Source organism: Felis catus, chromosome F1 (assembly GCF_018350175.1).
Source record: "Felis catus isolate Fca126 chromosome F1, F.catus_Fca126_mat1.0, whole genome shotgun sequence".
Lineage (NCBI taxonomy): Eukaryota > Metazoa > Chordata > Mammalia > Carnivora > Felidae > Felis > Felis catus.
Window position 1 is genome coordinate 64589647 of NC_058384.1, and position 58632 is coordinate 64648278.

General features: G+C 60.3%; 4 protein-coding genes and 1 long non-coding RNA gene across 12 annotated transcripts; 4 read left to right on the forward strand and 1 right to left on the reverse strand.

Moving 5' to 3' along the window:
* Window positions 1–4865: 4865 nt before the first annotated feature.
* LOC123382745 (Fc receptor-like protein 6) lies at window positions 4866–11576 on the forward strand. The gene is made up of 6 exons (XM_045048635.1): window positions 4866–4925; window positions 7763–7945; window positions 9287–9650; window positions 10049–10395; window positions 10913–11025; window positions 11498–11576. Exons 1-6 carry the CDS (start codon window positions 4866–4868, stop codon window positions 11574–11576), a joined length of 1146 nt encoding a protein of 381 aa, XP_044904570.1.
* On the forward strand, window positions 11573–24516 carry SLAMF9 (SLAM family member 9). Its single transcript, XM_045048636.1, is given in 7 exon segments — window positions 11573–11614; window positions 21947–22058; window positions 22240–22813; window positions 22944–22948; window positions 23605–23780; window positions 23783–23915; window positions 24282–24516. Coding segments are annotated over 7 exon segments (1254 nt in total). The 3' UTR covers window positions 24494–24516.
* A 5081-nt stretch (window positions 24517–29597) lies between these two features.
* IGSF9 (immunoglobulin superfamily member 9) lies at window positions 29598–47358 on the forward strand. 6 transcript variants are annotated; one of them, XM_023247167.2, is made up of 21 exons: window positions 29598–29721; window positions 31717–31971; window positions 32213–32401; window positions 37082–37234; window positions 37918–38072; window positions 38355–38472; window positions 40393–40534; window positions 40632–40777; window positions 40872–41014; window positions 42099–42239; window positions 42656–42772; window positions 42951–43101; window positions 43304–43427; window positions 43670–43845; window positions 44116–44366; window positions 44539–44623; window positions 44722–44898; window positions 45122–45164; window positions 45476–46336; window positions 46598–46725; window positions 46889–47358. In XM_023247167.2, exons 2-21 carry the CDS (start codon window positions 31914–31916, stop codon window positions 47068–47070), a joined length of 3540 nt encoding a protein of 1179 aa, XP_023102935.1. In that variant the 5' UTR covers window positions 29598–29721; window positions 31717–31913; the 3' UTR covers window positions 47071–47358. The 6 variants fall into 6 exon arrangements, with proteins under 6 accessions (XP_023102935.1, XP_019677892.1, XP_003999649.2 ...); XM_019822333.3 differs by lacking the exon at window positions 29598–29721 and adding an exon at window positions 29840–29916; XM_003999600.6 differs by lacking the exon at window positions 29598–29721 and adding an exon at window positions 30058–30204.
* LOC123382717 lies at window positions 41011–50969 on the reverse strand. 2 transcript variants are annotated; one of them, XR_006591550.1, is made up of 4 exons: window positions 50848–50969; window positions 45102–45237; window positions 41357–41975; window positions 41011–41195 (listed from the first exon to the last, which is right to left on the reverse strand). It is a non-coding gene; the product is annotated as an uncharacterized LOC123382717 (long non-coding RNA). The 2 variants fall into 2 exon arrangements; XR_006591549.1 differs by lacking the exons at window positions 45102–45237; window positions 50848–50969 and having other exon boundaries at window positions 41357–41421; window positions 41606–42103.
* On the forward strand, window positions 48798–55750 carry TAGLN2 (transgelin 2). 2 transcript variants are annotated; one of them, XM_023247169.2, is made up of 5 exons: window positions 48798–48922; window positions 53582–53788; window positions 54194–54368; window positions 54662–54764; window positions 55002–55750. In XM_023247169.2, the coding sequence occupies exons 2-5, from the start codon at window positions 53609–53611 to the stop codon at window positions 55141–55143; spliced, it is 600 nt and encodes a 199-aa protein (XP_023102937.1). In that variant the 5' UTR covers window positions 48798–48922; window positions 53582–53608; the 3' UTR covers window positions 55144–55750. The 2 variants fall into 2 exon arrangements, with proteins under 2 accessions (XP_023102937.1, XP_044904446.1); XM_045048511.1 differs by lacking the exon at window positions 48798–48922 and adding an exon at window positions 49061–49081.
* Window positions 55751–58632: the final 2882 nt, after the last annotated feature.

Sequence of the window (58632 nt, forward strand, 5' to 3'; positions counted from 1 at the left end):
CATCAATCTCAGCTTTCTTGGGTGAGCATCTCGGCATGCTGGGTGCGATGCCGGTGTTTAAAATCACATATGTTTTTGAACCACACGGTCCCGAAATGAAAGCCACGTGCTTCAACTTTTAGGGTAAGTTCCAGCTAGGAGGGAAACACCTCGCTTTCTTAGGGGATTTCCTTGAGTAATTTTCACACTGCATTTCGTTTGCCTCGTACAAAGCCTACAGACGTTGTATTAGTTTTTTTGACTGCCTCGTGACACGTTGTCGCACATTTAGCAGCGTGAAAAACACACTCAGTCGCCGACTCCCAGTTTCTGAGGGTCAGGAGCCCGGGTGAGGTTTAGTAGAGTCCTCCGCCAGGGGCTCCCAAGACCGCAGTCAAGGTTTCAGCTGGGGTGGGGGGGGTGGTGGTGCCTGGGTGGCTCAGTTGGTTAAGCGTCCCTACTTCGGCTCAGGTCATGACTTCGGCTCAGGTCGCGATCTCACGGTTCGTGGGTTCGAGCCCCGTGTCGGGCTCTGTGCTGACAGCTCAGGGCCTGGAGCCTGCTTCAGATTCTGTCTCTCTCTCTCTCTTTCTCTGCCCCTCCTCTGCTTACATTCTCTCTCTCTCAAAAATAAACATTAAAAAAAGAAAAAGAAAAGAAAAAGCTTCCTCCGGGCTGTGCTCTTACCCAGGAGCTCCACTCAGGGCAAATCTGCTTCTGAGCTCTTTTGGGTTGGTGGCAGCATTCATTCCCTTGGGGCCAGAGGACTGAGGGCCATGGTTTCCTCCTTGATGTCAGCCGGAGGCTGTTCTCAGTTCTTTGCCGTGTGGACCGGAAGCATCTCCACGGTGGTTTCCTCATCAGGTCAGCGAGGAGATCCCTCTGACCTCAGGAAGGACCTAGTCCTTCTCTTGAGGGCTTTCACCTGATTAAGCCAGGCCCACCCACCCCCACCCCACCCCACCCCCGCCAGATCCACGTCTCTTTATTAACTCCAAGTCAAATGCTCTGGGACCGTAATTACATCTGCGAAATTCCTTCACCTTTGCCATGTTCTATGGGTCGGAAGCAGGTCACAGATCCTGCCCACGCTCAAGGGGACATTATTCAGGTCCTGCACACCACAGGCCCGGAGTCATGAGGGTCACCCTAAGGGTCTATCTGCCACAGACCTTAACCCCCTATAGCAGTCAGGGTCCAGCCAGAAAAACAACCACCACACTAGGTATTCTAACAGAAAATATTTAATGCAAGAAATTGGTTAAATAGCTATTGGAGGACTAACAAGGCATACAAACGTGAGGGAGGGAGGCAGCAAAGACAACAGGTGCAGGAAGCAGCCTCCCTCCAAGGCTGGGGGATGAGGGATGGAGAACGAGGTCAGGGTTAGCGGGAGCTGTGAGCTCGGAGAAGGGGCTGTGCTTAGCCTCGGAGTAGAGCCCCACACTGACGAGCTGGGCTCGCATCGCGGAGAAGATGCTGTGCGGCCGGGGCTGGTCCCTGTCAGGTGGAGTCGCCAGGCTCGTCCCGGGAGTCTGCAAGAAGCTGGAGACCCGCCTGGCAGCTGCCAGGAGGGGGGCATTGCTGGGCTCACGTGCCGGGAGGAGCGAGCCTTGGGAAGAAGAGTGCTCCCCCCTCGCGCCTTCCGGCCTCCGTCCCGCCCCCCTCCTGGCAGAACCTATAACAGTCACGGGCCGGCAGAGGAACAAAATTCAACTCGCGGAGCCCTGCAGCCAGCACCACAAAACAGGCAGGTAGGGGCACACGTGGAACTTAGAGACAATAGCTCGATAACCAGCAAACTCCTTCCTTAGATAAGCCTGCTAGAACCTAGGTCCCGTAGAAAACCCTGCCCTTGGCCTTCTGGTCTAACACTGGCGGTGCCGGGAGTTTAGGTGGTCATTGGAGAACACCTCCAATGTGAATTCTGAACCAGCCACACGAGCATCAGCGGTTATAAGAACAGGGTACCGACCTTGGCCTCATCACTAACAGTCTCAGCGGTCAGGTGCACAGCCAAGTGTGTTTGCTAACATCCCGTGAGCTGGACTTACTGCCCCAAACTGCCAGCCTCCCCTGTGGGTTCACGAGATCGCGTGCTCTCTGCTGGGCGGGGGTGGGGGGGTCCCAGGACAGGCAGAGAAATATCCAGGAGGAGCGCCTGGAGGGGCGGAGGGAGGCCTGGGGGGGCTCCCCGGTGGGGGCTTCTCCACTGCGGAAGGGGAGGGGCGCCCATGGAGTTTTTCAGACCGGTAGGTTTGGAGATACGCTTGGTCACAGCCGGGCTGTGGCTTGAGATCTAGAAACTCCGATTTTTTTTTTTTTTTCTTAATCGGAGGTACTTTTGTCTTTTTTCAATTGTGGTAAAATATCCATCACACAAAGTTTAGCATTTTAGCCACGGTTAAGGGCACAGTTCAGTGGCCTGAAATGCTTCCACAGTGTTGTGCAACCCTCTCCACCGTGAATCTCCAGCACTTTCTCATCGCCCCAAACTGAAGCTCTGAGCCCATTGGACAGTAAGTCCCCATCGCCCCCTCCCCTCTCCCCTGTAACCTCGGACCTACCTTCTGTCTCTAGGAACTTGACTCCTCTGGGGACCTCGCCTAGTGGGATCATACCGTAGCTGTCATTCTGGTTTGTTTCACTGAGTACAATGTCCTTGAGGTCCACCCGTGTTGTAGCAGGGGTCAGAACGTCCTTCTTTCCTTCCTAAGGCTGAATCACACTCCATCGTGTGGATGGACCACGTTTGTTTCTCTGCCGATGGACCCTTGAGTGGCTTTCACCTTTTGGTGACGGTGAGTGACACTGCCATGCAGACGTTATGACCGTGGGCGTACAAATATGTGTTCGGAGATGCTGCCTTCGGTTCTTTCGGGTGTATACCCAGAAGGAGAATTGTCAGATCTGCGGTAATCCTCTGTGCGTTAGAAACACAGACTTCAGGGGCGCCTGGGTGGCTCAGTCAGTTAAGCGCTGACCTCGGCTCAGGTCATGATCTCATGTTTGTGAGTTCGAGTTCGAGCCCCGTGTCGGGCGCTGTGCTGACAGCTCGGAGCCTGCTTCGGATTCTGTGTCTCCCTCTCTCTCTGCCCCTCCTCTACTCACGCTCTCCCTCGCTCTCAAAAATCAGTAAACATTAAAAAAATTAAAAAAGAAGAAACACAGACTTTAATGGGAAGGGGAGGGGGTCCCAGGGTAGGGGCAGGGAGTCTGTGAAGTGCACATCACCCAGTCTGGAAGCTTCCTGGGGCCTATGTGTGGGGAGTGGGCTCATCAAGTAAAGAAGCCCGCACACCCCTCACCTCCAGGCATGGGGTGGTGAGCCTCACCCTGAAGAGTATGGGCCTTAGCCGATGCCCACGTCGGTCCCACAGCCGGGACTGGTCGCAAGAGCCACGTGGGACCCTGGAGCCTCCCTGCTCGCCCAGTTCCGTTACTTCTGCTGTGCTTTGCGGTTAGCGCACCGGAGCCTTTGGCCTGGGGCTGTGTGTGCGGCGTCAGGGACAGACTGGACACAGGGGCTGGGAGGCCTTTTCTGGTCTCAGGCCCCTCTTGGGGCCAGAAAAGATAAGGCAGCAAGCAGAGGCCTGATGGCTCCTGAGGTTTAACGGTTGTAAGACCCAGGCACCGTCTCCAGACGGGGTTAAACATCCTCTTCTAAAGCATCACTCACCTGGTGGGATCTCAGCACTGGGGCAGGCTGTTGGGTAAACATTTTGGAGCAGATGGCAGGAGTTAAAAGAACAGTCTGCCATGGGGGCCCCCCGGCACCTGCCGAACCGCGTACGAGTAGGGTGCTCCCAGCTCACCGGGCGTCTCAGAGACGAAGTGGTTATGTCCTTCCGTCCTGGCCTGGGACCCACGTAGCTGCACTTGGCAGTCACGCCTCGAGGGTGCCCCGGGAATGTCCCTGGGTCAGCATCGTGGAAATACAAAAGCAGGAGCAGACGAGTGCCCGAGTGTGTCCCACTTCCCCTGAACGCATGGGGCTTGTCAACGGACGGTTCCCAGCGAGGGTCAGAATCTCCAAGAACACCGTCTAGTAGAAGTCTGTAATGAAAGCCACACACAGGAATTCAAATGTCCTAATAGCTACTTTACGGTAAGAGTAATGCAAAAGTCAAAGGAAACAGGTGAAATTCCTCTTAATAATACATTTGACTTATCTCATGCGGCCATAATTTGATCATCTCAATGTGTAATCAACATAAAAATGATTGAGCTATTTTACATTCTTTTTTTTTTTTTGGCATGGAGTATTTGAAATCTGGGTATCCTTTATTCGTGGCCTACCTCCGTTCAGACTCGCCACATTTCAGTACCTACCCGGCAGGGGAGATACCAAGATCCAGCCAGCCACGTTTCAGGGGCTCGAGAGTCACACGTGACTTGTGGCACCGCTGTGGTTACTGCAGCCCTAGAAGCCCCGCGGATAACTGTAACGGTGAGCGCTTACGGCCCGACTGCGTGACACATGTTCCGTCACCCGATCCTCACACGCTCCGAGGTGGTTGCCGGCTGCTGAGGGACGCAGGTGTGTGTTCGGTTTGCGGACTCGCCTTCCATCTTCAAAGAGCCCGTGGCGTGGCCTCTGCCGCCTCTGATCCCGCTTCCCTCTGCTTCCATCATCGCTTGGCCTTCTTTGATTCTGATCTCTGCGGAGTCCCCTTTAGGAGGACCCTGCGGTGACATCAGGCCCGTCCGGGCCGGCCGGGGTCATCCTCCCCCTTGCAAGATCCTTCAACGAATCACATCGGCAAAGCCTTTTTGTCATATAACGTAGCATCTGTAGGTTCTGGGCTCAGGGGGTGGATGTCTGGAGGGGATATTATGCAGCCTGTGTGGGGGGAGGGGGACTCTGTCTTCACAATCACGGCAGGATGCCGCCGGCCGAGGCCACAGACTTCCTACTTCCACTTGTCATCATCTGTGTAGCCGGAGTGCCCTGTTCCAGCAAGGGCCCCCCCCCCCGCCTTTGCTCCAGCAGATCTGAAGCACCAGCCGCCACTGGGGGGGGGGGAGGGGGAGGGAAGTGTGGCAGCTCCTGCCCCTCCCCCCGCCCTGGTGGTTTGCCGGGTGAGGGACTCTGCTGGGATTTATGCGTGTCCTTCCCGCAAGGGAGCTGGAAATTCGCGAGGAGTCCTTATTTCCTGCTTTTTGCTTCTCATTTTGGGGGAGAAGAGGGAGGAGGCTGGCCAGCATCATTGACCAGAAGGGGCACCTCTGACCTCCTAGAAGGGGCCTCAAACATCATCTAACCTGTCACCCCAGCCCTGCCCGGCCACCACCCAGCCCCACCGTGTCCTAGCCAACACTGACCTCCAACCCAAGCTCAACCTCTCAAGCAAGTCATTTGCTTTCTAACAAAGATCTTTCCAATGAACCCACTGAAGTCTTTGGTAGCCAGTAATAGAAACCGACTTGGATTAACTTATGCAAAAAAAAAAAGGTGGCCAGGAAACCTCTCCTTGGGGAGATCGGATGTCTTGCTTTTCCTGACAACTTGGGGATTCCTTCCCTAGGAAAGGGAAACTGTGTGCCTCTGACTCCGAGAGCACAGGCACTCCTCAAACACCCACCTGCTATAGTTGCCCGACCCCACAGGAGGGTTGGAGAGTCACAGACCTGAGGGAGCAGCGAGGCAGGTGCTGGGCCGGAGAATGAGGACGACAGGAGCCTGGTCAGGGTGCCTAATGACTGAGCAAGACAGACCTTTAGTGTTGTTATGCAGTGCGTGTGTCTCGGGTGGGAGGGGTGCTGGGAACGGAGGAGATTGTCCCCGGAAGAGGGAATCACAGGCTCTTCCTGGAAGCGCGCCTGGAATGATCTTTCTAGTGGGTGGCTAGGGGTCAGTGCTCCGCGGCAGAAACGGAAGGAACCGCAGACGTGTTGCTGATTACGGCCCGCCTCCCTTGACCTTGGTCTTGCTCCCAGGGTCCCAATCTTCTCTCCCACCCTTATTTCCACTAACCCCCCCCCCCACCTGCCCCATGCTCCACCCGGCCCCGGCCCCCGATGTTTCCCAAAGCATCCTGTGATCTCCCATCTGTTTGTACTGGTGCCTTCACACGCAACGTGTTTATCTCACTCCGGGCTGCCTCCAGATCCCTTCCCGCCGCGCCCCTCCCCGAGCCCTCTAGCTCGGTGGGCTGCCCCCCCCCCCTCCTTCAACTCTCCTGTTACTCTGCTTTGTGTGTCTGTGTGTTTGGTGCTGTGTGGCCAGACTGCCTGGGAATGAGGCCTGCCGTATGCCTTCTCGTCCTCATTTCCCCCCAGCACAGTGCCTCACTTGTGACAGAATCAAATGGATCTTTGTTGAGTTGAACTGAAGTGGAAAGATGGCCCACGCTATTTTCTCCGTGTCATCCACGGCAAAGAGTCCCCCGAGGGTCTCTTCCGGTCAAGAAGGTAGCTTTTGGCTACCATTTCCTGACTCTCCACTCCTGCCCTTGGAGGCGCAGACTGATTTAAAGCGCTTGGCCTCAAATGCCGAAGCACATTTACCGAAGTGAGCTCCCGGCTCCGTCTGACCTGTTTACCCAGCACTTTGCCTGCACGTTTACAAACCTATTAGGACAGTTGCCAGGCAGAGACATGGTGTGGCTTCCTCTCATCTTCCCAGCACGGTTTGCATATTAAAAGAAGAGCTTGGGGAAGGTAGTGACCAGAAAGAAATCACTGGAATTTCTCGTGTATTGGAGACGGGACCCAGAGAGATGGGATGCGAGGGGCTTCTCAGAAAGAACCCAAACAGCTTCAGCTGTAGCCTTCCGTGCCCCCTGCTCTGTAATCAATACGACCACCTCTCCCTACTTCTCCCTTCCCGTCCCGTTTCTGCAAGGTCTCCTCTACGTAGGGGTGCTCCTGCGTAGCAACTGAACTTGCCCAACCAGAAGTTAAAGGGAAATAAAGCAGGCAACATCACGAGAGCCGGGTAACTACCCCCGAGGCGCAGACCTGGTGTCCCGTACGGAGATTCACTTTTCCCGCAAAGTTGGCATCAGACTCGAGCTCGCCTTTATAAAGTGCCCCTTTGGGGCTTCTTAGAGGACAAGGAGGCTGTCATCTGCCTCTTTTCCTTGTGCCTCCGGAGGCCGGCCGAGAGGCCAGACGGTGGGGAGGGGTACCCCAGGGCTGGCTGCACAGAGACCCTGAAACCAGCACGGCCGGAGGCTGGGCGGAAAGGCTCCTGGCAAGCTCATGAGGAGTTACGGTCAGGTGGGGCACTTTCCAGATCTTTCCATGAAGAGAAAGTCAGGGGCTCGCTGACCCTCCACACCTGTGACTTCTCTGTCCGCCCGGAAGTGGTCAGCAGCCAGTCTTGTCCCGACACCCGTCCCGGCTGCGGATCCCTGTGATGGACAGCCTACCGGGTCCCTTATTTCACATCCCTGCTGTTTACAAATGTCTGTCCGATGGGACCGTTGTCTGGCTGAGGTGGGCGCAGCCCTTGGCTCTAGATCAGTTGGAGGGTGGCCCCACCTTCCAGAGCTCAGGCTTCGGCGCCCATCCGCACAGTGGCATATCCCACATCTGGAGGCCAGGGCGGCCCCGGGGGCTCTTCCCGCCTGCTCCTCCCTCTCATCCCGGTGCCTAGTGACAGACATCTGGGTCTGGGTCCGCCCTGCCCTTTCTCAGCCGTGACCCCCGACGCACCCAGGCCTCCCCGCCAGCTGAAGCCCAGGCCTGCAAGGGACATCCTACGGGGACACTGAATCCGAGAATGCGATGCCAAAACTGACTTCTGGCAGAACCTTCTTTTTGTCTCTGAGTAAAGAGCGCACCTGCTAACCTCACCTCTTCCACTACCACCTACGACACGGTGGTGAACACCAAGGATGTGGCTCAGGCCTCCCGCCTGGGCATTGGCCCCTGGACTCTGGCTCCCGGGGTCCGCTCCCACGTCCTCTGCTGCTCCCCTGCCCAGGACCTTCTGGGCAAGGAGCCCGTCCCTTCCGGGGTAGGGGGGCCGTCTTCAAGTAAGAGGGTTTGACTGAAGGCCGTATGGGGAAATAAGGGAGGTTGGAATCTTTCCTTTTTAAAAAAATTTTTTTTTTACATTTATTTATTTTTGAGAGACAGAGTGAGATAGTGCACAAGTAGGGGAGAGGCAGGGAAAGAGGGAGACACAGAACCCGAAGCAGGCTCCGGGCTCCGAGCCGTCACCACAGAGCCCGACGCGGGGCTCGAACCCACAAACCGTGAGATCACGACCTGAGCCGAAGTCAGATGCTCAACCTACTGAGCCACCCAGGCACCCCAGAAAAAATTTTTTTTAAGAACAAAGAAGGGGCACCTGGGTGGCTCAGTCGGTTGAGCGTCTGACTTCGGCTCAGGTCATGATCTCGCAGTTCGTGAGTTGGAGCCCCGCGTTGGGCTCTGTGCTGACAGTTCGGAGCCTGGAGCCTGTTTCGGGTTCTGTGTCTCCCTCTCTGCCCCTTCCCTGCTCACGCGCTGTCTCTCTCAAATATAAATAAACATTAAAAAAGAAATTAAAGGGGCGCCTGGGTGGCGCAGTCGGTTAAGCGTCTGACTTCAGCCAGGTCACGATCTCGCGGTCCGTGAGTTCGAGCCCCGCGTCAGGCTCTGGGCTGATGGCTCAGAGCCTGGAGCCTGTTTCCGATTCTGTGTCTCCCTCTCTCTCCGCCCCTCCCCCGTTCATGCTCTGTCTCTCTCTGTCCCAAAAATAAATAAACGTTGAAAAAAAAAATTAAAAAAAAAAAAGAAATTAAAGAACAAAGAAGCATCTTGTGAAAGCTGTTTCTTCCCAATCCTAGCCTGTGACTTACCCAGTCTGCTGTCTATAGTCTAAGAAATCCATATGCATAAGCAGACGTATATATACGTGTGAATGTGTACGTGCATATTTTAAAATACACAAATGGAGTTTCACTGTACACGTGGTTCCACACGTCGCATTTAATTTTCTTTTATTGACACTTTATCATGGAGCTCATTCCAGACAGTAGGTATTTCTGGACCTACCCCTTGTTTTCTCATGGCCACAGTAGATTTCACTATATGGCTGGACCGTAATTGATTTTGCCAGTTCTCCATTAACAAATGCTTTAACTGGGGCAGCTGCGTGGCTCAGTTGGTTAAGCGTCTGACTCTTGATTTTGGCTCAGGTTATGATCTCATAAGTTTGTGAGCTCAAGGGTGAGGAGAAGAGGCAGGGGAGAGGAAGGAGGGGAGGAGGGGGAGGGGAGAGGAAAACAGAGGCCCTGCCCAGGTCTGGCAGGAAGGCCTGGGGGGCGGGGCAGCTCAGCAGGTGCCATCCAGCAGCCTGTGTCCCCTGGAGAGGCCTGAGGCGGGGTTGGGGGAGGGTGTGGGGACAGAGGGAGAAAACGGCCACACAGTGTGTGGCTCTGGGGCCACCCCGTTCCCGTGTCTCACAGCCTGGCTGCACCTCCGAGCCTGGCCAGACCCCGTGTTCGAGGGAGACGCCCTGACTCTGCGATGTCATGGATCGGCCAACAAGGTCCTGTCCCAGGTGAAGTTCTACAAAGACGGAAGATTACTCCAAACCCCGAAGACCAGATGGTCCCTGTCCATGGGGACGGCTACCCTGGAAAGCAGCGGCCAGTACAGCTGCTCTGGGAAGGTGGCGTACATCCCATACCTGGGCAGACAAACCTCAGAGCTGGTCAAGGTTCAAGTCCAAGGTGAGTCACCAGCTCAGGGGGGTCGGGGGTGGGGCTGGGATGCTGCTCAGGGATCTGGTCTCTAGAGGTCAGCAGCTGTCCCTCTGGCTGCCCCTGATGCCAGGCGACCACAGGGCCCCCGTCTAGAGCCAGGGGAAGGAAGTGCCCTGAACCAGCCTGGGCCAGACCCTTCCCCTCTGGGGACCAGCTGACCCCTACGGCCCTCTGGCTTTGGCTCGGGACTCCAGAGAGGCTCTGGCGGTGTGGGTCGTAGCTGGGAGGCGGGTCCTGGGACACAATGACAGGGTCTCCGGTGGGGCGTGGGGCTGTGACCTGGGATGCGCTCTGGCTTGGACCCTGGCCTCTGGGGACTCAGGATTCTGGAGGCCCCCCCTGAGCCTGGGCCCACGTCTCCCCAGAGCCGTTCCCGCCTCCTGTGCTGAGCGCTGTCCCCTCTCCCGAGCTCCATGAGGGGAGCTCGCTGACCCCGAGATGCCAGGCAAAGCTGCACCCCCAGAAGTCGGCCCTGAGGCTCCTCTTCTCCTTCCACAGAGATACCAGCACCTTGCAGGACTGGGGCCCCCACCCGGAGCTCTGCCTCCCAGGAGCCCAGGAGAGAGACTCTGGGCTTTACTGGTGCCGGGCCACCCTTGAGGGTGGTGTGGCCCAGAAGCAGAGCCCCCAGCTGGAGGTCAGGGTGCAGGGTGAGTGGCAGAGGCCGGTCCGCAGAGAGGACCACTCCAGCAACAGGGGAGAAGGAGACGCGGCGGGCTCCACGGAGAGGGCTCCTGCACACGGGGAAGAGTGGAGAGGGGCCAGGCTTCCTGAGGGTCTGGAGCCCACCTGCACACAGGGCCCCGCGCCCGCCTCTCTCTGCTCCTTCTCCCGTGCGTGCCTCTGTGGGGCTCTCCCCGCCTCTCCCTCTAACATACGCTCGGCTGCCATCACGAAGTGTCCGGGTGGTGGGGCGGGGGAGCTTCAACAATGAAAATATGTCCTCACTGTCCTGGAGGCTGGAAGTGGTCTGTCGAGATGGTAGGAAGGTCAGGCTCTTGCTGGGTTCCCTTCTTTAGGCTTAGGGGGTGGGGGGAAGGGTGGGGGGAGGAGACCCTCTGCTATCTCTTCTTCTCAGGGTGCTAATGTCGCCATGAGGCCCCGCCTCATGACCTCCCATAGGCTGCAACTCCAAAGACCATCTCTTGGGGGGGGGGCTTCGGCATGCGAATTTGGGGGGACACAGGCTTTCGGTACGTGGCATACCCCGTGGCCTGTCTTGTCTGCAGGAGAGGAACCTCTACCTGGAAGCGGCTCGGAGGCCCTGGGCCCTGGGCGCCAGCTCTGAGCTTGACTCGACGTCCTTTCCAGACACTTCTGCAAAGCCGCCAGGCCTCCCCTGGTACCGCACGGTGTCCACATCACCTACTCGGCCTGGGAATCCCTCACCTGGTCACAGAGCAGAGGGGGGTGAGGCCTGTCCACCCTGGAGTCCACCGGCATCTCCGTGCTGTTCCTCCTCCCAGAGGGTGCTGGGAGATGTCCCTCTTCTGCTCAGGGCCGGGCACCCCCCTGCCCCCTGCTCCCACGCGAGCGGCACAGCCAGCTCACCGAGGAGCTCAGAGGCTGTAGGCACACGGTGTCCCTTCGCTTCTCCCTGGGGGTGTTACCTCCAGCGATGGGCAGCGGTCGGGGGTCCGGTCGAGCCTGGACGGACGCACTTTGGAAGGTTGGCGCGTTTCTTCTTTCCTCCTCGTCACCTTGTCTGCAAGTGAATTTAACGTTGTGTCGTGCAGAATTAACTTTACCCAAGGAGAGGTCTGGCCTTTGCCAGGGGCTGCTGGGTTCGTCCTTAGGGGTGTCGTGTCCCATAGGAGTGTCTTTGTTTGCACGGGGACCTCGGCCACCAGACAGTCTAACAACGTGGCTTATGATGAGGGTTTCGGGACATGAGGCATCATTTCTACCGCCAGAGGGACTGGATGCGGAAGGTACCAGCCGGGCCTTCGGAACGGCGGGACGCTAACGGGCAGCCGCGTGGGCTGAGGTCATCAAGTTCATTGTTGTCATGTGGGTGCGGAGCGTAACCGGGGACAGGACGCGTTTGGTACTTTCCCCGGGCCCGTGCCCTTCTGCTCGAGGCTGCCTCTCACGGGCAGCCTTTCCCTGTCATAAGGCACAATGGCGAACATAAAGGCTTTCAGTGTGTTCCGTGAGTCCTTCTAGCAAATTACTGAACCTGAGGTGGTTCCGGGAACCCCGTGGAACGTGCAGCGGGCGTCAGAGGCGAGGGTGGTCTCGTGTGGACCGTGTTCTCCCCCCGTGGGCCGGGCCGCCCTCTTGCACGCGGTTTGCAAATGCGTCCGAGAGAAGACACCAGTCGGTTAGGAAAATCAGATGAAAAGCCAGCGGGGTAGGCAGGCAAGCTGGAGCCAGGAGCAAGGTCACTATCCAAATGGCGTCTCTCGCGCCGTGTCCCCGCTAAGGCAGGGCCACAAGGGTGGGTCTCCCCTCGACAGCACGGGTCTGGGAGGGCGGCGAGGCATCTGCGCAATCACAGGACTGCTCGGGAAACGGTGTGGCCGCCGCGAACGCTGTCTTTAGCCGCGTCTTTCGGCCGCCCCGTCGGCAACTCCTGCTTTGTCCGCGCGTCCCCCACGGGCTCTGGGTGTTGCAGCAAAAGCGCTTGAGAAGGCGAGTGGGCACGGCCCTTGCGGGATGGGGTTTGACTCTCCGCTTTCTGATCACCCGCCTGACCCGGCTTGTGATTCTCCAGGGGGACGAACTACCCACACCCCAGCTTTGACGGCCTCTGCCGGGACAAGCCATGGTGACTTGCTTACGAGAGCACACGGTATTCTCTCTTTTACAGCCACAGAATCAGTAATAAACACTATTTTAAAGAATTTCAAGTTGGGGCGCCTGGGTGGCGCAGTCGGTTAAGCGTCCGACTTCAGCCAGGTCACGATCTCGCGGTCCGGGAGTTCGAGCCCCGCGTCGGGCTCTGGGCGGATGGCTCGGAGCCTGGAGCCTGTTTCCGATTCTGTGTCTCCCTCTCTCTCTGCCCCTCCCCCGTTCATGCTCTGTCTCTCTCTGTCCCAAAAATAAATAAAAACGTTGAAAAAAAAAATTAAAAAAAAAAAAAAGAATTTCAAGTATACTGGGGAATGGCTTTTTTGAAGGGAAGTTCCCCCTCCCGCCAAGAAATCTTTTCATAAGCCTGATGTGTAAATGGGGGGGGCCTGGAATTCGACCTCTGGCGGTGCCTCAATGCCTCAATGCCTCGTTTCTTTGCCCCCCCTGCAAGCCCGGAGCCGCCAAGGAACCCTCAGGGCCCCGAGGCACTGCCATCGGGTTTCATGCTGAGAGGGGCTGCAGCCCCCAGCCTCCACCAGAAAAGTCCATTTATGCTTCACAAACTGGGTTTCTGGTAATATTTCCTTGGAGGAAAGGGCTGTGTGGATGTTTCCTAAAGTTCAGAAACCAGCGTTCCAAAGAGGACTGGATGGCACGGACTTCGGGTGACACGGCACCAGGCGAGCTTCTGGAAGGTGTCGAGTTAGGCATGGACCCCTGCCTCCCCTCCCCTGCACACCCCTCCCGACGAGGCCATGCGCAGTCAGCCCGACTGGACATCCCGAGTGCCAGGCCTCGTCCATGCCGGGGTCATTCTTCCCGCCTCTCCTGCCCCCTCCCACAGAGCGGCCTGGTGGCTGCTCCGAGATGCTCCACTTGTCCTGTCCCTCCATTTCCTCTTCTGGGAGACTGGGGGGGGATCCCCGAGGCCTCCCCCATCCTTAGCGGTTTCCACAGATGCGGAGAAAACGTTGCACCCTTGCTGTTCTGTTATCAGCTTGCTGCCCCCTCGGGGAAGGGAAGCCTCTCCCTTCCAGGTGGCCTGACCCCCAAGCCGCTCTCAGTGCCCTGGGTCAGGACCCCAGACAGACCCTCTCTTGCCCGGGAAGAAGGATTTGACCCAGAGAGCAGAGCGACCCCATAGGGTGTCATGAAATCTCTACGGGGGATAAGGTCTTCTCTGGTGAGAGTGTTTGTATTGGATAATGAAGGTCTGCAGCCTTTCTCAGGAGAAGTGTTTAGTGTGTGCGTGCGTGCACGTGTGCATGTGTGAGTACGTGTATGGGTGTGTGCAGGTGGGGGTACGTGTGCTTGTGCGCGTGCGAGCATGCACGTGCGTGCATGTGTGAGTACACGTGAGTGTGTGCATGTGTGAATACGTGTGCACGGTGCGTGTGCAGGTGTGAGTACGTGTGCGTGTACGCATGCGAGTGTGCACGCACGTGCATGTGTGAGTACATGTGTATGGGTGTGTGCAGGTGGGGGTACGTGTGCTTGTACGTATGCGAGCATGCACATGCGTGCATGTGTGAGTACACGTGAGTGTGTGCATGTGTGAATACGTGTGCACAGTGCGTGCGCATGTGTGAGTATGTGTGCGTGTACGCATGCGAGCGTGCGCATGTGTGAGTACACACGCGTGTGTTCATGTGTGAGTACGTGTGCATGCGTGTGTGTGCATGTACGTGTGCATGTGTGTTTGCGCATGGGGCTGCGGGGGGCGCTTTCTGAATCCCAAATTAGTAAATCGCTACTCAGTGGATCAGAGATGAAATTTGCAAAATCTCTCCAAAGAACCAGCTGGTCCGATGGAAGCGTCTGCCGTGTTAGAAGAACGAGGTGGGGTGGCTGTGGCCTTGGCATGCAGAGTCACAGAGGTAAACCCCGACGGTGGCTTCTGTCTTCTGGCTGGGGCTCCTGCAGCCGGCCCGCCGCAGCCTGGCAGAGGGAGCACCGTGGAGAAGGGCGCGGGGGGTTGGGGCCAAATTGTTGAGCCACAAGCCGTCTCCTTTCCCCGAGCACCGTGCTCTCCGGCAGCCTTCGGTCGCCAACTCCTCACGCTGACCGAGCGAGCGGGAGACATCGGGGCACAGCTGCGGCTGGCGGGTTTGGTCTGAGCGCTGGGCCCAGTGGACACCTTGCCGCCGTCCGGGTCGTTCCTTCGTGCGGCTCTGTCCTCACCTCGCCACTTCCTGCTGGCTGTTGTTTGCCCGTGTGTGTTGCTCACGTCCCCCGAGCCCCTGTGTGATGCTGTAGCCGCCGCATTTCCCGGCTGATGGCCGCCGCCCGCATCCAGAGCGGCGCCCGGCGCTTACCCGAAGCTTCGTGAATAATTGCGGGATGAACATAGTTTAATGCGCCACTTGACGATGTCACCTCTGATAAAACGAGGCAGCATCCCAGATTCTGATAAATTCTGGGACGTCGAAGCGCTGGACTTTGGAGCCTGCTCTGTGAGTGCTAAAGTCAGTGAGAAAAGTACCCTCGGGGGGCCCCCCTGCCCGGGCTGCGGCCTTGGCTTTCCTCCGGCCACGGGCCTCCGCACCCTTCCGGCTCCTTGAGCGCCTCCAGCCTCAAATACAATTAAAAGTGAAAAGCGTGTACAAGTGCAAACTGACAATTCCACCAAAACACGAGTAACTTGTACCGCGCGGGTTTTCCGTGCGCGGGGACATCACCAGATGTAGCTCTGTTACAGCTCAAGTCAGTCCAGCCGAGTCAAGTCTCCGGGCAGCAGGACACCCGGTGACCTGGGGGTGGGCATCTGCTTGGCCTCGTGTGGCCCCCGAGAAACGCCCCTCTAGCATCCGGACCTCTGGTCTTTGGTTTTCCTTTTTGCGGTTTTAATTCGTAAAAAAAGGGGTTGGACGAGACCAATAGATTCTGAACTTTTCTTCTTTGGGCGACGGCGCCCTGTTTTCCAACAGCTTCTGTTTCAACAGCCCCCACCTCCCCCCGACCCCCGCCCCGGCCACTGTCAAAGGATAAGCGCGGACACGGGACCCGGGACACGGGACCCGGGACACGGGCCGTGTCAGGTGGACGCTCCCAGGCCTCGCTCCCGCTTCCCCTGCATGATCGGGGACAGAGCGCCCCCAAGTTGCCAGGGGACCCCCAGGAGGACGCACTGAAAGCCCCAGAGACCCTCTCCTGTTCTGGGAAGCCCAGCCCAAGAAGCGGGCAGTCTCAGAGCCCTACTCACGCGGAGACAAAGATTTATGGCCGGGGAATTTCCTCTCCGTTTCAGTGAAACAGAGGAGCAGGCAGAGTGCGGTGTTGTCAGATGTTAGCCTGCAGCGGACCCCCCGGGGGACCTGGAGCGGCAGGCGGATTTGCAGCCCCCCCCCCCCACCCCCCCCCCCCCCCCCCCCCCCCCCCCCCCCGGTTCCCGGGGTCTGGAGCGGGGCCAGAGGAACCTGCGAGGTAACCGGCCCTCCGAGGGACTCTGTGCGGCTCTGCGGTGCACGCTCTGATCCCTGCGTTCTGAGCTCGATGGCACTTGGGAGAAGTCAAGGGCAGCGGGTGTGCGGGAGTCGCTCTGGGGTCTGGATGCCCGGGAGGGAGGAGGAATGAGTTGCCGGGCGCGGAGCACCCGGGGCTCAGGGCAGCGAGCGTGCTGGGCTGACCTGGCACAGGGGGGTGGGGAGGGGGCGCGAACTCCCGGTAACTCCCAGCTGGGCCGCCTCCGCCAGCGACGCCCTCTGCCTCCCCGACCGCGGTGGATCGGTGCTGCCAGGGAACCTTCTCGAATAAGCCTGGGCATGTGTCCAGCATTAGAGACTTCCTGTGTATTCTCCTCAGTGGCCCCATGGCTGATGACTGAGGGGCTCTGGGTCGTCCTGAGGCCAAAGCCCTTGAGCTTTCCGAGTCGCGGGCCATCAGTGAGAAGCACATCTCACAGGCACGGACCCTCCCGGTTGTCACCCTTTGCAGGCTCATTTCCTTTGACACCTCATTTCGTTCCACCGCTGCCCGGCAGGCGGAGCAGGTGCGGTGAGGACCCCACTCCGCAGAGGGAGGAGCCCAGGCACTGTGATGGTTGCAGGTGCGTTCTCGTGCCCCCTGCCCGCCCCACCGCCCCCTCCGGACCGTCGGGGCCATTCGTTGGCCAGAAGAGCTAAGTGTGGTCCTCAACTCTTAAAGCTTAGCTAGCGGGGCGCCTGGGTGGCTCGGTCATTGGACGTTTGAGTCCTGATTTCAGCTCAGGTCATGATCTCATGGCTCGCGGGTTCGAGCCCCGCACTGGGCTCCGTGTTGACAGCGTGGAGCCTGCTTGGGATTCCCTCTCTCTCCCTTTCCCTCTGACCCTCCCTCCCTCCCTCTCTCTCTCTCTCTCTCTCTCAAAATATATAAACTTAAAAAAAAATAATAAAGCTTAGCTAGCTCACTGAGACTCTTTAGTAAGATTTTGCTCCTGTTCTAGGGTATCCACATAATTTATCCTACAAACCAGGACCCTTCCTTAGAGCAAAAAGGGGCATTATTGATACCCAGGCCAGGGCAACAGGCGTAAACTGGGACAGTCCCCAGAAACCTGGACACAGAGTCACCTGATGTGTTTCGAACCCTGTCCTTTCTCCCAAAATGTCTGCCTTTGACACACCCACTCAAACCCTCAGTTTCAGCGGATAACGTTACCTCTACTTTGCCGAGAAAATTAAAACCACCAGGCAGGACTCCCCTCAGCTTCTTGCCACTTACAAACCCACCCCATCTCTGGCCGTCTTTTCCTAAAATAAAAGACGATCTCGCACCCCGAGGCTGGGGCTTCCTCCCGGGCCCTGAATCTCAGCTCCCTCGCATCTTCTGGGAGCGGTGGGGGCCCCTCTGCGTCCACCCTGTCATTCATTTCCTGCTTCCTGCTTGCTTCTCGCCTCAGCATTTAAATATGTTCAACTGTCTCCTATCTTAAAACAGATTTCCTACCTAACCCCCCCCACCCCCATCCCCCCCCACCTCCGTGCGCCTCTGGGCCGTCCTGTGTTTCTCCAGCCGTGACAGGTGACCTTCTGGGGAGAGCGGGCCTTATACACTCGAGCTGCCCTCGAGGCCCTGGGAGCTGCCTCCTGCCCCCTCCGCTGCCCGGCTCAGCTCCTCCACCTCAGTCTCTCGGCCTCGCCTGGTGGGATCCTGGTGGGATCCACGTGCCCTGCCGTGCGTGGGGGCTGTTCTCTCCCACCTCAGGGACCCCGCAAGGGCTGGTCCCTGTGCAGGGGGAGCTCTGGGCCCTTCTGGGCACCCTTTCACCACCTGCACGCTATTTTAGGGTTCTCCTGCCACCTTCACGGCCCTGCTCAGTCACCGCTTTTAACCCTGACCTTGAAGAAGAAGGCGAACCGGGCAGGTGGAATAGGACAGAGACGTGAGGAGGTGGCTTATTTGGGACTTATCTGCTAATGGCTCCTGCAGGGCCATGGCTTTGCTGTGCGGGTCCCCATCTGTCCAGACCCGAAGAGAAGCTGAGGAGAGAGAGTCTGATGAAAGGTTGGACCCTTTATTGCTGCCCCTCCCTTCCGTCGGAGCAGGACCGGCTTCTCCCTGGCCCCTCTTTCCCAGGGCTATTATGGCAAAAGAAACTTATTTGTCCCTAAGAAAACCCGGCGGGAGACACCGGGGAGCTAAATGTCACGGGCGCAACTATTTTTATCACGGACAACAGCATCTTACTCTGGGTTCCTCCCAGAGCAGGGCCTTGGACAAGGGCTTGGGTGGAGGAAGCCTTTATGGGGAGGTGACCCGGGAAGCCAACCTGAAAGAATGAGGAAGACGAGCCTGGGAGGGGAGGAAAGCCAACACCGGCTGTGTCAAGGGTGGGTCACTGCCGTGGGCAAGTGGGGCTCAACCCTTGAAGAACCACAGAGCACAAGCCTCAGCAGGGTCTCAGGGAAGGGCAGGGGGGCGTTTAGCCACCAGGTCGGCGCCTCACTGGCTGGGGTGGCCTCCGGGGTCTGTACACGGCCCCCCCTGCGCCTCCGCGCCTGGGCTGAGTGGCCCTCCACTGCTTCTGAGAAAGCCCAGAAGCAGAAAAGCAGAGGTGTGGGCATGGGGGGGTGCGGGGGGGACCGTCACGACGCCGTCCAACAGCAACGCCAGAATCAGCCGGGCCGGAGGCTGCGGGAAGGGAACCCAAAGTGTCCGTCGCATGCCAGGTGTTAGCCGGGAGCCTCTCTGCGTGGTTCCACCACCGTGTCTATGAGCCAGGTGTCAGGAGAGCAAAGCAGAGTGAGGGGGACCCCTCTCCCCTGGTGGGATTTACAGCAGGATCGAAGGGCAGCCTGGGTCCCTGCTCTGGGACCCCTCACCCGGGGGTGGGGATTCAGGGTGGGTCGCTGGAAAGAGAGTTCTTTGACACAGCTGTTGTTTTATTCTGAGTTCCCGCTGCTTCCCCCTAAAGGACGCGGGCCAAGGGAGGGGCGGTCAAGGTGAGGACTTGGGGAGGTTGGACGTGGGTCCCGTGGGGGAGGGTCCAAGGCCTGGGAGCGTCGTGCGCTGAGATCTGACCCCCTCGAGGCAGGCAGGAGTGTGATGTATGCTGTAGATCCTGGCACCTGTCAGGGAGGAATATGACAGATCACCGAGGGCCAGCATTGAGACAGCCTGCTGCCTGAGTCTCTGGTGCCACACAGCGGGGACAGCGGAGGGGCGGGAAGAGGGGACAGAACGTTGGCCACATGTCCAGGGGCTGTGGAGGGCCTTTCGAAGGACCACCCAGAGTAGAGATGCATCTGCCCTGGGTCAAGGGTAGGAGGGATAGGACCAGCAGAAACTCTCCAGAAGCCACAAAACTGCTCCTCAGAGGAAGAGACCATCTTAACCATCTGCCAGACCCACAGACAGCAAAGCCACTTAGCCGGACGTCGTCACCTCTCCTTCAGGCGCTCACCCTGCTGGAGAGGTGGGGCAGGAGCTGGGGGCAGGGAGCTCCGGGCAGAAGTGCCTGGTAAGCTGGGAGGGAGCAGAGACACTCTTTTTATTTTTTATTTTTATTAAAAAAAATTTTTTTTTCTAAACTTTCATCGAGCAGAGACACTCTTTCCCGTTCCCTGGCGTAGGCTCCCAACCTGAGACACACCCAAGCCGGGGGAGGGGGAGACCGACTTGAAGCTAAGGTTGGAATTTTGCGTTATTACACGGGACAGGAAGTTCTCATTTCTGAACTCAGACCAGAAGCCAAGACCAGAGTTCTCATCCGAGGCAGGGGAAGACCACCCTACTGGACAAAAATGAAGGGGCCGGGGGCACCCGGCTGGCTCAGTCGGTGGAGCGTGCGACTCTGGATCTTGGGGTTGTGAGTTCGAGCCCCACGTGGGGTGTAGACATTACTGAAAAATAAAATCTTTGAGCCACAGCAACAGTGAAGGGGCAGTGAGCGACAGGTATGGAGTTGGGTTCCCACGAGGCAGAATGAAAATCATCTTCTGAGAAGTCCCTTCTGCACATCGGACTGAGAGAGCTTAGGGAGGATGGCGGTGTGCGAGAGAGAGAGAGAGAGAGAGAGAGAGAGAGAGAGAATTATGTCCCTCTACGCAAGAAGCATGACATATTGTTTATGCTTGTTTATGAAGACAGGTCCAACCAATCTGGTCACACCGTGTTCACTGTAGCGGCCACGAAGGTGATCCTGGATCCCCGTCAAGAGAGAACTCGTCTTCCTCTGCAGGGGTGCAGTTGACGGACAGCCTCCAGCACAGCCCCCCGGGGCCCCTGCTCTTCCCGGGGAGGCCCAGCTGTGACTGCGCAGAGAGGGTGAGGGATCTTTGCTGCAGAGCAGGGACTGTCCGCTTTGCACGGTGGTGCTGGTGGCCTCTCCCTGCCTGACCCTGCTTCCTTTCTTTTTATCTTTTATGGGCTTTTCCCTCCACCCACGTGAAACTTCGTTCACCCCCAACGCCAGCACCTGCTTCTCGGAGACCCCAACGGATAGACTCACCCTTTAAACTCTGCACATTGTGCACGTGACTTTGTTTTGGTTTGTTCCGATTTCTTTTTTTAATGGGAAGATTACATAAGAACGTTTTCATACTCAGACTGGGACCTGATCTACGTTTTCAAAAAAACTCCAATCGCTGAGGTTGGATGCTCCTGAAATTGAACTTTCGGGACACCCCACCTCATTCTCTCAGCAGATCCTGCTACCCTTGAGATCGTTTCTCCTTGAAAGCTTTTCCTGACCTCCTGACTTCAATTTGCTAGACCCCCTTGTCCTAGCCTCCCCAGATGAGTCCTTGGTGAAACTCATCAAGCTCTCAGTTAGTTGTCCGAGGTCAGATCCTTGCCCCTGATCTCTTTGAAGTCACGATCTAAAACTCTTGCTCACTGCTAATCCCTCAGGACTCAGGCCAGTGCCTCGGCCACAGAAGCTGCTTAGTAAATAGCTGACAGAGTGCTGAATCTGCCAACCTAAAGGCTTGAAAAGCTGGCCCTTGACCAGAACTGATGTATCTGCCCCCATTGTGTCCTCGGTCTTGGGGACATCGCTCTTGCTTCCTGATCACAGCACAGACCCGTAGAGTTGAGTGTTTAAAAAAACCCTAAGGGTTATCCCATCTGATGTCAGACAGGTTGTGCGACGTCCAACAATCCAAGATTTTCCAGTGCTAGCTTGACTACCAGGGGTGGAGACTACCTCGCAAGGCCACCACTGCCTCCTGGACAGCTCTGACCGTCACATTTCCTACAGCTTTGGTCCACATCATATTCACACCATTTACTCTTTCCATAATGTGGACAACCTAAATGGACTCTCTGGCCCAAAGTGCTTTTGTTAAGGGGGTCGAAAGTTTTCTTCCTCCAAATAGTCTCTCAAGTGGGGACCTAGCAAGAGTAAACTAGAAATACTCCAGGGGCACCTTGGTGGCTCAGTCGTGTGAGCCTCTGACTCTCGGATTTGGTTCAGGTCAGGTCATGATCTGGTGGTTCACGAGTTCAAGCCCTGCACCGGGCTCCTTCTCTCTCTCTCTCTCCCTACTCCCCTTTCTCAAAATAAATAAATAAACTTAAAAAGAAAAAGAGAGAGAAATACTTCATTTATTCATCCATTCCAGAAATATCACTTGGTTGCCACCTGTGTCTAGTGTGGGACTTAGAGAGATGTCCCAAAAGTTGGAGTCCATCTGGGGAGAGAAAGATGCTTATAAGGTCAGATGACCACAGCCACACAGGAACTACCGAACGAGAGCTGATGCAGAGTATGTTAAGGGCTCAGGACAGGTGGTATGGGGGGGGGTGGGTTGGGAATACAGGGGGCAAGGAGCCTAGGAAGGCTTCCTGGAGGAAGCGGGATCCGAGTGGCGTTCAATGGACAGGAAGATGAGTCAGGGAGTGAACCAGATCAGCAGTTGGGCTCAGAGAGAAGTTCCCAAGACCAACAGGGAAGGGCTTGGTGAGGATAAGGGAAGTCGGAGGCTGCTGGGGGGTGGGATGTATTTCCCCTCCTAGGGACTGTCAATCAGTCGCTCTGTCTCTAGCAGCCTGTCTTCTTCATAGTCTTGGGGGCCGAGCAGGCCAACCTCCTCGGGCGCAGGGCCGCTGACATGGGGGCCCTTCGGATGCTGTTCCTGCTCCCGCTGCTTGGGGCAGGTGAGAGACTGCAGTCCCGGGACAAGAGAGTCTCCTCCCCTCTGCTCTGCTGTTCTGCTGGGGCTTGGGCTGGCTGGGCACCTTCTCTGGGGCCGGATGCTTCGGCCCTTCTGGACTAAAGAGGAGTAGGGTGTGGCTTTGGTGCAGGACCGAGAGATGAGGAAGCCTGGGCTCTAGAAAGGGGACCAGCCTGCAGCAGCCACGAAGGTAAAACCCGGAGGGGGACGACCCAGACGGAAGCCAGCCCCTGGCAGGTGCTCAAGTCAGGCACAGTGGAAAGCTAGAGCCAGACAGGCGGCTGGGGGCGAGGCTGAGTGCGGGGCCCGGAAGCCGCACGGTCCGGGGGCCGTGTGCACGCGCCACAGCTCCGCTGCCAGGCTCGGCGGCCCCGAGACACCTGCGGGGCCTTTGCCTCCTTCTCCTCCTTTCCCTGCAGCCGACGGGGATTCTGGAGATGGCGTGGAGGCTGAGGAAGTAGTCGCTGTGCTTCAGGAGTCCGTCAGCCTTCCCCTGGAGGTACCATTCGATGACAAGTTCGAGGACGTCATCTGGTCCTCTCGCATAAGGCTTGCCACGGTGGTTCCGGGGAGAGAGGGACAGCCGGCTACCATCACGGTGACCAACGCTCGATACGCGGGCAGAGTGAGCTTCCCGGACCCCAGCTACTCCCTGCTCACAAGCAATCTGAGCTGGGGGGACTCAGGGCCTTACAAGGCTCAGGTCAACCTGAGGACGTCCCAGATCTCCGCCAGACAGTCTCCGTGTCTACCGTGAGTCGAGGCTGGGAATTCTGAAGCTGCTTTTTGGGGCTCTCCTGGGCTTTGCATGCAGAGGAGTAGTGGTCTCAGGACTCAGGGCTGTGGTTTGAGGGGCTGGGACCGGAAGGCAGAGTGTCTCCGGTGTGCCGAACCCCAGGATCTGAGCTGCAGGATCTGAGCTGTGCAGTGAGGCCCTGGGCCCTAAGGCTGTTCCCCTGGACCTTCCCAACATGGTGAGAGGGGCAGGTGCCCCAGACCTCGCCGGGGGGGGGGGGTGTCTCTCCCTCCCACCGAGATTCCGCCTCCTGGCATTGGATGCTGCCTCTAGTTCCGAGCTTTTTATCCTTCTGTGTGATGTGAGGGCTCCTAACCAACGTCTCCTCTCTACCTGGACCAAGTCTCTTAGTGCCTGTGACATTGACTGATGTTCTACCTCGAATCTTGCAGAGACGCTGACTAAACTATAAATGCACCCCCCCCCGCCCCTCTGCACGCAGAACGTGTGACAATATTTTCTGGGATCAAGGAGGCAGAATAGGGTTTAGAGGCAGGTGGGGTGCAAAGGGGAGAGAGAGAAGGCGAGACATTGAGCGGTGGGGGCGGGGGGAGTAGGAAATGCCAAAGGCAGGTGTGTCTACCTTAGCAGCTGCCCGGGGGACCCTGGAAGCAGATGTTACGGTGGATGGGTTCTGTTAGTCTCTGTTTACGTGAAGGGACTCTCAGGGGACACACCCTTCACCCCACTATTGAGGAGCTTAAGGAAACAGACCTGACCCCTGATTACGTAGAGGGCCTTTGCACGTTCCTCTTTCATCTAGGACGGCTGTCGGAGCCTCGCGTCACGGTGGGCTTTGAGAACTCCAGGGAAGGTGGCTGTAATGTGTCCCTGACGTGCTCCGTAGAGAAGGCGGGCCTGGATGTGACCCACAGCTGGCTGTCCTGGGAACATGGCCCTGAGACACTGAGACAGTCCGTGAGGGCTCTGCCCTCAGCGCGTCCCGGAGACCTGGGGACAATGCCCTCTCCTATACCTGCAGGGCCACCAACCCCATCAGCAGCGCCCGTTCCTGCCTAGTCCTTGCCGGGCCCTTCTGTGCAGGTACCGGGACCCCAGAGACAGGCGGCCACCTCCCTTCCTCAGCCCCTCCCAAGAGAGTGCCTGGGATCCAGAACCTCCCTCCTTCCCAGGGGGACTTGACTGCTGCACTGGGGGGGGGGCAGTGCTCCCCAGTTTCCAAAGGTTCTCTACTCTCTGGCTTAGCTTAAGATCACCCCCTGCCCCCGGATCTTAGTTCCTGAGCTTCCGTGACTAGAACACGTATGTCCAGAGACACTTGAAAAGGAATAGCAAGTGACTGCTGACTCGAGCCCCCCGTGTGGGATCTGGGCCGGGGGTCTGCCTCTTAACGGGGACCTCCCCCTCCCTCTGGCAAGCCCCACTCTTCTTGCCTCCTTCTGCCCCCAGATCCTGGCTATGCCTCGGACACGTCCACTTACTTCTGCCTCTGGGCCAAGGGGCTGCTCTTCTCCTTCCTCGTGGTCACTCTGGCCGTGGGGCTCTGGCTCATCTGAGCCCAGAAAAGATGCAGAATGCCAGGGATGAGGACCCCCAGGAGAAATGAGGCTGAAGCCTCGCCCCGGCCTGGCCCGATCGCCCCTTGGGGACCCCTGTGCTGAGCACTCTTTCTTCCCAATCCCTCCCCCCCACCCCAGAGTCCTTCCCGCCACCCCCCCCCCCCCACCGTGCTTTTCCTCCCAGGGGGCCACCGGGTGGGTGTCCAAGGGCCATACTCCCCGAGGGAAGATTATCCGGCAATAAAGTCAAATCAGGTGACCGCCACTCTGGAGGAGCCGGCCTTTGGTCCTTGGGTGGATGATTCCGGGCCAAACCTGCTTCCCTGAACTTCCTTCTGTTCCAGCTGTCCTATCTGGGGCTGAGGCGAGCCCGATGACCCTCAGTCACCTCCCTATCTGCCTGACGCTAGCTGCTCAGGGCCTCTGACGCCTGACCCAGGGGGACAACAACTCGGCTGGACCAGTAGCTGAAGTCTGGACCCCTGACCGCTGTCTGCGGTTGGTCTTATTGTCCTGTCCTCCCTTAAAGATCCCCATGTCTCAGACCTTCTCTCTGGACCTTTGTCCCGGGCTCCTGCCCACCCCTTCCATGCACACCTGTAAGCAAAGGACCTTAAGCTGATTCTCTTGCTCCATCCCGATCCCCTCAAGCCGTCCATGTCCCCCCCCCCCCCCCCCCCGGGCCTGCTGAACCACTGTGTTGGTCACCCTCCCACGTCGGATCTTGTGGGTGTCACTCAATGCAGCCGCCACACGGGGCAGGTGGGGAAGCATTAGGGAGGGGAACAGGAAGCCGCCCAGGTGACAGGTGATGAGGGTCGAGGGTCGAGGGTTGAGAGTGACTTGGAGGAGGTGGTGTAGGATAGGGTGACTGGGGAAGACGGCAGGAGCTCGGGGCTCTGCTCTGCCACTCGTTTGGGACATTTTGTTCAGCATCCAGACGCGGTCCGTTTTTACAAGGAAACTCTGCATAGGGGCAGGCATAGGGGCAGCCAATGGGGCTCTTACCAGAGACGTGGCTGTGGAGGTGGGGACAGGACTATGCCCCTGGGGACCATGGGAAGAGGAGTCTGAGGGACTAGGGACCAACATTCCTGACCTTCCTCCAGATCTCACCTTCCCCTCTCAGCGAGAAGGATGCTGATCTCCAAAGGGACTTCCAAGAGAAGGAATGTCAGGCTGTGAAGGGGAGTGGGATGCACAGGGGTTGTGGGGACAAAGGACACAGCCTGGGAAACAGGACAGGGGGCCAGGCACGCTTTTCTCTTCCTTCCTTCCTTCCTTCCTTCCTTCCTTCCTTCCTTCCTTCCTTCCTTCCTTCCTCCCTCCATCCCTTCCTTCATTCCTTTCTCCCTCCCTCCCTCTCTCCTCCCCCCTCTCTCTCCTTCCTTCCTTCCTTCCTTCCTTCCTTCCTTCCTCCCTCCCTCCCTTCATTCCTTTCTCCCTCCCTCCCTCCCTCCCTCCCTCCCTCCCTCCCTCGCTCTCTCCTCCCCCTCCCTCCCTTCCTTCCTTCCCTCCCTTCCTTCCTTCCTTCCCTCCTTCCTTCCTTCCTCCCTCCCTTCCTTCATTCCTTTCTCCCTCCCTCCCTCCCTCGCTCTCTCCTCCCCCCTTCCTTCCTTCCTTCCTTCCTTCCTTCCTTCCTTCCTTCCTTCCTTCCTTCTTTTCTTCCCTCCCTTCCTTCCCTCCTTCCTTCCCTCCTTCCTTCCTTGTTTTATTTTGAGATACAGAGGGGGAGAGAGGGAATCCCAAGCAGGTTCCACACTCTCAGCATGGTGCCCAACATGTGGCTTGAACTCACAAACCACGAGATGCTGACCTGAGCCAAAGCCGGATGCTTAACCAACTGAGCCACCCGGATGCCCCAACCTGGTGACGTTTCTATGCAGGAGACAGAGCCCCTTGGGGCCTGGGAAGGAGGTATTGAGGTTGGGGACCAGTCCCCACAGAGCTCCTTAGGCAGGCAACTGATCCGCTCTAGTCCCTGAGGGCCCAAGCCCTGGCGCCCCTGGAAGAAGGTCCCTGGCCTGAGGTCTCCCAAGCAGTCCCACCTTCAAACAGGCCTGAGGTTCAGGGCCAAAACCGCAGCCCCAATTCCTCCGACTCCTGTAATACAGCTTCTGGAGACTGACTGGGAAGATACATACAGGGCAATGGATTTCCCTGTGTTTCAGGGTCAGGCCCACGGAAAGTGAATGAAGGAACAGACAGTCCCTGTGCAGCTGGCCCGGGGCTCGGCCAAGTACTTCTCACGCCATCTCCAGACAGAGAAGGGCTGAGGCCCCAAACCATCCCAGGCCCCTGGAATTGGAAGGCAGAAGGTGGAATCGAAGCTCAGGGAGGCCCAGGCCTCTCGCTCTGCAGGAAGCCGGGACAATACCCACCTGGTAGCACTTTGCAGCATTTGCCTGTCCTTTGAAATAGGTGAAAGCAAATAGGGAGGGAGAAGGGTGCTAGTCGAGGCCCTACCAAGAGTCCGGCGCTGGGCTGGCACTGGAGAGGCAGGAAGGACACTGTGTGCCCTCAAGGAAGTCTTCCTGGAGTGTGTGAAGGTGTCATTACAGTGAGGTGTGACCAGGGCCCTGGTGAAGGTGAGGGCGAGGGTGAGGTGGGAGGGGCAGGACCGTGCCTTGGAGGGAAGAGGTGAATAGAATTCTGACCCCAGATTAGTAGAGAGTCCAGGGAAGGGAGAGAAAGGACATCCTAGCCTGACAGAGGATGAACCCGAAGGCACACGGATTTGTGAGAGCACAGTGAGGTCTACACCCGTGTGTTAAAGCGGGAGGTAAGAGGCGGGTCTGGAGAGGAGGCAGGGCCCCCTGACGTACTCAGGGCTGTGGGAGAATTCAAGCATGAACCAGACAAACACCGCAGGCTCTTGGACCTCTGGTCTCACTGGGTGCAGGAACCAGGCACGCCGACAGCTAGGTGACAGTCTGAGAAATCACACTGCTTTTCTTCTTTTTGAAAAGTTTCATTATTTATTTTTGAGAGAGAGAGAGAGAGAGAGAGAGAGAGAGAGCACGCACGTGCCAGGAGGGGAAGGGCAGGGAGAGGGGGAGAGACAGAATCCCATGCAGGCTCCCTGATGCCAGTGCAGAACCCGACCTGGGGCTTAGATCTCACAGACCATGAGATCGTGGCCTGAGATGAAATCAAGAGCCGGACCCTTAACCGACCGAGCCTCCCAGGCGCCCGAGAAGCCACACTGCTTTTCTGCCCCGGTGAACGGGCCACCGCTCACAGCGGTCAAGCGTCCCTGGAACTGACAACATTGTCTGATCTTGTGAACAGGCTGAAAATACGTGGGCTGCCTGATTGATACCCGGATTAGGTAAAATCCTGGTTGGTTGAACAAACTTTCCCAGAGAGTAGGAAGCGTGGATGGCGGGCAACCCAGAAGAAAATATTACTTTTGAGCCTCAGGGACTCAGAAGTTTCACTTCTGGCCTGGTGAAGGAGCCAGTTGCAGGGCTAGGTTCCTGTTCTTGCCGAAAAGCCCAGAAGATACCCGTGAACCAGAGCAAAATGATAATAATAATACAGCTCACAAAATAGGCGTCCAGAAAAAAAAAAAATGATCCTATCAAAACCTTTCTAAAATGGAAACCTGTTTTAAATCCCAAGCTTACAAAACGTGACTTTAACAACTGAAAGAAATGGGCTCTTCTTCAAGACAACACTGTGGCGACAGCAGAAATGAATGTCTGGACTAGAGGGGTGGCTGACTCCCCCCCCCGGGGGGGGGGGCGGAATTTTACCTGCTGGCCAGGGAGGGGCCCAAGGGATTAAAAAAAGGCTCCCAAGGGCCATCTTTTCTAGGCCTGTTTCACACTACCTCAACAAACTTCCTCCTATCACTGCTGGGTGAGTCTGTTACATTGTCAAGTAAAGCAGTCACTTTGGGGGAATTTGCTGGAGGGGTAACAGGAGACACCACACCCCTCCCTGCTCCTGCCTCCCCCCTCCTCCCCCTCTCCCCACACATTTTCACCTCAGGCTGTGGCAGAAAGCCCACAGATGTTTACATCTGGAAGAACTTTCCAGCAGTCCCTCTCTAAGGATGGAATGGACTCCTAGGAGGGCCGGGGAGCTTCCTGGCCCAGGATGTGGGCCCTTGGGGCCGAGATCATCCGGAAGGAGGGGGAGGCTGGGATGCTGGTGTGAGCCCTTGACCCCACCCTGCAGGGTCTCTCCTGACAGGACGCTGGTTGAGGCCATGATTCCATGAATGAAATGCCTGGCGTGGTCAGGCGGGGTCACGGGGGTTCGGGCTGGGGTGAGCGGTCAATGGAAAGGACCTAGGCAGGTGCGCTGCTTAATGAAGCCTGCTGGGGAAGGCATGATGGTCCCCCCATCCCTGAGGGGGCCCAAGTTCACCAAGCAGAAAGCTCCGAGGAGCAGAAATGCCAGCCATCTGTCGGCCTGAGGTCTCTAAGGAGGTGGGTTTGATGACGTCCAGGTTGGGTGTGAGTTCGGCTCGGGGCTCGGCAGGACATCCGTCCCCGAGGTGGGAAGTCTGGGGCCAGTCGCTCCACCCGGTTGCGCCTCCGTTTTCTCCCGAGTCAAGCAGAGTCATGCCCGCCTCGCGGGGTCTCTGCGCGGGTGACCCGAGCGCTACGAAGCCCGCGCACCCTGCAGGGCCCGGCCCCGGGATGCCTCTCGTCCTGCCGTCCCGCCCCGGGCCTGTGTCGCCGGGTCGCAGGCGCTGGCAGCTGCAGCGGGGAGGGGGCGACTCGGCAGGCCGGGCCCGGGCGCACGGTCCCCTCGGCGGGAGGCGGGAGGCCCCCCCCTGCGGGAGGCGCCGGGCCGGGACCCCGCGGGTGCAGACAGGTATTTCCAGTCGGGCAGGGGAAGGGGCGGGCGGGGCGGGGAACGCGAGCCGGGCCCCGCCCCCCCGAGCTGCGCGGATCCCCCCGGGGGTCCCGCTCTCGGCCGGGCTCGCCTGTCGGCCCCGCGCCTCTCCCCGGCCGCGCGCGGACGGCGGGGGCTCGCGGGTGGCGAGGCCCGGGAGGACGGCGGGCCAGCTCCGGCGACCCGGGGCCCGCGCGGCGGGTCTCCCCCGCTCCCTCCCCGGCCGGCGCCCGGCGCCCGGAGCTCCGCCAGGGGGCGACCCGAGCCCGCCGCCGCGCGGCCCGCCCTCCCGAAACTACAACTCCCAGGCCGCTCGGGGGTCGCGGCCGCCCCGCCCCGCCCCGCGGGTCGGCCCCCTCGGCGGCGGCGGGCGGGGCGCGGCGGTCTCCCTGGCGACGCGGGCGCTGGGGCGCCGGGCGGGAGGCGGGCCCGCCCCCTATTGTGTGGCTGCGGGAGCCGGGCCGCGCGGCGCCGGGCAGGTGAGGGCGGGGGCGCTCCGGGGCAGGGACGGCTGCCGGCGGGGCTCGCGAGTTCCGGGGGAGCCGAGGCGGCGGGGGCTGGGGGCGCCGTGGGATTCTTCGGGGGAAGCAGAACTCGAGTTGTGGGGAGTGAAGTGGGGTTTTGGGGGGGCGGGTCGGGGAGGGGGATTCCCGGAGAACCGGAGGCGACTGGAGGTAACGCGTGCGTGTGTGTGTGTGTGTGTGTGTGTGTGTGCGCGCGCGCGCGTCGGTGCAGGGGGGTGGGTCTGGGGGGGGTGTCCAAAAGCAAGGGGGGGGAAGTTCAGGGGTCCGGAGCAGGCGTAGGAGAAGGGAATTGAGGGTGGGGTATCCGGAGAGTATTGTGGGCTGGGGCCGGAGAATTTTCGGGAGGGCGATTCCCGCGGAGAGGATGGGTGGGGACTCTGCGGGCATCGGGAAGGGAGTGCCTGGACCCGCGGAGGACCTGGTGCAGTTGGAGATCAGGTGTGGAAAATGGGAATTTGCGGGGAGGTGGGGGGGGGGGGCTGTGAGAAGTAGGGATAGCAGGAATCGGAGCACTTGGTGGGGAGACCAGACGGGTGAGGGCATGGGGAGGGCGCGCGGTGGGCAGAGGAGTTGGAAGATCATAGGGAAAGCAGAGGAATGCTGGGGAAACCCGGGTTACTGGGGTGCTCGGAAAGCTGAGCCGCGAGGGAACTGGGGCTCCCATCCGTTTGGGAGAAGCTCTGTCGGGGAAGAATGGGAGAGCCCGCCGCGGGCAGAGGGGAGCCAGGGGAAGGTTTGCTGGTGAGTCGTGCGGAGTTACATACGCGGGGCCATTAAGTAGAGGCAGGGGTCGGGCTGAGAGACACGGTGGGGGAGGGCGGGATGCTTTACAGCCAGTCCGGGACTGGGAGGCCGGGAGCGGGGTGGAGGCCAGAGCAGAGTCCGCTTGGATCTGCGGGGCCCAAGGCCGCAGCAGTCCCGCCCCCAGCCCACTGTGACCACCCTCTGGGGCCCACAGGAGTTCCTACCCTGCGCACCCCAGGGCTCACTTTGTACTCACTAGGGACTGGCAGACTTCCGGCTTCAGGGACCATGCCTCTAGGGCTGGGGAAGGGAAAGCCTGGCAAAGTCTGGGCCCTGAGGACACTGGAGGAGAGCGAATGGGAAGCTTTGGGGTGAGGCACTCGGGTCGTGCTGTCTGGCGGAGCGAGGGCTGCTTGGCAGCATCATGAAGGGAAAGTGGTGCCAGCTGCCTGTCCCGGGACCTGCCCAGGCCTGGAGGGTGCCGTCCCGGCCCCCAATTCCAGCAGGTGGGGGAGGCATCTCCTCTCCCCGCTGCCTGACTCAGTCACTGCTAAAGCAGTGTTGGGAGGCTGAGTGGAGAAAGAGATACGGCGTCCCTCCCCAGCTTCCAGGAGTCACAGAGGCTGGGGAGGTGGGCAAGGGATTGTGTGCGTGGGTTCCCTGGGGGCCGCTTTCTGAGGGTTCCCGCCCAGGTTTTGCCCTTCACTGGCTCTGTGCTCCTGAGCAAGCCCTGAGCAGGGTCCTCATTTGTCACTGTGGGGTGAAGGAGTAATCCTGGTTCTCCCTGGCGATCTGCTACTTGTTATCAGCATCAGGACTAGGGAAAGAACAGAGAAGAGGCTGAGCCATGGGGACCCTTCATCTCCCATTTTCTGACAAATCTTTTTCCAAGCTCAGCTTTCCGGGCACGTCAGTAACCCGGGTTTCCCCAGAATGCTCTTCAGATCTTTCCAACTCCTCTGCCCCACCCTCCCCGTGTCCTCCCCTGTCAGGTCTCCCCACCCAGCGCTCCCTGGTTCTCCCAGAGCCCCCACCCCGGCCCTTATCCCCCAGGGCGGCAAGACCTCTGGTGTCTTCGTCCCTCCCCTGCTTCTCTGCTCTCCTCTCTCTTCGTTTGCTCTCCTCCTGGCCTGTCTCTGACGGTGGGGTTTCTTCTGGTTCCCAGTATTGGCCCACTCGGCATGTTGCCTTGCGTTTTGTGTTTAGATCTGGTGGTGCTCCAGGGAGCGGCTGCATCAGGTGTTACGTGAGCCAAGCCCTAACCGTGCAGAAGAGTGAGAGCTGAAACCTGCTACCGGATCAGAAGGCATCCCTCCCGGGGCTTGCTGGGCTGTGGACACCTCCCGGGCCCCTCCGTCTGGGCCCCGTGGATAGGAGGGGCCGGCCGAGCAGGCAGCTGGGCTATGGTTTGCTGCCTCGGTCTGGCCGTCCTCAGCCTGGTCATCAGCCAGGGGGCTGACGGTGAGCCGGATTCCCTGGGCTGAAGAGCTCCCCGCCGGCCTTGGAGCGGGGGAGGGGGGGGCATTCCCCGGGGCCGGGGGGAGGGGGTTCTCTGTGAGCACGCGGGGTAGGGGACGAAGAGCGCTGGTTCTGGAGAAGTCGAGGCTTCTCTCAGCCACTTCATAGAGTCCTAGGGATCGCGCAGAGACCCTGAGGGAGCCTCCTGTCCCAGCCCTGATTCTGGTCCCTGTTGTCCACGCAGGTCGAGGGAAGCCTGAGGTGGGGTCAGTGGTGGGCCGGGCTGGCGACAGTGCGGTGCTGGGCTGTGACCTGCTGCCCCCGGCTGGCCGGCCCCCGCTACATGTCATCGAGTGGCTGCGCTTTGGATTCCTGCTCCCCATCTTCATCCAGTTCGGCCTCTACTCTCCCAGAATTGACCCCGATTACGTGGGTAAGACAAGGGGGATCAGGAGGGACACCCCAACAGAGGGGGGCTGGGTGGGGGGCGGGCAAGACCTCTTCTTAACTGCTCTGCCTTCCCCCGCCCCCACCGCGTCATGCCAGTTGGGGGGCTCTAGGCGGCTGGCAAGTGGGTTGACGGGCAGCAGGGTGGGTGGGTCTGTGGCCTGTGTGCTTCTCCAGCGGAGGCTGGGGGGGGGGTCTCCGTCCAGAGGTGCGTGTGCACGGAGGGTGGGCTGGGGGGAACCAGGGTCCCTAAGGGTCAGGGAATGGATGGGGCCAGGCTGGGTTATGTGGCTCCTGTACTAACGTATGGACCCTCCCCCCTCCCCCCTCCCCCCGGGACTGCCTTCCGCACCCCTGCTGGCTCCCTCAGAGGGCTGGGCTTCCTCCTAATCCCGAATGGAGTCTTAATCTGAGCGGTTTAGTGCAGGCCTCAGAGGGCAGCGTGTGGGAGGGCCCGAGGCGAGGGCTGGGGGCTGCTGGGCCAGACAGTCTTTAGAGGGAAACCCAGGAAAGGCCACCTTGGGGACGCCGATGGGGGAGGGGACCCCCACCTTTCCCCTCTTTAGTTTGAATCCTGAGAGCGGCTCTGAGATTGGCTGAGCTGTCCCTGAGGGGCAGGCTGAGCTCAGGCAGGTGCCGCCGGAAGGAGAGTTTATTTTCAAACCGGGGGCAGTTGTTGGCAAACAGCCTGGTGGGAGCGGATGTGTCTACACAAGCCCCGTGAGAGCTGATGAAAGCAGGGCCCAATTAGGACAAGTGGGGTAAAAAAAAAAAAAAACTGGCTGTGCCCACCAGCCCGCCCTCCCTGCCTCTGCGGGGCCGGGGCTGGCCCGGGAGGGGTTTGGGCTGAGGGCTGAAGCTGGGTAGATACAGAATGTTGCCTGACTGAGGACGGGGCAGGGGCAGGTGGAGCGGAGGAGGGAGAGGAATTTTCCTGGGATTCCTAGCTGTCCTTCTCTCTGCCCGTCTTGGGGTCCCTCGGGCAGACAAGCCGCTGGCTGGCCGGCTGGCCACTTTGCTACCTGTGGGTTTCCTCTCTCCGTGTTGCTCTGAGCTGAGGGAACTGTGAGCGGTAACCCCTCGGGGCTTCTTCCTGCCCCTGCCCTTAGTGCCCACCCCTGCCCCCACCCCCCAGTATCTAGTCCAGCCAGTCTGGGGAGTCAGAGCTGGGGGGGAGGGCCCTGTGCCCATTAACTCTCTTACTGCCTCCCGTCTAAGGGGCCTCTCGGCCTTTGTGCAGGGGACTCCGAACCCGCAGTTGCTAAGCAACGGGAGGTGGAGGTTGCTAAGGACAATGCCGTCCTGTCATAAGCCCTCTGGGCAAGTGAAGGAGAGATGGTCTGGGACTGTGAGTGTGAGGCTGGTGGCCTAGAACGTGGGAGGGACCACGCCTGAGACCCCAGCTTCCAACCTTTGAGGACTCCAGAATCCATCTGGCGGAGGGGCCGGGATTTACAGACTAGCACAAAGTGGTGAAAAGCGGTATAAAACAGGCTGGGACGACTTCCTAACCCTCGAGCTGACTTGGTCTTTGACTTTCATGCTGTCTTTCTTGGGAACTTCGGGACAGCGCGGCTGGCAGAAAGGCATGAGTTTTCTCTCTGTCCCGAGTTGTTTGCTGCAAGGCAGTTCTCTTTTTTTTTCCTTCCTTTTCTAGTGTTTATTTATTTTTGAGACAGAGAGAGACATAGTGTGAGCGGGGGGGGGGGGTCGAGAGAGAGGGGGACACAGAATCCGAAGCAGGCTCCAGGCTCTGAGCGGTCAGCACAGAGCCCGACGTGGGGCTCGAACTCACAAACCACGAGATCATGACCTGAGCCGAAGTGGGATGCTTAACCGACTGAGCCACCCGGGGGCCCCAAGGCAATTCTCTTATTCTCAGAACACTCCACCCTCCAGGCCTCTCCCCTTTTTTCCTACAAAACCTTCCTTGTGGTCACAGCTCCCGGGAAGCAGTAGTCCTCTCGCTTCGTGGTCCTTGGAACCTCTGAACACAGCAAGGAGCATCTCTTGAACTGTGTATGTGAGCTTGTACATGCACATGCGTGTGGGTTCTCTGCCTTCTGAGAGCTGGAGAGAGCAGTCAGTGTCTCCCGCTTCCTTGACGCACCCCTGCATGTGCGGGGCCAGGCCGGGCGCGGTGGGGGAGGGTCTGAAGCCCACCAGGCTGTGGCCCTGCGGGTGGAGGGTGGGCCTACGGGACTCAGGAGGACTCAGGACTGCCTGCCTGCCCCTGGCCATCTTCCTGTGCCATGCCACAAGTCTAGCAGCCCGTATCTCCCAGAAAAGGGAGGGCACGCAGTATGCCTCCTTGAATGTTCAGATCCGCAGACGTTTAGAACTGTTATCCGCTGACCACCAACACCCTGAGCGGGAACACCCTGGATGTGGTCAGTGCTGTGTGCCCCGAGCGTCACTTGATCCTAACCCCATGGTGCACTGGAAGGTGTTCCGCATCTGGAGGAAGAAGGCCTGACTTTGTCACTTACGAGCCGTGGGATTTTGGAAGGAAGCTTCGTGTCCGTCCTTTCCTCTCTAATGGATTTCCTGCGAGGATTAAATGTTACATGGTCCACATTCAGTGCTCAATATCCCTTCCTCTTCTGGCTTTTCTCGTAGAGGTCGAAGACAACCGTAATGAGAAGTGGCTATCTTTTGGAACTTAAGGGGACTTTGTACTCTGGGGTCGCAGGGCTCCGTGGCCACGCAGATGGGGGTTACGGAGGAATCCCGAAGGGGGTGTGTGTGGAAGGGTGTGATCGTGTTAAATATTTACCCGCAAGGCCTAGGCTTATCTCCTAGGTGGAGATTTCAACACCTAGCCCTGGAAACAGGTCCGCCCATCCTGGAGAGTTCACACCCCTGGACCTCATCCTTGGAAGGAAAAAGTCCCTTGCCTAAGACCACCACGCCAGCCTCAGCCTGTTCAGTCTCCTCTTCTTCCCTGACGGCACTAGATTATATCCCTGCAGGCTTAGATTATATTTTGGAAAGATCACCCTGGAGGTAGAAGGGAAGCAGGAGGACAGCTTTAGAATTTCTGGTATTCGGAAGGCCAGTCGGGGGCACCGGCTGGTTGTTGGGAGGGGGCACGTGCTCAGGGACTGTCTCAGAGCAGTAGTTGTTCCGTGTCAGCCCAAAGATTTAGAAAATCTCATTTGTCCACATCGAAAGTCAAGGTGTGGTGGGCTGATGAATGTAACGGAAGGCGGGCTCGGGGCCAGGAGGCGTCGGGGTGGGCTGTGGAGTAAGTCGAGAGATCCTCCGGGACCACACTAAGGTGGAGACAGAAGAGAAGGAACAGGTCAGGGGGCAGAATCTCAAAGCCGTGCTGAACACGCAGACGTGGGCGGTGACGGAGAGGGGTCTAGGCAGTCCCAGGTGCTGGCAGGGCGGTGTGGTGCGCGGTGGGGCCAGCCGCTGCTGGGGGTGGGCGGAGAGGACCTGCCACCAGGTAAGGGGAGGCCCGAGATCGAGTCCCGCTTCTGATTTCACACCTTGTGCTCATCCGTTTGTTCAGTATGTGAGCAGTGAGCCGCCCGCCTGCCCCGCGTCCCTTCCTCCCTCCCTCCCCAGCCAGATTTGTCTTAACCTCTTTTTCCGGATGAAACCCGAGTCGGCCAGTTTGCCCAAGGGAATACAACGCAGAGCTGGGCTCTGGGTCTCCCTGGCTCCCGAGTGTGGGCCTCTCTCACTAGGCGGCACTGCCGGTGACCCCCGAAGCTGTGTGGGGAGGGGGCCGAGGGATGTGGGGGGCAGCCTCAGTCTGAACCTGGTGGCGCAGTGGATGCTGACGGAGGGTGGGCGTGTGTGTCTGCCTGTGCTGTGGTCGTGTGGCTTTGTGGAGCTCCGTGTGGCCAGTCAGCCGGGGCCCCGGGTGCCCTGGGGCGTGAAGGGATGGGGTGAGGAGGCTGCTGACCTTGCTGCCTGGCTGGGCTGGACTCTGGCCACCCTAAGGCGCTTAGGCCGTTGATAATAGCCCCGAGGGATTAGGGGCTTTGGTAGGCGAGGTCTGGGTCCCTGCTTGGGCCCCAAACACTACTGAGGTTTCCAGGGCCAGTGCTGTGGCGGGAGGGGTCCTCCAGGAGCCATACGTTGCCCCTCCGAAGCGCCCAGAGCTGGGGCAGATCCTGTAAGACTCACGAGGAGACTAAGTGTGGCTCTTAATTTTTTTTTTTTTTAATGTATATGTATTTTTGAGAGAGACAGAGACAGAATGCGAGTGGGTTAGGGGCGGAGAGAGGGAGACACAGAATGCTCCAGGCTCCGAGCTGTAAGCATAGAGCCCGACGCGGGGCTCGAACTCACGAACTGCGAGATTATGAGCCGAGCCCAAGTTGGACGCTTAACTGACTGAGCCACCCAGGCGCCCCTAAGTGTGGCTCTTAAACCGCCCTTCTCCCAACGGTCCTTGAAGCCAGCTGCAGTTCAGTAGGATGTCTTGTGCACCTGCTACCACTCTGGGTTTTTCTTTGTCTAAACTGGATCTCAGCTGCTAAAAGGCAGGAGTGATCCGGGGCTGAATGGAGGGATCTGCCCTCGGTGACCCCAGCCCCACCCGTGTCTCTCCGGTCCCCACTGGATCACGGTGACTGGAGGAGACAGGGCCTCGTTCTTGACCTCTGAGAGTAACCAGCGTGACCAGGGTTTGGGGCTCCTCCCCCAGGGCGAGTCCGGCTGCAGAAGGGGGCATCTCTCCGGATTGAGGGGCTCCGAGCGGAAGACCAGGGCTGGTACGAGTGCCGAGTGCTCTTCCTGGACAAGCACAGCCCTGAGGACGACTCTGTTAACGGCTCCTGGGTGCACCTTACAGTCAATTGTATGAACCTGGGGGCGGGTGGGGGGGGGGGCCGCATGATGAGGACCTTTGAGGGGGGTGGTTCCGGGGCCCCACCCTCGCTGACACTCCTATTTGCTGGCTCACTGTCTGCATCTTGCCCCTCCCACCGCCACGCCTGCCCTCCAGTGTTGGAACTTCCTCTGTCTTCCCCGTCCCTGCGCCTCTGGCCGGGAGAGGGGAATGGGTAGGGGGCTGCCGGGCCCTGAGCGAAACACGGCTCACGTGTTGAGACGGCGTTTTGTTTTCTCAAAACACCTTTTCACCCAGGACCTCATGAATTCTCTGTCAACCCTAAGAAGGAAGGAAGGTCAGATCCCTCCCCTTTCACAGATGGGGAGACTGGATCCTGCCGCTGCTTAGGGGCAGAGCGGAGTCTGGACCCAGGCCTCCGGACCCCCAGAGCAGTGCCAGGGGCCACTAGCTCTCCCCCGGCTCTGACACCCCTCCTGTGCACAGCCCCAGTTGCTAAGTCTGCAGGCCAGTGTGGGGATGGGCTGGTGCCACCCTCACTTGGCCTGAGCTCAGCAGGCAGGGTGGCCCTGGGCTGGGGACTCCCGAGCAGTGGGGCCGGCCGGTGGGCTGAGGCCTGCAGCCCTGACTGGTGTCCCTGCTCTTTGGACTGAGAGCCCCTCTGGCATCCCCTGATGCCTCTCTCTCCGCAGCACCCCCTCAATTCCTGGAGACCCCTCCCCAGGTGCTGGAAGTTCAGGAACTGGAGCCTGTGACCCTGCGTTGTGTGGCCCGTGGCAGCCCACAGCCTCATGTGACTTGGAAGCTCCGAGGACAGGATCTTGGCCAGGGCCAGGGCCAGGTGCAAGTGAGTCCCGGGGCTGGGCTAAGTGGGCCTGATAGGGTGTGAGGGGGAGGCTTGGGGGCGGGGCTAGAGGCCCAGGGGCCAAAGACCGAGCTGGGAGACTGGCCAGGGAGGGACGCCTCACTGGCTTCCTGAGCCTGGGGTGCTGCTGCCCTCTGCCGGCCAGGCTCGGAAGTGCAGGGTCTGAGGCCCGCGGGAGGGAGGGAGGGAAGGGGAGGCAGGGGGCGGGGGGGGGGGGGGGGGGGGGGGGACAGGAGGAACCTTCCTCATCCCCTCCTACCCTAGGTGCAGAATGGGACGCTGTGGATCCGGCGGGTGGAACGCCGCAGCTCTGGGGTCTACACCTGTCAAGCCTCCAGCACCGAGGGCAGTGCCTCCCACGCCACCCAGCTGCTGGTGCTAGGTGCTCTGGTGGGGGTGCTGCGGGCCGGAACTAGCGACCTGTATGGGGGGGCTCTGACCTGTGGCTGGGGGTGCACGTAGCAGGAGAGGACACAGGGGCGTGGAGAGAAAGGGAGCTACCAATGCAGGCTGGTGCTCTAAAACCACATCTCTCTCTCTCTCTCTCTCCATTTTTTAATGTTGTATTTAGTTTTGAGAGAGTTCAGGCAGGGGAGGGGCAGAGAGAGGGGAACAGAGAATCCGAAGTGAGCTCAGTGCTGACAGCAGTGAGCCAGATGGGGGGCTCGAACTCCCCAACCGTGAGATCACCACCTGAGCCGAAGTCGGACGCTTAACCTTCTGAGCCACCCAGGGGCCCCTCTAAAAACCAGCATCTTAGTTTTAAAAGGAGCAGTGAATGGACGAGTAGATATTTAGGGCCCAGCAGTGTGGTGTGTAACCCCCCCCCTCCCCCCAGGTTCTCATCTATATATAAAGAGGTTCATATCTACATTTTAGGACTAGGTTAAGAATTTAATCAGGTTCAGTTGAGTACAGTGATCAGCACTTAGTAACTCCTGTCCGAGACCTTCCGTCTAGAAGGAAAGCTAAGAGACGGCCTGGACTCTGCCTTCAGAGAGCCTCTTCTAAAGGGAAGGCAGATGAGTTAGTGAAGTGTCACTTTTCCCTGGTTCTGTGGAAAGGCAGCGCTGAGGAACTGTTAAGGGCCAAGCCCGCCAGGGTCAGGAAGGCCTGAACGAGTCTTGCCTACCCTGCTAACTTTGGGCCCTCACTTCTCTCTGCCTCTCGGCCTCCACTGCTTCATCCGTGGAGACAGTAATTCCTGGCACCGAAGTCTCTTGTGAGGATTAAAAGAAATGGTGCAGGGAGGTGCTCAGCGGAGCGCCCCGCGTGTCTGTTGTGTTCTATAGGCCCTCCGGCCCGGATCGTCACCTCCTATTCCCGACGACCCAGGCAGCGGAGCCCGGGGAGGGGAGAGAGCAGTGGGGCGGTAGAAGGGAGAGACGGATTTGCAGGGATGACGCGGCCTGGCCAGATGCTATGGGAAGAGTGTTCCAGACCGGGGTTCGGAGAGCAAAGGCGGTGCAGCCAGCCCGGGGCACGACACACTCACCCTGAGCTGAAAGGGTTCTTAAGGGTTGGCGAATGAAAAGATGGTTGGCCGGGCCGGGAGGGGTTGGATCCCGAGTGCCCACGAGGCTGGATCGAGAAGTTCGAGCTTGATGTGGTGGGAGCCAGGAGTTGTGAGTTCTTGAAAAAAAGATTTTTTTAATGTTTATTTATTTCGGAGACAGAGAGAGAGCATGGGTGGGGGAGGAGCAGAGAGAGAGGGAGACACAGAATCCCAAGCGGGCTCCAGGCTCCGAGCTGCCAGCACACAGCCCGATATGGGGCTCGAACTCTCAAACCGTGAGATCATGACCTAAGCCAAAGTCGGTCGCTCAACCGACTGAGCCACCCAGGCGCCCCAGGAGTTGTGAGTTCTTGAACAGAAGCGTTGTGTTCTGGCCAAAGGGGGTGTCTCTGTGCGAATGGCCGCTGGAGTGGCCAGACCGGGGAGCCTCGGTCGGGGATCGTGCTGTATCCACTGGTGAGGTGTTGGGCACCTGCATTAGGGTAGGACACGTGGAGGTGATTTAGCAGGCGACAGCGGAGGGAGGTAAAGGGTAAATGAGCAGAGAGTGAGCCTGCCTCCCCCTCCCCAACATACACGCACACGCAGGTTCTAGGCGGGGGAGTCCGGGTGAATTGGGTTGTCCCTGGTGGGAAGGGGATCTGGTCTGGGGAAGAGAAGGAACTTGCGTTAGGTACAGGGGTTAGGGCTGTTTCAGTTCCCCTATTCCAGAGGGCAGATGGCAGGAAGAACTGTAGAGGGGACCTCAGGGCTGAAGCCTCTCTCTTCCCATGTGCTCCCCCACAGGCCCCCCGGTCATCGTGGTGCCCCCCAAGAACAGCACGGTCAATGCCTCCCAGGATGTTTCCTTGGCCTGCCGGGCTGAGGCGTACCCCACCAACCTCACTTATAGCTGGTTCCAGGACAGCGTCAACGTGTTCCACGTTAGGTGGGGCTTGGGGGTGGGCGGGGGACCCGTGGGCAGCCTTGGAGGAGTCCCCCGGCTCAGCGAGCCTGGACCCCTGCCCACACGTGCCACATTGCAGCCGCCTGCAGCCCCGAGTGCGGATCCTGGTAGACGGGAGCCTGCGGCTGCTGGCCGCCCAGCCGGACGATGCGGGCCGCTACACCTGCGTGCCCAGCAACGGCCTCCGGCGCCCGCCCTCGGCCTCTGCCTACCTCACTGTGCTCTGTAAGCCTCACCCGGCTCCCTCCCCAAGCCTGCTCCCTCCCCCTGGGCCAGGCCAAGTTCCTGCCCCACAGCCTGCCACTGCTTCCCCCACCAGACCCAGCGCAGGTGACAGTGATGCCTCCTGAGACCCCCCTGCCCGTAGGCATGCGGGGGGTGATCCGGTGCCCGGTCCGCGCCAACCCCCCACTGCTCTTCGTCAGCTGGACCAAGGATGGGCAGGCCCTGCAGCTGGATAAGGTACAGACCTCTGGGCGGGGGGAAGGAAGGGTGTGGCTTGGTGTGATCCTGGGCAGGCCAGCTGGGGTGGAGTTAGCTCAGTGTAATTCAAGTCAGTGACTAGGGATACACCCCTTCCCGGGGGGGCTGTGTGGGGGCGTTTGTGGAGGAGCACAGCATCCATCCTGAAGGAGGGCACAGCCTAGAAGGGGTAGGACAGAGCACAGACACTCTGCTGGAAGGCCAGGGCTCATTGAGGACAGATCAGCAACAACTTCTGGGACCTTGGTGATGGGCCTTGGGGGGGGGGGGGTGGACAGACATTTGGAGCAGGAACCAGGGCCCCGAGGCAGGAAACGGTACCTCGCGTGTGGGGTGTGACGAGTCCTCGAGTTTGGGGGGAGCCACATGCCCGTGGGTACACGGTGCTGCAGAGAAACAGTTTGGGGCCAAGAGGGGGAAGCGTGGGTACCAAGTGAATATTACGTTCTTACAAGCAGTTGGGGTCTTTGTCCGCCCTCGTGGGCGACCACCACATCTTTTAGTCCTAGTGTCCCCGTCCCCGGGGGCTTCTGCGATACGAGGACTGGATACGTTTTTGTTGGAAGTTACAAAAAAAAGTCTGCAGCTGTTGAGCAGTGGTGCTACAGCATCGGAGCTGTGAGCGGGAGTTGAGTCTGTCGGGTGGATGGAGGGCAGAGTGGACACAGGGAGAGGGGTTCAGAGGCTGCGAAGTGGTCCAAGTGAGAGGTGAGGGGGTCCTGGGCGTGGACGGGCTTCATGCCTAGATGGAGGCCTTCCTGGAGGAGAGATCTGGTGAGCAATTCGATGGGGGAGTGAGGAGTCCGGGTTAGTGGGGACAGTGGGGCCCTTGACAAACAACAGGGAAGGCAGGGAAAGGAAAGGATTTGGAGTGGAAGATGCTTTCATTACCGGGGTGCCGGACACCCCGGCAGGCAGGGCTCAGCTCCAGGGGGTGCCGCTGGAAAGAGAAGCATAGGCCTGGAGTTCAGCAGGGGTCAGGCCTGGAGGAGGAGTCCTCTGCAGGGATGTGGCCTTCTCCTTCCTCCCCAGCCTCTGCTGAACCGCTTTCACTTCCCCGCAGCTCCCTGGCTGGTCCCAGGGCCCCGAGGGCTCCCTGATCATCGCCCTGGGGAACGAGGATGCCCTGGGAGAATACTCCTGCACCCCCTACAACAGTCTCGGTACTGCAGGGCCCTCCCCGGTGACCCGCGTGCTGCTCAAGGTGAGGGTGGCTGCGGGCGCCCTGGCGAGGGGGGCAGAGCAGTCACTTCGGAGTCCAACGGTGGCGGCGGCAGCTGTCAGGCTCCGTGCTGGCGATTTCTGTAGAGGTGGTGCTGGCGAGGTGGGGTGTGAGGGGCGCGTACGTCCCCAAAGTAAGATACCTGCCTGCCCAACTCGCTAACCTTGGCCTCGAGGAAAAGGGGGGTGAAGCAGAGGAGAGGGTGAAGGGTGTTCTGGGGAGGTGTGTGCCCCCCAGAGAGGCCTCCCAGACCCCCATTTCCCTCCAGCCCCGCCGGGGAGCAGAGACAACAGGTAGGGAGACCCTGGGAGATGGGGTGTGATGGGAGCCCCAGAGAGGGGAGCGGCCCTTAGACGGCAGTGCGGGAGGCCCCTCCCAATGCCAGATCTGGCTTGCAGGCTCCCCCAGCTTTTCTAGAACGACCTAAGGAAGAATATTTCCAAGAAGTAGGGCGGGAGCTACTCATCCCCTGCTCTGCCCAGGGAGACCCCCCTCCTGCTATCTCTTGGGCCAAGGTAAGGCTCCTAGCCCCGCTCTGCCCATGCGCACACGCTCTGCACGCCTGCCTCTCCCTGCCCCTCGTCATTCTGCGGGAAGGAGGGAGCCATCGGAGGCAGGGTGGGGAGGACGCTGGAGCTGCCCTCGGTGAGGGGTGGCCGCATGTGTCCTCAGGGCTGACCAGTGGTTCCGTAGGTGGGCCGGGGGCCGCAGGGCCAGGCCCAGGTGGGCAGCAACAGTAGCCTCATCCTGCGACCGCTGACCAAGGAGGCCCATGGGCGCTGGGAGTGCACCGCTAGCAATGCTGTGGCCCGAGTGGCCGCCTCCACACATGTCTACGTGCTGGGTTAGTGGCTGGAGAGCAGGCTGGGGGCCAGAGGAACCCATGTGGGACAGGGGATGGGAGAATCATTTGTGGAGGTCCACATGGGGATGGGGGGCAGGGGGCCTTGGGATGATGGGTTGGAGGTCAGAGGCCCTGGGAACCCTCCTTAGCTCTTTACCTGACCAGCCTCCCCTCCCCCCCCGACTCAATTCCCCCTCCCCAGGCACCAGCCCACACGTTGTCACCAATGTGTCCGTGGTGCCTTTGCCCAAGGGTGCCAATGTCTCCTGGGAGCCCGGCTTTGATGGTGGCTATCTGCAGAGATTCAGTGTCTGGTATACCCCACTGTGAGTGATCTGCCGTTCCTGTCCCCCCACCCGATTCCCTCTGGCCCTCTGCCCTTCCTCCCACCCTTCCATCCCAGCCCCGCCCTAACTCTGCTGCCCTGTTTCCAGGGGGATCTTTGATGTTCAGGGCCCAGGTCCCGAGATCCTGGACGGCTGAGGGGAGGGGACAGGTCGGTCTCTGGACTCCAGAGCTTCCTGACCCTCCTAGTAACGAAGTTCCCCCGTTTCCTCATGTCCTCCAGGGCCAAGCGTCCTGACCGAACCCACCACGACTGGGTGTCGCTGGCAGTGCCAGTGGGGGCTGCTTACCTCCTGGTGCTGGGGCTGCAGCCCCATATCCAGTACCAGTTCAGCGTCCTAGCTCAGAACAAGCTGGGGAGTGGGCCCTTCAGTGAGATCGTCTTGTCTGCCCCCGAGGGTGAGAGATCTCCCCCCGCCCCAACGCCAGCATCTGACCGGATGGGATAGGACTGATAGGGAAAACCTGGATTTGGCACGACCTGGGTGGGAGGGGGCAGAGGAGCCGGGCAGCTTGCGGTCCACAGGGGTTTATGGAACGTGATTCGGGGGTGTCTTTAGGGGCTTTGGGAGAATGGCTGAGCGTGGAGTTGGGGGCGGGGAACAGAGGGGTTGGCATGTTGTGGAAGGGTCCTGGGAGCCCCATCTCATGCCTGTCTGCCCTGCTTAGGGCTTCCCACCACGCCAGCTGCCCCCAGTCTTCCGCCCACTGAGATGTCACCTGCCCTGTCACCTCCCCGAGGCCTGGTGGCAGTGAGGACACCCCGGGGGGTGCTCCTGCATTGGGATCCCCCAGAACTGGTCCCTAAAACACTGGATGGCTATGTCCTGGAGGGGCGGCAAGGCTCCCAGGGCTGGGAGGTGCTAGACCGGGCCGTGGCAGGCACAGAAATGCAGCTGCTGGTACCTGGACTCATCAAGGTATGTGTGCGAGGCAGGCACCGGGAGGTTCCTCCCCGCGGTGCTCCGGGCCCCGGCTCCGTTCCCCAAACCTGGGCTTCTCACCCTCCCTTCCCAACTGCACGGTCTTTCTGGACAGAGCTGGGGTGGGCGGTGCTGGGTCCTGACCCCCTCCCCGGACCCCCACCCCCAGGACGTTCTGTACGAGTTCCGCCTCGTGGCCCTCGCAGGCAGCTATGTCAGCGATCCGAGCAACACGGCCAACGTGTCCACTTCCGGTGAGAACCCGGCGGGAGGGCAGAGCCTAAGCACGGGGGTGGGGGGCGCTGAGCCCACTGTCGCGGGCACCGACCGCCCCTCGTGACCCCTCGCCCAGGCCTGGAGGTGTACCCCTCCCGCACGCAGCTGCCAGGCCTCCTGCCCCAGCCGGTCCTGGCCGGCGTGGTGGGCGGGGTCTGCTTCCTGGGCGTGGCTGTCCTCGTGAGCGTCCTGGCCGCCTGCCTGACCAACCGGCGCAGGGCAGCCCGCCGCCGCCGCAAGCGCCTCCGCCAAGGTAGGCCCCCGAGGCCACGCCCCCGCGGGCCCCGCCTCCCGCCCCAGCCCCGCCCCCCGGAGGTGGCCACCCGCCTCCCGCGCAGGGCAGGTGCGTCCTGTCTGTCCGCACTTGTCTGTCCCCAGCGGGGAGGGTTTGCCGGCGGGTGTTGGGTGAGGCTGTGCGCCTGGGGCTCTGGAGGGCCTGAGGTTTGCCGGTGTCACCTCTGGTTCTGCCCGAACAGATGCGCCTCTTATCTTCTCCCCGCCCGGGAAGTCAGCTCCGCAGTAAGTCCCTCCACCTCCTCCGCTTCCTTCTGCCTTCCCTCTGCGCCCGCTGTCTTGGCCTCCTTGGTGGTGCCTTGGGGTGGGCGGGGAGGGGCGGAACAGAAGTTGGAAGGAGGTGAGGGTGGGAGTGCAGAGGTCCCAGCCTGGGGCTGCCCACTGTTGGCTGTGCGCCTTTCTGCCACCCCTCCACCACGTGGGTCCTGGTGTCTGTTCGCTGTCCCTAGCTCTGCTGTTTACCAAACCTCTCAAGGCTGGTCCTGGGAAGGGGCCTGGGTCCCTGCCACAGAGCCGGATCCCCTGTCCTTCCCCAGCTCTGCCCCGGGTTCGGGCAGTCCTGACAGCGTGGCAAAGCTGAAGCTCCAGGGCTCCCCGGTTCCCAGCCTGCGCCAGAGTCTGCTCTGGGGGGAGCCCGCTGGTCCCCCCAGCCCCCCTCCGGATCCTCCACCTAGCCGGGGCCCCTTACCCCTGGAGCCCATTTGCCGGGGACCAGACGGCCGCTTTGTGATGGGACCCAGCGCCGGGACCCCCCAAGAAAGGTCAGGCTCTGAACGAGCTGAACCTCGGACCCCATCCCAGCACCAGGCCAGGTCCTATGACTGCAGCAGCAGCAGCCCCAGTGGGATGCCCCAGCCCCTCTGCATTGCAGACATCAGCCCTGTGGGGCCCCCTCCCGAGGCCCCGCCCAGTCCTCTGCCTGGTCCAGGACCCCTGCTTCAGTACCTGAGCCTGCCCTTCTTCCGGGAGATGAATGTGGACGGGGACTGGCCCCCTTTCGAGGAGCCCGGGCCTGCTCCACCCCCAGATTACATGGATACCCGGCCCTGCCCCACCTCATCTCTCCTTCAGCCCCTGGACTCCGCCACCGTGTCCCCCAGGGCAGCGCTTCCTGGGGCTGTGGTCGGGGCCGGGGCCACCCCAGAGCCCCTGTACACGGCACTGGCCGACTGGACACTGAGGGAACGGCTGCTGCCAAGCCTTCTCCCTGCCGCCCCTCGGGGTAGCCTCACCAGCCAGAGCAGCGGGCGGGGCAGCGCCTCGTTCCTTCGGCCCCCCTCCACAGCCCCCTCTGCGGGAGGCAGCTACCTCAGCCCTGCTCCGGGAGACACCGGCAGCTGGGCCAGTGGCCCTGAGAGGTGGCCCCGAAGGGAACACGTGGTGACAGTCAGCAAGAGGTGAGGACAGTCCCTGCCCTTCCCCACCTTGGCTCCAGTCCCTGCCCGGACTGCCCCACCCCTCTCCTAATACACTGTGCCTTCTGGGCTCTCCCACCCTGGGACCAGGAGAACTTGTCTCCTTTTAGAAGCTTTTGCCGAGGTCCGGGGATCTTCGGGGGAAACCATGGCCCAAGCTGAGTTGGGGGACTCTGGGTTTGGGCTTTTCTGCTCACCCTCTGTTCTTCAAATGCCGTACCACGCATTTGTCCCCTGTGACAGGAGGAACACATCTGTGGATGAAAACTATGAGTGGGACTCAGAATTCCCCGGGGACATGGAATTGCTGGAGACTCTGCACCTGGGCGCGGCTGGCCCTCGACCCCGACCTGAAGCTGAGCCAGAGCTAGGTGCGTGAGCCCCCCAGGAAGGCGGTGCGGCACCCCCCGTTCCACGTCTCCCCCGTCTGTTCCCAGCCGGGCCCCGTGCCCCAGCCTTGCTCCTCCTGCTCTCCCTTGGCTCATCTGCACCAGTGACCCCCAGCCCCGTCCTTGCTGTGCCCCCCTCTTGCAGATGTGAAGACTCCAGAGGAGGGTGGCCTCTTGAACGCTGCCCGTGCTTCTGGCCCCGAGGCCCGCTGTGCTGTCCTCCGGGAGGAATTCCTAGCTTTCCGTCGCCGCCGCGATGCCACTAGGGTCCGGCCACCGGTCTATAGACAGCCAGTGCCCCACCCCGAACAGGCCACTCTGCTGTGAGAGCGCCTGATAGGAGGCTGGGTGAAGGCACACAGAGCCTGCAGAGGGGAGGCCCCAGCAAGCCCTAGCTCCGGCCTGGAACACTGCTCCTGCAGCTCTGGTGGTGGTGGGCTTGGGTGGGCTTGCTAGGAGGTGTATATGCCGGGCCCCCGGAGTCCGGGGACTGGGACAGGGATCTTAGATCTGCCCGTGTGTGTGTGTGTGTGTGTGTGTGTGTGGTGACGGTGATGGTGTTTGTGGTGTGGGTGAGGTTTTTTACAGGTGAATAAAGAAAGTCTGACAAATGTTTCTGTGTGTCTTCTGCCTTTGCATCTGAGAGGGAGGTAGGAAGAGCCCCGAACCCTTAAAAAGGAGGCGGCCCTTCCTGAGTGGACAGGGCTGCACGCAACATCCTTTCAAAAAGCATTTATTGAGTGCCTGCTGAGGGCATCTACTAAAGACCAACCGTTGAGCTAGACGCTGAGAATGAACAAAGTTCCCGAAGTCAAGCCTTTGCCCTTGGTGAGTTTTTGCCAGTGGTGAAGCAGGCAAAGAAACGGTTACGGTGTGATGTGATAAGTTCTATGATAAAGCTAGGTGCTGGATATTGTGGTAGCACAGAGGAAGGAGCCCACAAACAATGAGTGCTTACAGCACGAACTGGGGACAGTGCTTCCCCTGGGGAGCTCCTCACGGGATGGGAGTAACAGTAACAGCTAGTTGCTGAGCACCAGCTATGGGCCAGGCACTGCTCTAGGCTATTCATGTATATCATTTCCTTTTCTGTAACCATGGGGTCGGTAGAATTATCTATTTTCTAGGCTGGCCCGCTGAAGCATAGAGGCTTTAGTCATTTGCCCAGAGGTCACACAGTGGGCATGGGGTAGAGCAGATCAGAAGTGGGTCAAGGGAGGGAAAGCATCCCAGGCAGAAAGCACAGAGTGAGAACAGTGGGTCTCCCAGGGAATCACTTGGTGGACCTGGCTCTCAGGGCCGGGCAGGATTGGGGAACGAGGGACAGAAAGGTGGAAGGACGCTGGTGGTGGATGTCCTTGGAAGCCAGGCCAAACAGTAGCTTCTGTATTACAGGAAGAACCCCACTGGTGGGTGTAGGCAGGGGCTCCACCCCAGGGGGACTGCTCAGCAGAAGCCGGAAGAGGGGTGCTCCTTCAACCCCTAAGCTATGCTCCCCTTCATTCACAGACACAGAACTGCCAGCCTCCCCCTCCTCCCCTAAGGCCTCCTCTTCTGATCCCTCCAGGATTAGGAAGAGATGCCGGGTCAGAGAGGAGGAGACTAAAGGGAAGAAATCAGGTCTGAACCCTGGGTCCCAAAAGTGGTCACGCCCCCTGGGCCCCGGGGGCAAAGAATGACCTCACTGTCAGTTCCTGCTCAGGCCTGAAGTAGGTGGAGAGCGGGGAGCACATGCGGGTACTGTCCCACCTTAGCCAGCTGGAGATGGGGGGTGGGGGTGGGGTCTTCTCGTGCCTCTGTTTACCTAACCACCCTTTTTAAATCAAGACGCTTCTTCCCACGTAAACACGCCCACAGTATTGCGCTAATCTTCCAGGTAAAAAGCTTCCCACCGAGGCACACGTTGTGAGCTCCCGGGTGCAGACGGTGGTTCTCCTGGGTGGAGACCACTGCAGCCGCCCGCGTAGGCCCGACTCCCCAGACCCTGCCGCCCACTGCCCCTCTCCCCAAGCTCTGCCCTCCGCCCCCGCGCTGCGGCGCCTTTAAAGCCTCTGGGCGCTCGCCCCGCCCCGGGTCCGCCCCGTCCGAGGCGGGAGCCGCTGAAAACCCCCGGCCCGGCCCGGGCGCGCCACTCGGCCCGCAGCCCCCGCCCAGAGTGCGCCGCGCCGGCCCGCCAACGGTGAGCAGGGGGAGGGCGGGGGGCGCGCCTCCGGGAAGCGGGAGGCCCGCGCCGGCGACTTGCTCCCGGGGCCGGCGCGAGGGTCCGACGACGGCTCTGCTCGCCCGGTGCTGTCGGGTCCTGTCCCCAAGCCCCGACCCGGCATTGCCGGGCGATGAGGTCAGGCGAGGGTGCGGGTGCACCGACGGGGCGTCCGTCCGCAACGGGGACCGGGCCGTCGGGGTTGACGAGCGGAGGGCGTCGGGGCGTGGCTGGCGGGCTCCGAGGGACCGCGCGCCCGAGCTTCCCCGCGACCCCTCACTTCCCGGTTGCAGGAGCACGTGCGGGGGCCGCCCTCTCTGTGCCTCCTCCCGCCGGCCGTCTTCCTGGGGACTCGGGGTCGCGGGCTGGGGAGGAGAGGCCCCCGACCTCGGGGGGTGGCCGCCGGCGCGCGCGGGTGGTGTGGGGAGGGGGCTGCTTGCAGGAGCTCCGGTCCACCCCCCGCCCCCCCGGCCGGGGCCCCCACCCCGCGCCCCATGCTGCTGGGAAAGCCGGCGGGGGCCGCGGGCGGGCGGGCGGGCTGCCCAGACCACTGCGTCACCCCAGCGGCGGGCTGTGGGTGACTCATCCGGCTGTAACGGCCCTGGGTGTGGCGAGGCGGGGCGGCGGGGCCGGACCTGCAGGACCGGAAGTGGACGGCCGCCTTCCCGGCCCCGCAGGCCTCCCAGAGCCCCCTTGCAGCCCGTGCCCGGGAAGTTCTGGGGGGAGCCTGGCATCTGGGAGCAGAAAGGAGCGTGGCGGGAGTGAGGGTCCCGGGGATGGGGGGGGGGTGCAGTGGCTTGGATGGGCTTTCCCGAGTTCTGACCGCGGAGCACCAAAGAGAGGGACAGCTCCCCCTCTCCGACGCCACCCCCCATTTCTCCTCCCTAGTTCCCCGGGAAGACCCACAGCTGCAGGGAAGGCCAAGGCAGGCTGGGGAGGGCGGGGGGGGGGCACGCCCCGCGGAGGCGGCGCGGTCGTCTTTGGCCGACTGCACCCCCCCCTCCAGCGCCCCAGCCCTCTCCTGCCCCCTGGGGATTGGCCTCTACTGCTTTCTCCACCCCAGCCCTTCTCCCTCCAGGATTTTCAGGTATGGGGCTCTCTGGCTCCCGACAGGCCTTCGGTTCCCGGGGCATTTCTTCTCCTGAACTGTTTCCCGGAGTCTGTTTCTCTGCCCCCAAACTCCTAACTTCCCACTCCTCCAGATGCCCCCCCCCCATGGCCTCCGCAGCTGCCCCCCGCCTCCCCCGCTGCGGGATCCCTTGCACCTGCCCACACCTGAGAATGCGGCCAGGGGCCCCTTTCCAAGGATGCCGCCTGCGGCCCCGGTGCCCAGAGCCTCGTCACCACTCCATGTGTGTGGAGTGCGTGTCTCTGCCTGGTGCCCCCACCCTTGCTGGGTTCCTGTGTTTGGTACACAGAAGCCATGGCAACGGCCCCCACCTCACCCCTCCTCCCGCAAGCCTTGAGGCTTCCTGTTTGTGCAGCCTCAGCTTTCTCTTCTGCTCACTGACTTGACGGTGGGGGGCTGCCCCGCGTGGCTCCTTGGTCACAGGTGTCCATCATCCTTGCTTCCGCCTGCTTCCTGTGCGCTTCACTTTGGGGACAGGGACCCCCATCTCGCCCTTTCAGAATAGCCCTGACCCCCCCGACTCTGAGTTAGGAAGTTCCCCCGCGTGCACGATGAATGGAGAGTCTCTGTCTTCCGCACGAAACACCCCAGCCAGGGACCCTTTCCCTTGACATCTGCGTGGGGTGGGGCGAGGTGAGCGTCCTGCCCCGGGGTCTCTGGTGGGGGTGAGGGGTGTTCCCGCGCCAGGCCCGCCCCCCAGGTGGTTCAGCGGTCGCCTCTGTTGGGACCCCCAGCCCCAGGCATCTCCTACACCGCTCCCCACCCCAGTAGGCACCTGGCTGTCTTCCCTTCCTTTGAGGGAGGGCTGCGGAAGGTCCCCTGGGCGTCACTAGGGTGGGCTGCTCCAGCTCCAGCCGGCCAGCCGCAACCCATCGGCTGGCGCCTACCCCAGGGAGCCGGAGGAGAAACAGCTGTGGACAGGCTGGCTGGGCTGCCCCGCCCCTTCCCCAGGCCCCTCCCCTTCCCTGATCTCTGCCCCACAGCTGTGGCACCTCGGAGCTCACGGGCTGTGGCCCTAGAGTGGAGCTGGGTCCAGTCTCCAGAGTTGGGGAGGGACCCTCAGCGTCCTCCCTGTGCCCAGAGGTGGGTCTGGGAGGCCCCCCCCCCTGTGGAGGGGACACTGCTCTCCACTGCTGTCCCCTGCTAACCCTGCTGCCTGGGTTAATGATTCTCCTGCCCTTTCTCTCCCCGGGCCATCGTGATCCCTTGGCCTCAGGCCACGTGGCTCCAAGGAGACACAGCCCTGAGGCCCAGGGGACCGTAGTGAAGCTGCTCCCAGAAGAGAGGTCTAGACATTGGGCCAAGAAAAGGGGGCTTACTGGTGGCTGCCCTTCATCTCAGGTCTCCTGGACATGCCCCTGTGTGCCAGGGGCCCCGGGCTGCTGGGGCTGGGCTGGGAGGAGAGACACTTGTCCTCCTTGCTCCGCAGGCTTCAGCCTGCCCTCCCCCAGCTGAGTGTGTGTGTGTCTGTGTGTGTGTGTGTGTGTGTGTGCGCCTGGTGATGTGGGTCAAGGCCCAGACCGACATTTATCTGGCCCAGCCTTTAGGCAGGGGAAGGGGGGGAAGGGGAAGTGGGGGGGGGGTGGGTTGCTCTTAATGAAGTATAAAAATAACTGATTTGTGGGGAGGAATCCTTCGGGAAATGTGCTGCTGGATAAGCTGGAGTGGAAAGGAACAGCCATGTTGGAGTGCGGGGGAGGGGACTAGCCTGAGACCCAAGGCTGAGCAGCCAGAGGGGTTTGAGGTGACTCTGCCCCTGTGACCTGACTCTTCTCCTGAGCCCCAAGACCCATGCGGGGGGCAGGATTGTTTAGCCTGGGGTGTGTGGGAGAGAGGGAGCCTGAGTGACTTCAGCCCTTAAGTCTGACCTGGTCTAGAGCCGGATGTGGGGGGCGAGAGTGTCTCCCTTTCCTGTCCTTGAACACAGGTGCTCGTTCTGGGGACTCCCCCTGTATGAGCAGCAGGCAGCTGGCTGCATTTCAGAATGGAAAGGGAAGCTCACTTATAGAGCGGGTGGGGACAGGAAGTGAGGTCCTGTCCTTTCTCTGGTCCTGGCTCCCCCTTGCATGAGTAGCATTCCTGAGACAGCTCCATGGGGTCCCGGAGGGGGGACCTAGGTAGTGAGGTAGTAGGTGGGGACAGACTGCCCACGGGCCAGGTCTGGAAACCACCCAGTTCTTCCTAAGTGAGGTCCTCAAATGAAGCTAAACCCTCCCGTGCATTTCCCCAACCCTCCCTCCCCTCCCAGGTTTCCCTAAAAATACCACCCGAGGCTCCCGTGTCAGTTCCCTATTTCTGCCCTCGCAAATGAGCACAAACTTAGTGACTTAAAGCACATCGTGCGGCTCTAGAAATCCCCCCGGAGGTCTCACTGGTAAAACCGAAGTGGCAGCGAGGCTGCGTTCCTCCTTGGGGAGTTTAGGGGAGAATCCCTCTCCGGGCCTTGTCCAGGACGTGGGCCTGACCCTGACCTGACTCTGCTTTCTTCTTGCTTCTCCTGCTCTGACTTGCCTACCTCCCTCCTTCGCCTATAGAGACCCTGGCTGTGAGGACACTGGGCCCACCTGGATGGTCCAGGGGACTCTCCCCTTCATTCAGTGACATCAGCAAGGCCTTTTTTTTTTTTTTTTTTTGTGATGTAACATTCACAGGTTCTGGGAATTAGGGTGTCCATGCCTCTGGGGGACCATGACTCTGCCCACCACAGCTTCTAGAAAGGAAAGTAGAATTTGTTTTGACTGCCCAGTGGTTTCTCGTGGGGGGTTCCTTTGGCTTGCCGAAATCTTTTAAGGACCTACTTAGACCTCCTCTTCCAGGAAGCCTTCCAGGTTGCTTCTGCCCACACTCTCTTCTGCATTTCCGTGATGTAGGGTCTGACTGTGTAGGCCTGTGCGGTATTTGTCGTGTACAAGCCTTACCCTTTTCCTGGGTGCTCACTTGGTCTCTCTGTTGGCATTCTGGGACCCAAGGCTTCTGTCTCTCCCGCAACCCCCAGCACAAATAGTGGGTGCTCAGTGAAGGCCAGTGGCTAAGTGAGGGCAGTTGTGTCCAGTTCTCTAGCTCCTGGCAGAGATCCGCCAAGCCATTCCAGGGCTTCCTCCTCTCCCCAAATCATCTCCCTTCCCAGGGCTGAAGGGTTAGAATGGCCAGCTTGCCTTTGCTAAAGCTGACCACCCCAAATGAGGAGCTGAACCCCCAGGCTTGGCCTCATTTAGCCCAGATTCTATTCCAGTGGGTTTTCTGTCTCATCTGAGTAGTGGGGCTGTTCAAACGACATCTAATGGGAGGACTCCGTGTAATAAACAGACTGCTCGTCATAGGGTTGGCGGAACCCAGAGATGGCCTGTGTGGCCCCTTAACCCTAGAGCTCTGAGCAGTGCTAATTGAGCCTGTGCCCCGGAGTCAGGCCGAAAGTTCCCTCCTTTGATGGCGGGTCTCGAGGGGATAGGGAGTGTGTCCCTGCAGGCTGCAGAGACCTGACTGCGGTCCTGGCCGTGTCTTCTCCCCAGCTCCCACAGCCACCGCTGCCCTTTGGAATGGCCAACAGGGGACCCGCCTACGGCCTGAGCCGGGAGGTGCAGCAGAAGATTGAGAAACAGTATGACGCGGACCTGGAGCAGATCCTGATCCAGTGGATCACCACCCAGTGCCGCAAGGATGTGGGCCGGCCCCAGCCTGGGCGCGAGAACTTCCAGAACTGGCTCAAGGATGGCACGGTGAGAGCTGGGCCCTTCTGACTGCAAGTGCCCGGGACAGAGCCGGGCCTGGGGCGCCGGGGTTATTTCAGCTGCGGAACTGCGGGCACGCCCGTCCCACTTCCTCCTCAGCCCGGGCACCTATCTTGCAGAGGACCCGTGTTTTCCTCCCTCCCGTGGAGTGAAAGGGAGGCCCGAGGGGACACAGGGAAGAACCGGGGTGGGGGGGAGGGGGGTGTTCTAGGCAGTGATGCTGGAACAGCAAGGCTTTCACTCTGGGTTCAGAGGCAGGGGCTGGGCGGGAGGGAGCCCGGGCATCCTTCCCGGTGGAGGCGGAGCGCCTTCAGGTAGGACAGGAACCGCGGGGGCTGAGCGTCTCTGGCAGCAGCACGGCCTCACCTCTGCACCCCTGCTGTCCTCACCCAGGTGCTGTGTGAGCTCATCAACGGGCTGTACCCCGAGGGGCAGGCCCCCGTGAAGAAGATCCAGGCCTCCACCATGGCCTTCAAGCAGATGGAGCAGATCTCTCAGTTCTTACAGGCGGCCGAACGCTATGGCATCAACACCACCGACATCTTCCAGACCGTGGACCTCTGGGAAGGTGGGCCGGGGCCGGGGGCACCGTCACCCTGGAGGCCAGAGGCTGGGCTAGGCAGTCTTGAAGGGAGAAGGGGGCGGGTTTCTGGCACCTCGCGGACAGGGGTGTGTGTATGTGTGTGTGTTTCATGGAGGAATGGGCCATGTTGGGGGTTGGGGTGGTGGAGGGTGTGAGGATGAAGAGGAGAAGAATTGGGAAGCCAGGCTTGCTGACCACGTGGGTGGAGGTGGAACCCCGGTACCCAGGGCCCCGGCACAGCCAAGGCCAACACACCGCCTTCCCCTTCCCCTTCCCAGGAAAGAACATGGCGTGTGTGCAGCGGACGCTGATGAACCTGGGTGGGCTGGCGGTCGCCCGGGACGATGGGCTTTTCTCTGGAGATCCCAACTGGTTTCCTAAGTGAGTATCGCGGGGCGCCCCGGGCCTGTCCCCGTCCCTAGAAAATGGTCCCGCTCAAAGCATGTTTACATCCCTCACCATCCCGAGTCCTCGCTGCTCTCCTGGGACGGCAAGGGACTGTCCCTTCTGAGACACGGGGAGGGAGGTGGCTCCGGGGGGAGCACCCGAGCCCCCAGGGAAGACACTCACCGGGGCCGCCTCCAGCCCCTTTCTCACCAGCACTCTCTCTCGGCCCAGGAAATCCAAGGAGAACCCTCGCAACTTCTCGGACAACCAGCTACAAGAGGGCAAGAACGTGATCGGGCTACAGATGGGTACCAACCGCGGGGCGTCCCAGGCAGGCATGACCGGCTACGGGATGCCCCGCCAGATCCTCTGATCCCACCGCGCCCTGCCCCGCCCTCCCACGGATGGTTAATATATATGTATATTTCAGCAGTGACATTCCCCGAGAGCCCCTGGGGCTCGCAGACTCCCCTCTGCCAGGGCGGGGGCCTGGCCTGCCTCCTCTGGGGGGCACCCGACGGCGGGCTCTCCCCCTGGGCTTACTAATACATTCCCTTCCTCAAACCCACCCAAACTGGACCAACCACAACTGGCCTCTTTTCTCCTGGGACCAAAATTTGGGGGCCTCGCCACCCCCCAGCCGCATACCTCTTCACTTGCCCTTTGGCTTCTCTCCCCACGACCCCTGAGCTCCGTGCCCTCAGTCCGTTCCTTGGCCGGGGGTCAGGGACGCCGCCTTCCGGCCTTCCTTCCGCAAGCATGCCTCGCCCCCAGCTGTGGCTGCAGGGACCTAATTTATAGGGAGAGGCCTGTGGCGGCCGCCTCCCCAGCCACAGCCGGGCTGCGCTCACCACACATCAAGGCAGCCGGCCCCTGGCAGGGGTCCTCTTGGCTTCCCATTTTCCATTCCCCTTGCTGTGGCTGGGGCTTGAAAAACCTGAGTTTGCTGATTTGAATAAATATCTCTGCCTTTTTTTGGATGGACTCTGGTTGTGTCTAGGGCCGTGAGCCCTCCACTGGGAAGGGAGGAAACGTGGGGGGCAGCGTGGTGCTTGGTACAGGGGAGAGGGATTTCGGATGAAAGGCTGCGATCCTCACCCCCATCTGTGATTTTCTTCCCTGTTCTCTGGCTCCCGTGGTTTAGGTGAGGGTAGGTTGGGGTTGAGGACGGGGCCTCGCAGCTGCCCTTGGAGGGTATGCGGGCGGTGCCCACAGCTACCCGAGGGATCCCACCTGGTGCTCCTGGTCGGCCCCCTCCCCCAGCCAGAGGAGGGTGGGGCCGGGCGGGGGGCCCCTCGGGCAGGCTTGGGACACGGTGGCCCCTGTCCAGTTGGCCAGATCAGCTTGGGGGCTAGGGGCCAAGGGTGCAGCGGTGAGGGGGAATTGACAGGCTGTGAGTGAGCAGGAAGTAGTCAGTGGTGGTGGCTGGAGGGAGGAAGCCTTGTTGATTGACCCCACGTGCTTGGGAGAGCAGGCGGGAGCGCTTCCCTTCTGGGTGGGCGGCCTCGTACCAAGATAACCAATCTTGGGGTCAGGCTGTCCTGAGCTGGCCCTGACCGAGGCATGGGCGTTCCGCCCTGTGGTTTCCAGCTCCCAGGTGTCTTTACCCCACGGCCTCCCTGTCCCACCCCGGGTCTTCCTCGGAGAACTGGACAGACCCCGGGCCAGCCCCCCACAGTGGGTTCCTCCCTCCCCGCTTTCTCCTTCAGGGCAGCTGTTTCCTGAGGGGGGGCAGAGCCACAGCATTGTGCCCAAGGGTGACTTTCATTCACCTCTCACTGCCCTGTCGTGGCGACTTCTGCCAAGGAGCACCTCCTATGGGCTAGGCTCCGTGCCCGGGGCCATTAGCCCCTGATCCTGACGCCATGCTGCAGGGGGAGATGGTATTTGCTTGGGGGCCGTGGTCCCTCAGGCTGAGACACAGATAAGATAGGCTGCAGCTTATATGCAAATTCCCAGGGGATTAGCTGTCATCCTGCCCCTTTGGTTCTGGAGATTCTGTGGGATGCCGGAGCCAGAGAGTGATGTCATTGCAGAGACAGCACAGAATTCACTAACAGTTCTACGTAAAAAACCAAGCCTTCCCTGATTTAACTATTTACAGCTACGGCTTATTGGCCACACGCCTCACAACTTTCTGAGACACTCGGCCTGGCTCAGAGCCAAGACTGAGAGTCCCTGCCTTCTCGGGGCAGATTCCCACAGCGGTCCCCGAGGTGGCTATTCCTGCGTCGCTTCCCCCCCGTTTGGTGCCCAGACGAGCGTGCTGGGTCTCAGGGCGACCCGGGGCCACGTAAGGAGTCAATGGAGGGACGTGGGTTTGAGCCCAGGCCGGCCTGGCCGCGGGCCTGTGTGGTTCTGCTCAGCAGGGAGCGGGCCTGGAGAAGAACAGATGGCCCAAAGGGGTGTGGAGGTGGGGGTGGCCCTCACCCGAGGACTCAAGACACCGGCTCCCTCCTCGTGTTGCTGCGAGGGTGTTGCTGGCCCCGTGCAGAAAGCAGGGCAACGTCCCTGGCACAGCGAGCACCCGGGAAACGGAAGTGAGGGGTCAGGGGGGTTTGTGGGGCCCCTGCGCTGGGGTTGGTGTCGCCTGACCGCCCTGCTGCCCTGATCTTGCTCAGCGATGCTTCGGGGAGCTCTACCCCCCCTCCCCGCCCCGGGAATAACCCCTTCTTCAAGGCAAACATGGGCGGGTTTGGAGAAAGGCTTGGCCACGGGGTGCGCCTCGCTTCTGCCCGTGACCGCCACCTGCCCACAAGCTCTGTGGGAAACCCCCGTCTCCCCTCAACGAAGCTTCACCTCCCTCCTTCTGGAAATGGCCTGCGCGGACACCTCCAAACTCGCTTTGTTTTCGGTTTGCCTTTTCGTGGCCACGGGAGGCCGCGGTTTTGTGCCTAATATGGCCTCCTTCGTCTCTCCTGCCCATCCCTCCACTTCGGGGTCCCAGCCCTGGGGTTGAGGGCAAGAGCTCCTCTGAATGGCACCTCGTTCTCCAAGGTTGTCCACACGGGTGTCTCCCAGTGCCCTGCGCCCAGGGACTGTCCCCCTCCCGTCCTCACCACGGCTCCCTCCTTCTTCCAGGTCTTTGTTCAAATGTCCCCTTCCACGTAAGGCCTTCCCCAGCCAGCGTCCTTAAAATTGCACATCCCACCCTCCGCCTGCACCCTGTCCTCCTTCCCTGCTTTCTCCTATCACCACCCAACACACACTGTATTTGACTTATTTATTTTCTCTCTCCACCCACAGAATGTACACCGTGAAAAGGCAGGTTTGTGTTGGTTTTGTGGATGCGACGAGGTGCCTGGCATGTTGTAGCTGCTGGGTAAATATTTGTCGAGCCAATGAATGAGTATCACCCTACGCTCACGTTCCTGAATCGCCTGCCCCAGTGACATGGTGCCCAGCCAGACCACGGTCGCAAGTCAGCCAGCCTGTCATTGGGTCTGAGATGGACCCAGCTCATCTGTCTCGTCAGCTTCCAATGCTCCCTCGTGGTTCATTTCTAACAGGTGCAAACCTGTGAATCCAGTGTTGGGGGTGGGGGAGGCCAGGGGTGGGTTGGGAAGGGGATGTGTTCTGGGCAAATGGAGGTCACACTGAGGATTTGGGGGGAGAAATGGGAGGGGGGGGGCGGGAGGAGGGAGGAGCCAACTTCAGTTCATTTCCTCCTTGCCTTGAAAAATCACCTCGGAGGTGGAGAGAAAGCAGGTTAGGCCCATTGTGACCAGTGGAAAGGCCTGGAGAAGAAAGATGGGGGGGTGGGGTGGGGGGGAGGAGGAGGAAGATGGCTCCCCCTGCTTGGCCTAGCTTGGCTCATCCTTGGGGTAAAGGCATGACGAGGTCTGTGTGGCCTCCTCTTGCG

Coding starts and splice junctions, on each gene's coding strand:
- IGSF9 (XM_023247167.2), top strand. CDS start 31,914: ATGGTTTGCTGCCTCGGTCTGGCCGTCCTCAGCCTGGTCATCAGCCAG. Junction 42,773..42,950: donor CTGCTATCTCTTGGGCCAAG/GTAAGGCTCCTA, acceptor GTGGTTCCGTAG/GTGGGCCGGGGGCCGCAGGG. Junction 43,102..43,303: donor CACACATGTCTACGTGCTGG/GTTAGTGGCTGG, acceptor CCCCCTCCCCAG/GCACCAGCCCACACGTTGTC.
- LOC123382745 (XM_045048635.1), top strand. CDS start 4,866: ATGCCGCCGGCCGAGGCCACAGACTTCCTACTTCCACTTGTCATCATC. Junction 4,926..7,762: donor TCATCATCTGTGTAGCCGGA/GTGCCCTGTTCC, acceptor CTCTGAGTAAAG/AGCGCACCTGCTAACCTCAC. Junction 11,026..11,497: donor AAGCCGCCAGGCCTCCCCTG/GTACCGCACGGT, acceptor CGTGTCCCATAG/GAGTGTCTTTGTTTGCACGG.
- TAGLN2 (XM_023247169.2), top strand. CDS start 53,609: ATGGCCAACAGGGGACCCGCCTACGGCCTGAGCCGGGAGGTGCAGCAG. Junction 54,369..54,661: donor GACCGTGGACCTCTGGGAAG/GTGGGCCGGGGC, acceptor TCCCCTTCCCAG/GAAAGAACATGGCGTGTGTG. Junction 54,765..55,001: donor GATCCCAACTGGTTTCCTAA/GTGAGTATCGCG, acceptor CTCTCGGCCCAG/GAAATCCAAGGAGAACCCTC.